At 44.8% G+C, this 63,486-nt stretch overlaps 1 long non-coding RNA gene across 1 annotated transcript; it reads left to right on the top strand.

Annotated features, from left to right (window-relative positions):
- The first annotated feature begins 3,296 nt into the window (after positions 1-3,296).
- On the top strand, positions 3,297-47,722 carry LOC106021533. The gene is made up of 5 exons (XR_001196781.3): positions 3,297-3,342; positions 7,509-7,593; positions 45,640-45,797; positions 46,420-46,640; positions 46,806-47,722. It is a non-coding gene; the product is annotated as an uncharacterized LOC106021533 (long non-coding RNA).
- The last annotated feature ends 15,764 nt before the right edge of the window (positions 47,723-63,486 follow it).

Below are 63,486 nucleotides of genomic sequence, written 5' to 3'. Positions count from 1 at the left end.
TATATATATATATATATATATATATATATATATATTTTTTTTTTTTTTTTTTCGATACAGGGTTTCTCTGTGAAACAGTCCTGGCTATCCTGGAACTCATTCTGTAGACCAGACTGGTCTTGAATTCACAGAGATCTATCTGCCTCCACCTCCTGAGTGCTGGGATTAAAGGCGTGCACCACCACTGCCCGGCCCTACCTTGATTTTAATACTGGGTTTTTCTGGTCCACTTATAATCTGTTTCTGGAGGACTAAAATTTAGGATTTTTTTCATCTCTGAAAGGTGGAGGTATTTTATTGTATTATACTGTAGTAGTGTTTCATTCTCTTAAAAAATTAAAGTAATCATTTATAGAGACAAATAAATGGGAAAAGACTAATTTTTTTTTAAAGAAAGATTCTGAGACATAAACGAGGGATTCTGAGTATACTGTATACTGTACCCATCATTTGTTGGATGACAAAGCTCAGTTTGTTTGTAGCTTCAGCACCATCTCTGGTGCTTATATTCAGTTTTGGACCAAATGGCTTCATAACTGAGAGAGGAACCAGATAATCCTGCTTGATACTGTGATCTTCCCGTGTGTGTGTGACATTGTATATGTAAGCCACCTTTCGAGAGAAGTGAGTGGCCTCCTGTGCTGGTGAACTTTCTGGGTCTTCAGTGGCAGGTTCTCAGGGTGAACATGTGGGTACGGTGTGTAGATCCGGGGGCACAGTGGAGGGTTCAGTGATTGAGACTATAAAGACCAAGACAAGAATTTCATGGTCCTTCAAAAACAGGTTTTTGGAGTCAACAGGAGCTGCCCCTACTTTCCAGAATCTTCTAGCCCTTCCCAGCATTCTCTGGAGTGGCCATGGAGAACAAACATTCTACAGACGTTTTAAGTATTTAAACTTGAATGGAAGCAAGTAGGCCATGGAGGCTGGTTGACTCTCTTCTCCTTTCTGATTACTTAGATTCTGCCTTCAGCATTTTCCTTTATTCATGTTACCTGTTTTTCACAAACTTTTGGTGACAATATGTCAAGATGAAACCAAAGGTGTGTCATCAGTTCTAACACTGAGGTTACTCATACTTCACTTCTCTTGGGGTGTAGCCTTGTTGAAGTGTGTCACTGGGGGCAGGCTTTGAGGCTTCAAAAGATTTGTGTCTTTCCCATCGTGTTTTTTGCCTACTGCTTGTGGATCCAGATGTGAGCTCCAGCTGTTCCTGCCACCATGCCTTTGCTCTGCCATCATGAACTCCAACCCTCTGAAACCATGAGCCCCAAATATACTTTCTAAGTTGCTTTGGTTATGGTGTTCTGTCTTAGCAATAGAAAAGTAATTAATGTACTTACAAAAGTTTATTTGTTCCCTATCTTTTTAGTTTATTTCTTTCCTGTACCTCAGATAATGGCAAATGATTATGGGCTCACATTATGATTTTATCTCTTTGTGAATGAAGAACTTAAATCTTTATTTGGCCATACACTGGCATTGTCAAGTCCTGTGCTATTGGCACCTGGAGGACCAAATGAGTGTGAGTGGGCTGGAATGATGGCTCAGCCGTTAAAGTGTAGGCTCACAACCAAAAATGAGTGCGAGTGGTGAGTGGGTACAGATTTAGCTACCTTCTGTGAGAGCAATTCAGCATTGCAGGCCGCTCTCTGAAAGTTGAAGCACATGATACAAACATCATGCATCTACCATCCATTCATTCATCCATCCATCCATCTTCCACCATCCATTATTCCATCCATCATCCACCAATATATCCATCATCCATCCATCCACATATCCATCAATAATTCACCATCCATCATCCCCCCACATTCATCAATCATCCAGCATCTACCCATATATCCATCCATCATCCTCCATCTTCCTATACATCCATCTGTCACATGCCATCCCCACACATCCATCCAGAATCCATCATCCATCCACACATCCATCCATCACCCATTTATCTACCTATCCATCAATTCTTTATCCATCCATCATCCATCCACCTACTCACAATCCATCTATACATCTCCACCCATCCATCCATCCTTCATCCATCTACTCACAATCCATCTATACATCTCCACCCATCCATCCATCCTTCATCCATCCATTTATCTACACACCCACCTATCCAACAGCCCAAGAATATTGAAAAAAAGTCCTTATTTTAAGCAAATTTATGGAGACTTGGACAATCTGATGACCCGGGAAGGAGAATACCATTTAAATGAAGAAACACTGAGTAAATATTAGAAATTCCTTAGAGAAGTTTAATCTATATACAGTCAAAGGAACTCGTATGAAGTGTGTGCACAACTGTGTGACTACCAGGCTGATAAAGGTATAGCTAAGAAAATATCCTAGCCCACCTACACTGCCTTCCGTGCACCCTTCGCGGAGCTAACTACCTTTCTGACTTGACTACATACATCAGCTTTGCTTGATTGTGTGCTTTAAAGGGCACTGGCCTCTTTCACCCAAACCCTTGTCTGTGAGAGTCATTTTTGCGTTGCCCTGTCACTGGCATGTCCTGTTTCATTGGCCTGATTTGTTGAGGAGCATTGCTCTGTTGTGCAGGCTGCAGTATCCCCTTCTCTTCTTCTGTTAGTCGGCATCCCAGGTGTGTCTAGCTTTGGGCTGTTTTGTACAGAGCTGCTGGAACACTCGTGTGCAAGTCTTTTGATGTGTGTACTCTTGTTTCCTTGAGACTTAATCTTGCTGTCATAGCCATGGGTGGCCTGGGATGTACTACGAAGCGTAGGTTGTTCTTGAGGCCTCTCACCAACACCCTGCCTCAGCTTCCTGTGTGCTAGCATTAAAGGCGTGTGCCAGCACTACTGTCTCTAGCGTGAATTAAATTGAGGACAGTAAAGAGAGTCGACATAGTTATAGTTACTCAGCGTGTTGAAAAGTGAAGAGCAACCCAAGGCTGCTGGGATTTTGAGATGGGCTATACGTGAACCTTCTGACTGCCTTTCCTCCTATGGATGGCCATGTCCTCTGAGGCTGAGCAGAGGAGTGGGTTAGCTCTAGCCAGGTGCTAGGTACTGCCTCCAGCTTGTCCATAGGTCGGTTTCCTCCAGGAGGGAAGGCTCTTAATGGGCTCTGCTGGCTAGTTTTTGTCAGCTAGGCACAAACAGAGTCACCGGAGAACGGGAAACCTCAGCTGAGGAATGGCCTCCATTAGGTTGGTGGTTCCTCCCCCGGCAGGTGGTCCTGCGTTACATAAGAAAGTGGGCGGAGCAAGCCAGTAAGCGGCACTCCTCTGCGGCTTCTGCTTCGGTTCCTGCCTCCAGCTTCCTTCCCTGAGTTCCTGCCCTGACTTTTCTCAGTGATGGACTGGGACATGTAAGCCGGACAAATCTTTCCTCCCCACGCTGGTTTTAGTCCGTGTTTTATCAGTATAGAGAAAGCTAACTAGGTTGAGGGAGCCAGAGGCCCTTCTATAAGAACCTCATCTACGGAGAGCACGGGACAGCTTGCCTGCATGTAGGGGACCCTGTATCTTCCTGCAGGACTGAATCAAGCATCTGAGTAACAGAGACGGCAAAGGAGGCCACGCTGCTCTGTGCCCAGTTGTCAGGGTTTCCAGTCAGCAGATCTTTGGGACCCGGAACTCTTGTCTCATTGGTTCAGTGTGTGTCAGCCACATGCAAGGCCAGTGTCTTGTGACAGGCAGTTTAATCTCGCCTGCCCGCTGTGAGCCACACTCGCCATCCTAGAGAACTGCCAAGTGGAAATTGTCTCTTAACACTGATAAACAGTGAGGAGGAGGGAAAAGCCCTGACAAAATATTACAACTTAATTGTATTTCTCAGCTGGGCTCAGGAAGCTGCTTCCTCCTCAGGCAAAGGCTGTTTACCAACTCTCCCAGCCCCACCATAATTATTTCCTTAACCCATGGTGGGCTAGCTCCACCAGGGAAGCTGAGCAAGGCCTTTTGGGTGCTCAGGTGGGGACCCTTGCCTTCTTGGCTTCTGGCTGTGGGGGTGGCAGGAGGATGAACTACCCTCTAGAAGAGGGGTGGGGGAGGGGATGAGGCAAGCCTTTCTGCTGGCCTGGTTTTTCTGGTCACAGGTGTTTGCGACTCAAAATAAATGTGCAGTGTCAGGATTTAGCAGGCCATCAGCTGAGACTTATAATGAGGGCTGAGCAGGCAGACAAGATGGGTCCTCTCTGGGCACTTGTCATTATGTTGGATGGACCCAAATTCAGGCCTAATTACGAAGCTGGGAGAAGGGGGTTTGGAAGCGGGAGGGACAGTGGGGAGGCTGCCTGTCCGGGGGCCTGTGAGTGTTTCTGCTCTTTCAGTGCGAGAGATGTCTCTATGCTTCCTGGACAGGTGCTAAGAACAATGCGTTTTGAGCATCCGTTCAGGGCGAGCATCGAGAGGTAAGAGCAGCATCTAACGGGGAGCCACAGGCTCGCAAAGGCTCACCTGCTCTCATTTCGCCTGCCGGCCACTCAGACCAGCGTTTGTCTGATCACTCCTTCGTTTATTCATTGCTCTCGCACAAGCGAAGCGGAGCCCCAAGTCCCCACTTCGGGGGCTTGAACTGCGGCTCCCCCAAGTTTCTGTCCTTCCCCGAGCCTCAGGATGTGGCCTTCCTTGGAAGGATGTGAAAGTGTACGTGTGGCCATGGTGGCCTGGGGTGGGGCCCCTCATCCAGCGTGACTGGCGTCCTTTGAGCAAAGGCAGACGTGGTGATGCAGGCCCATCACCCTGACATTCTCGACATCCACGCGGATTTCAAGCTCAAGGCTAGCCTGGGCTACACATCAGGACCTCGTCTCAGAGAGAGAGGAAGGAAGAAAGAGAGGAGATGCAGAGGGGCGTGCACACAATGGAAGTGTGAGCGTGTGGTGTCAGGGACACAGGCTGAGGCGGGGCGCGTCTCCATGCCCAGGAGCAGGGAGATGGGAGAGGAGCCTGAGGTGGATCCTGCAGAAGGATCCCACCCAGCCTACGCCTCGCTAGTGGGCGGCGTTTCTCCTGCGTGTGAACACATCCGGTTTGTGGTTCTCTGTGCAGCATCTCCACGGAACACACACCATGGCGCCAAGTTCCGCTTCCTTCCCCAGCTCAGCCTGGCCTCCCCAGGGCTGGTCACGCATGCTCAGTGTGCTTCCTCCTCAGGGTTCATGCCCCTGCCTTCTCGCCTAGAATATTCTCCTTCAGAGGGTCCCACGACCGGTCCCCGCATTTTCCTCAGGTCTCCGCCCAAATGTCACATCCTCAGAGAGAGACCAGCATAGATAGACACCAGAGATAACATCTGCACAAAGGGTTGGGTGTACTCAGTGCATTTATTATATGTGTGTACAAAAATGTCACGACAAATACTAGTATTTCTTGCAACTGTTGTATGATAATAGAATATAGAAAAAGAAAAAAAACAGTATCTGTTTGTGGTCACTCTCTACCCCTTATTATGCTTCAGTTACTTAGGACTCATCATCCGTGTGTAGCTGTGAATACTTTTTTTCTAGTTTCTCCAACCAGTAAACTCCAGGCAGGCAGGCGCTGATTACTGAGGTATCAATAGCACGTATTAATAGTAATCAGAAGTGTTTATTGTTAATATTACACCATGCAGGGCAAGCAAAAAATCAAGCCAGTTCCTAGACTCTGCATTCCCACCGTGCATGCCATGGATATGAAGAGCTCTGGGGAGGTCACACAGTTTGAGATTGGACTGTGGGCAGGCGGGGAGTGTGCACGGGTTTGGGATTGGACTGTGGGCCTGGCCTTGAGCAGGCGGGGAGTGTGCACGGGTCTTGTGCTGGAAGGTACAGTGGGGTGTCTGAGAAAGTGGGGGAGGCAGGGGTGGCTGGGAGTCTGAGAGCTAGGGGTGGATGACTGCGATGAGATCCTGCTCTTATTCCAAGGGAAATGAGGTGCTCAAGGGGTTAAACATGGAACCACAGCAGGGTGGCAAGGTGTGATCTGACTTGTGTTTTGTGAAGCTTATTTTGGCTGTGTTATGGTGGGCCAGCCAATTACGAGAGCCACCCAAATGTAAGAAGTAGCCAGGTTGCAGAAGACAGGACTTGTCGGTGGATAGCAGGTAGTGTATGCTGTTGTGACAACAAAAAAATCTGACAGGAGCAATTTAAGAAAGGTTTCTTTTTAGTCAGACGTGGTGGTCTATGCCTTTAATCCCAGGACTCTGGGAGTTCAAGACCAGCTTAGTCTACAGATCAGTTCCACGTCAGCCAGGGCTATACAGAGAAGCCCTGTCTTGAAAAAACCAGAAAAAGGTTCTTTTTGACTCACAGTTTGTAATATAGTGCATCATGTTGGGGAAAACTATGGAATTGGGAGTCTAAGGTGGCTAGTCACAATGTATTTGTAGTCAGGAAGTGAGAGACTTGAATGCCTTTTAATTTTATTTAAGTTTTTGTTGAGACATGTAACCCTGGTTAGTTTGGAACTCATTGTGTCTCACCAGGCTGGTCTTGAGTTCACAGAGATCCACCTGCCTCTGCCTTCTGAACGCTGGCATTAAAGGCAGGTGTGAATAGGGCTGGCTCATGTCACCTTCTTATTCATTCTGGAACCTTAGATCCCGTGTGAGGAAGCAGCCCTGTTAACTATTCCCTCGCCGTCACCATGGCTGTACTCTCAAACCATGAGCCAAGAGAAACCCTTCCTCCCTTGCCTGGCTTCTTGTCCTCATGTCACAGCAGTAAGAAAAGCAAGAGTACAATAGGTCACCATGAATTGCCAGCCCCCAGCTAACCTTTGTGCTAACTCTAAGTAACCATGGCTACACCACATGGAGCAGAACCCAGCCTCGATCACCCAGAGAGACAAAGAGGAGCACACTGTTGTTTGCGCTAGGTTTCTGGTGACTTTTGGTGCTGTACAGGTAACTGAAGCAGAGTCAGGCGGCGGAGTCACATTGCTTGTGGGTCCTTTGTGGGTGTGTCTCCTCGGCGGACACCACCCTGAGGCCCTGATGCCTAGAAGTAGTTGTCTCCTTTGCTATGTCTTTTGTGGTGGCCTTCAGGTGCCACCAGAGAACAGTTAATGGTGACCCTTCCCTTCCCTTGGTCCCTCTCTGACTTCTCTACTCTTCCTGCCAGTATGTGAGCCTGGGTTTTCTCCCTGCTTTTCCCTCTTTCATAGCTCAAGGAGCGTCTGAGGCTGCAGAAGTTTCTGGAAACTGGTTTAGGATTTGCACCATAGCCTGTCTCTACCATTCCTTTTGTCCCTTGTCCTAGCACTGGAGCAAAATTAGCTCTCTTTTTGAACTAACAGGTTTGGCCATTGGTAGCTGGCTATATTATATAATAGACTAAAATGCTATTTGTGAGCCATTGTCAGCCGAGACAGGGGACCAACATGGACACCTTCTTAATTATGCGCCATTAATGATGTTCTAACTGCAGTTGGGGACGCTGCAGTTTTAGTCCTTGCTTTAATTCTGTGCTGTGTTGTAGAGAGCATTAATGAGCCCAGGAATTCTCAAAGGTCATAATCTGAATATATTTTCTTTCCTTCTTTTTAGGGCAACAGGAATAGGATTTAAAACAATGAAAATGAAATTTACTTCATCATTTGCTTAACAACGTCCTCACCCAAATTAGACTGAGGTATGTAATCATTCACTGGTCATTTAGACAGATTCGAGTGTGCCAGATTTCTTGTATGGCCCCAATTTCTGAATTCTACAGAGTCGTGGTGTGTATGTGTGTGTTAGTTGCTAACCCTATTGATTATGAAAAATAACAGAAAAAAAGTCCACCCAAATCGTTATGATATGAAAAGTGCAAATTTAGCAGGAGCAGCATTGAATTTTCCAGGGAGTCATTTATCATCCTTGGAAAGTTTTGGTTCTTTGCAAATAAAAGAGAGAAAGGAGTGGTAATTGCCCTCCTCAGCTAATTGACAGAACTGTGTCAGGAAACATAGTCACTTCAGTGCTGCCTCCGATGATGACATTTGAAGGTTGTTCCCATTCTCTCTGCTCTAAATTAGGGAATCGTTATTTCCCCGTGAATCTTATTAATATAATGGTTGCTTCTGCCCTCAAGCCCCTCCACCAGCTTCAATATCCAGGTGGAGATGTGGAAACAAAGCTCAGAAGGTCAGAAAATAGTTTGGGCCATTGCATGGGACTCCTAGGTTTCACGGTTCCTCTGTCCATCAGTTGGAGAGAAGGTGGTGTCTGTTTAAATTGCAGTCAGCGGAATCAAGTCATCTGTTAAGAAGGACTTTTTCATTATTTTAAGGGAGCGCAGAAGGTTTGAAATGCCTCTGAGTACTGAGGACAGGTGAGTCTATATTGAGCTGGGAAAGCAGAAGCCAAGAAGTCAGAGACAGCAGACAGTGGTGCCCACGTAATTCCCCTCTTCAGGGTACTTCCACAGGGACAGGAGGCACCAGTGACTTTCAGGGATAACGAAAAATCCCTCCAAAGGGATTTTTTCAGATGGAGGTCTTACATTATGGCTTCTGATGAGATGTTATTAACAAGACAAGGGCTGGACTAAGGAAATTGATGCTTGTCACCAGACTTCATTAACCCAAATGCCAACTGGTGATGGAAGCAGTGTAGACCAGCTGTTGATAAAACAGTGCTTCCTCAGCAGGACAGATCAACAGCTGCCCTCAGTGGCACTTGGAAAACAGCTGGCTGCCTTGTAATAGTGACCACACAATTTGAAGGGTATTTGATATTCCAGGGATGTGTGCTGCCCTAATGGAATACCACAGGCTCAGCAATGGCTGACTTGCAGAAATGTACTGATTCACAGTTCCTGGAGGCTTTGAGGCTAAAGAGAACCGTAGATGGAGGGAGGGAGATAGAGAGATAGAAATAGATAGATAGATAGAGAGAGAAAACAGAGGCTGCATTGATTATTTTACAATTGTTTTAATCAGCACATATTATACATAGTATAGTGGGCTTCATTATGACATTTTCATGCATGAATTAATGCATTTTGAGTATTGCCCTAGCTACCCTCTCCTGTTTCCCTATTCTCCTTCCTCCCTTATCTCCTCCCTCCTTTCCTTTCTCCTGCCCCCCCCCCTCCTGACCCAATGAGTTTCATTAGGGTTGTTTACAGGATCTTGGGTGAGGTTTGTTTATCATGTTTCCAATAGCTACATCATTGAGGGAAATCTCCCCCTCTCCCAGTAACTATTAACCACGTATATATCCACTGAGACTTCCCAGAGAGTTTGAGTGTGATGGCCAATGGTCTCATCATGGCCAGAAGCCCACGCTCCACACCGTGGATTTATTCTTCAGTAGGGAACCTACTCACATGATAATGGCATTGACTCATTCACAAGGGCAGACCCTCAGGGGAAAATCACTTCTTAAAGACCCTACTTCTTCACTGTGTTACGTGGGAGATTAAATGTCAACCTGAGAGCCGGGTGGTGGTGGCACATGCCTTTAGTCCCAGCACTCGTGAGGCAGAGGCAGGCGGATCTCTGTGAGTATGAGACCAGCCTGGTCTACAAAGCTACACAGATAAACCCTGTTTTGAAAAAATCAAAAACAAAAATGTTAACCTGAATTTGGGAACATATAAGCATTCAAACCATAGCAGTGACAAACTGTTGTCCACACTCAGGCAAGACCTTGGAGATTTTTCTGCCCTGGAATGTCTTCCTACTGTCTGCAGCCTCTCCCCTTCCTACCTTGTCAGTGTTCCCCAGAGCAGCTATCAGGAAGAGCAGGTAACATCCTTGATTGAGATGAGGAAGTCAAATATGCCTGACCAGTGCATTCTGGGACACACCCTGCTCCCTGTTCTTCTAACATATTGATTCCATATGACAGGCAGGTACTGAGAGCAGATCTCTGTGGAGTAAAGAAAAAATGTTGGAAAATATTACTTAAAAGTATATTACTGGGACTGGCAAGATAGCGCAGTAGGTAAGAATGCTGTGTGAGCATGAAGACCAGGGTACAAAATCCTCACCTGTAGTCCCAGTGCTGGGGGCGGGGTGGATGGCAGGAGGACTGCTGGGGCCTGCCGGGTGCCAGTCTACTCCAGTTCAGAGAGAGACCCCGCTTCAAGGGAAGGCAGAGAGAGACCCTGCTCCAAGGGAAGGCAGAGAGAAAGAGCAGAGTGCCTGCTGTCCTCCTACGGCCTCTACACATGCATACATCACACCACACACACACCACACATACACCTATGTACCATACACACACACACACACACACACACACAAAACCCACAATATACCACACATACATATACCACAATACACACAATGCATCACAGATACACATACACACCACACACATACACTTATATACCACACACACACACACACACCCCACACATATACCACACATACATATACCACAATACACACAGTGCACCACAGATACACATACACACCACACACATATACACACACCACACATACACCTATGTACCACACACACAGACACACACACACACAAAACCCACACATATACCACACATACATATACCACAATACACACAGTGCACCACAGATACACATACACACCACACATACACCTATATACCACACACACACACACACACACACACACACACACACACACACACACAGACACTACACACATATACACACACATTTACTCTTAAATTGTTCAAGCTGGGTATGGTAGCATATGCTTGAAATCCCAGCAATTGAAAGATTGAGACAGGAAAATCATAAGCTAGCCTGGGCATATGCTGGCTAAAAATGTTTAATGGACTGTGTTCATCTTTTAGATGTCCTCACTGTTTTTGGGCTAGTGGTTTTAGAAATTAAATATTAAAAAAATAACAATCTTAATTTAGTAGCACTTCATATTTTAAATAAAAGTCTAGCTTTTCCCTCTACTGAACCCAGAGAAATAAGAATGTCCTGTTCTTCCCTGGCAACCACATCCAAATCAGATTTTTGATCAATGAAAAGATGTTGGTGCTGAGTGCGCTGTGACAGTGCTCTTGTTTAGTGGTCCATGTTTATGAAGGAGTGTGCATGCTTTCACTTGTTTTATGATAGAATTAAGTACTTTTCTCCTTTTAATGGGACATTTTCCTTTGCAACTTCAAATCACAGTGAAGAGCTCTATAAGTGATGTAAAACCAGTTTGAGTGGATGCAGCTCCATTGGTGGAGTGCTTGCCCAGCATGCATGGAGCCATAGGTTCGAGTCTCAGCCCAACATTGAACTGAGCTATTGTTTGTAATCCTAGCATCCAGGAGTTAGAGCCAGGAGGAACAGAAGTTTGAGGCTATCCTCATTAGCATAGTAAGTTTGAGGTCAGCCTGGACTATACAAGACCCTATCTCAAAAAACAAAAACCCCAAAACTCAAAACATACATTTGGAAAAAAATCATTTAAAAAAAAGTCAAGTAAGTGTAGTGGCTCATACCTTTAATTCCAGCATTCTAGAGGCAGAGACAGGCAGGCAAACCTCCATGATTTTGAGGCTAGCCTGGTCTACATAGCTAGTTCCAGGCCAGTCAGGGTTACATAGTGAGATACTGTCCCCGCAACACACACACACACACACACACACACACACACACACACACACACACACACACACACACACACAAAAATCATTAGTGTTTTGTTTGACCGAGACAGATTTAATTATATGCCTTTTTCTTTTTTTTTCCTTCCCCAAATTGCCTTTGTGTCCTCGGGGGTAGGTCCCATGTTTGGCGACAGCCTGCTACCTTCTAAAGTTACCATGAAAGAGGCCAGAAGGACACAAAAGGCTGAACAATTGAGCACCCACTGCATTGTCCTTGGTTGAGTTTTTTTTTTGTTCTTGTTCCTCCTCTGCGTGGGGAACCACACTGAGGATGCTTGAGAGAGTAGCACTGAAGGATGGAGGAGTTCTTCATTTCAGTTCTTGTCTGCCCACACCCCCTTTCCTTTTAATACAACTTTGGCATTCAGGGGTCATGCCCACCAGGAACCCAGTGCACATTAACTGCAGGCGGGTCTCCTGTGGGCATGACTGTGTGTGTGGTTGCCAGAAAAAGAATGAATCAGATTTCATTTCTGTGTCTAGCTTCGGTAGCTTGACTCATCTTCCTAGCCTACAACTAAAGTGTGGCTGTTAAAACAGTAACATGATATTTAGAGGGTAATTTTGATCAAGGCTATCATAATTTTTCTTCCTGAGTAAGTCTGTATGTCCTTTGTTATAACTATAATTATCCTGACAGTTATTTAGAAGGAATGGTGAGCTAGAGGTTATTCAGATATGAGACCGAAGGGTTGGCCAGCCAGGAAACAGTGACTTTGATTCTTCCTCTTCCTCTTCCCTTTTCCTCTTCCCTCTTCCTCTTCTTCCTCCTCCTCCTCCTCTTCCTCTTCTTCTTCTTCTCCTCCTCCTCTTCCTCCTCTTCCTCCTCCTCCTCCTCCTCCTTCTTCCTCTTCCTCTTCATCCTCTTCTTTTTTGTTTTTTTGAGACAGGGTTTCTCTGTGGCTTTGGAGGCTGTCCTGGAACTAGCTCTTCCCGGCATGACTTTGATTTCTTAACATGTATTTTAATGCCATATAAAACTTGCTGGATTATTTTCTCCCCTGAAGACTATCATTGTTTTTATCCTATTCTACCTTTATATTTATCACCAAGGAAGAAAGTTGTGCTCATCTTCTTTGACCCTGTGTCACTCAGCTCAGAGAATCCTAAAATACGACGTCTCAGTTCAGATCCTCAGTGTAGGGTGGTGCCAGAGCAGCTGTGACAACCTGCAGATAATCCTGAAGATTGGGTCTGCTTAAGGTCCCTCCCAGAAGAGGGGTTGGAGAGGGTCATTACACCCTTGCCTGAGGTTCAGTCACTTAGTCCTGTGTCTCCCCTCTTCTACCCTCCCCTCAACTGTCTATAACCCTGTTCCAGCTATGAATTCCTACAAGAGGATCTGCAGGGTAATCAGGTTGGGACCTTAATGGAAGGGGACTCCATCTGTGCAGCTGTGGGAGATCATCCTCAATGCTAGAGTAGCAATCAAGGTGTTTTGGTTGTTTTGGGGTCACCCATGAATCTTATAAGGTAGCCTGATAAGTTCCTTGATTCACCAGGCTAGGCTCATGTGGCATTGTTACTTTGGTCTGTTATTGGTGCCTTATCTGCGGGGAGCAGGCCTTTATTCATGTCTCCCCAGGAAAAGATGAGACAACGCTCACACACACACACACACACACCACCACCACCACCACCACCACCACCACCAGGAGCAATGACACACTACTTATCTCCGGCTAGGCTCCCTGAAGCCGTAGCCTGTCTCTAGTTAGGAATTCAACAGGGACCCTCCAGGCTCTTTTCGTACCACTTCAGGGATCTCTATTAACTCAACACACTAAAAATAACTGCATAGAACTGCTGAGCAGGCCAGGGAGACCACAGGCCCGGGGAAGGCTAAATATTGCTCACATTGATCATAACCGTGGGTCCCTTCTCGGAGCTGCCTGGCCTGCTGTTTGACCCTGAGGCTCATTAGCAATGTTTGTGCATCTGTAGGGCTGAGAGGCTGAGAGCACAGTAGGCTTGGCTGGGGGGTGCAGGTTGGAGAAGGCAGGAGGCTGCTCTAGTTGCAGAGTTGTACCCTGCCAACCCAGAGTTCTCCTTTCTTCTGAATTAATGTAGCTTTCGGAATTACAGCATGTTCTTTGCTGAGAAGAGCCAACTCTTACTTTGACTCCAACCCCAGGGAGTCAGAGAACTGGCTTCTCTCAATTTCCTGGTAAAATGTCTGCTTCTTATTTTTCTGGTGAATTACGGGTTTTCATGTGCATGCTCAGCTAATCAAATTTAACGATTCTAGACCCAAATCACATTATTGTTATTCTTTTCAAGGCCAGGTTGGAAGGGAGTGGCAGGAACCCACCAGCAGCCTTGAGATTGAGACAACTACAGTCACTCAAACTCTGGGAAACAGCTTATATACGTGTGTGTGTGTGTGTGTGTGTGTGTGTGTGTGTGTGTGTGTATTTGTACTCCTAAACCATAAATTGAACTTGTTCAGTTTGTCTATTTGTGTGCATATGTTATATTGGATAACTGGTTGGTGTGTTCTTTCTTGTGGAAGACTATTTATCTCACAGGATCCTCAGAGTTTTTTTAATCTGGAGTTGAGGCCTTGTAAGTCCTTCCCCCCATTCATGTTAACATCTGTATCCATGCATCTGTGTCCATGCATCTGTGTCCATGCTTCTGTGTCCATGCATCTGTGTCCATGCATCTATGTCCATGCATCTGTATCCATGCTTCTGTGTCAATGCATCTGTGTCCATGCATCTGTGTCCATGCATCTGTGTCCATGCATCTGTGTCCATGCATCTGTGTCCATGCATTTGTATCCATGTATCTGTGTCCATGCATCTGTATCCATGCTTCTGTATCCATGCTTCTGTGTCCATGCTTCTGTGTCCATGCATCTGTATCCATGCATCTGTGTCCATGCATCTGTGTCCATGCATCTGTATCCATGCTTCTGTATCCATGCTTCTGTGTCCATGCTTCTGTGTCCATGCATCTGTATCCATGCATCTGTGTCCATGCATCTGTGTCCATGCATCTGTATCCATGCATCTGTATCCATGCATCTGTGTCCATGCTTCTGTGTCCATGCTTCTGTGTCCATGCATCTGTATCCATGCATCTGTATCCATGCTTCTGTGTCCATGCTTCTGTATCCATGCTTCTGTGTCCATGCATCTGTATCCATGCATCTGTGTCCATGCATCTGTGTCCATGCTTCTGTGTCCATGCATCTGTGTCCATGCATCTGTATCCATGCATCTGTATCCATGCTTCTGTGTCCATGCATCTGTGTCCATGCATCTGTATCCATGCATCTGTGTCCATGCATCTGTATCCATGCATCTGTGTCCATGCATCTGTATCCATGCATCTGTGTCCATGCATCAGTGTCCATGCATCAGTGTCCATGCTTCTGTGTCCATGCATCTGTGTCCATGCATCTGTATCCATGCATCTGTGTCCATGCATCAGTGTCCATGCATCTGTATCCATGCATCTGTGTCCATGCTTCTGTATCCATGCATCTGTGTCCATGCATCAGTGTCCATGCATCTGTGTCCATGCATCTGTGTCCATGCATCTGTGTCCATGCATCAGTGTCCATGCATCTGTGTCCATGCATCTGTGTCCATGCATCAGTGTCCATGCATCTGTGTCCATGCATCTGTGTCCATGCATCTGTGTCCATGCATCTGTGTCCATGCATCTGTGTCCATGCATCTGTATCCATGCATCTGTGTCCATGCATCAGTGTCCATGCATCTGTGTCCATGCATCTGTGTCCATGCATCTGTGTCCATGCATCAGTGTCCATGCATCTGTGTCCATGCATCTGTGTCCATGCATCTGTGTCCATGCTTCTGTGTCCATGCATCTGTGTCCATGCATCTGTGTCCATGCATCTGTGTCCATGCATCTGTGTCCATGCATCTGTGTCCATGCATCTGTGTCCATGCTTCTGTGTCCATGCTTCTGTGTCCATGCATCTGTGTCCATGCTTCTGTGTCCATGCTTCTGTATCCATGCTTCTGTGTCCATGCATCTGTGTCCATGCATCAGCATTGTCCTTGTTTAGCTCATGCTTGTTTAGCCATGCTGATGAGACTTCATGGATGTAGTTTCTGACAACTTTAGGAAACAACCTCACAGAAAACTCCCCGATCTCTGGCTCTTGCTATCTTTTCCAGCCCTCTTCCTCAGTGATCCCTGAGCAGGAGTTATACTGTAAATGTATCCTGTGGGACTGGACTCCACAGCTCTGCATTTTGATTGGTTGTGGTTTTCTGTAACGATCTCCATGTTTCCTTGATGAGGGGTGAGGACCACACTTATCCAGCTTGGCCTTGGAGAAGGATGTGCTGGCAGGATGTTTACATGGCTTACTGAGGATCTGAACTTCAGTCTTTAAGCTTATGTGGTGGGCACACTGCCAATTGAGCTGCCTTTCTGTCTGTCTGTCTGTCTGTCCCCCCTCTCCTTGTGTGTGTTTCAGGAGGCAGGGTAAGTAGGGATAGGCATTTAAATAAGCTGTGATAAAACTGTCTTGATTCTGGTGTGAAGGCATCACAGTAGTGTCCTCCCTAACTCTGTCCCTTTTGAGACAGGGTCTCATGGGACACACGGGAGGATCTGAGGCAGGTGGGCCTCAATCTGGCTGAGGATAGGATGGGCCTGAAGTCTTGATGCTCCATCTACCACCATAGGAGCATCTGGTTCGTGTCCTCATTTTACCCAGCTCTAGGGAATTGACTCTGAGGCCCCTGGGATGCTAGGCTGTTGGCACTTTATCCATCAAGCTAAATCTTCAGCTCCTGATAGATTTCATGTTGTTTTTAATGTGTCAAAGGCAGCAAACGAAGCTCTCTTTAAATGTTTTTTTCTCTATTGTTTTTAAATAAAAATAAGAAATTTCTGTTCATGGGTGTTTTTCCTGCATGATTATGTGGGTTCCACATATGTGTCTGATGCCTTTGGTGGTCAGAAGATGGTGTCAGATCCACTGGAGTTGGAGCTACAGATGGTTGTGAGTCACCATGTGGATACTGGGAATCAAACCCTGGTCCTCTGGAAGAACAGCCAGAGCTCTTAACCACTGAGCTGTCTCTTCAGTTCTTTATCTTTAAACTTCTGTTTATTCATGTGTGTGTGTGTGTGTGTGTGTGTGTGTGTGTACAAGTGCATGTGCATGTAGGTGCTAGTGGAAGCCAGCAGGGGGCAGTAGATCCCTTGGAGCTGGCGTTCCCAGCAGTTACCAGTCACCTGATGTGGGCGCTGGGAACGGAACACACGTTGGAATTTATCTGAACTCTGAGGTTTAAGAGCTGGGACTTTTTAGAGGTGATTGGGCATTTAGGATTCTGTCATGCGAATAGACAAATCCACTGATGGATAATGGGTTAGTGGGGCAACAGATTACTCCGAGAGTGGGTTTGTTTGTAAAGGACAATGTGTCTCTGTCTCCTGCTCGAATCACTTTGCCATGTGATCTCCTTCCCCACCCTGGACTCTGTAGAATTCTCATCAGTAAGGAGCCTCTCAGCAGGTACCATCTGTCTGCCTGGGACATTCCAGTCTCCAGAACTCTGAGCTTGAATCTTCACGCTCTATAAACAGCCTCATGTCTGGTATTCGGTTACAACAACAGCAGAAGATGCACACACCCCAGACTGGTTTTCACACTCCTTACCTAAACAGAGTAATAAGAAATTACTCTTTTCTTTGCATACTGACCACCTATAGCTTTGCGTGGGATTGCTGAGCATTGTCGTGTGAAGATCAGGTAGATGGGAACATAGACAAGAAACCAGTTGGGTTGCTTGACTTTGGAGTCAGTTTGCTCAGGGTGTGATCCTGAGCCTGTGACCTTCCAGCTGTGTGACATGGTGACTTCCACCAATAAAGCTTCCGTTTCCTTACCTGCAAAGCTCTTCTACCACCACCAGTTAAGTCATGGTTTGAAAGGCTAGAGCAAACCAGCTCATGGAATGGGAGGTAGGGTAACCTAGCAACGGTGAGTGCTCATTGGGTACCCGGGATGGGTAACTGTTTCCAAGCTGGCGTTAGTGAGATGAGGGTCTTTCTGTGTTAGTTGCTTTTCCGTTGCTGTGATAAGACGACTGTGACCAAAGGGACCGGTAGAAAGGTTTATTTTGGGCTACAGTTCTGGCAGGTTGGAGTCTATGGATGGTGGAGAAGAGACAGCAGGTAGCAGGCAGACATGGTAGCTGGAGTAGCAGCTGAGAGCTTGTGTCTCAAGCCACAGGCAGGAAGCAGAGAGAGCGTGCTGGAAATGTCTCCAGTCTTAAAATCCCAAAGCCCACCCCCAGCGGGCACACTTCCTTCATCAGTACCACCTCTCCTCATCCTCAAACACCCACTAAATAGGAACCAAGTATTCAAATGCCTGAAACTTACGGGAGAATCCCTTTCAGACCACTGTACTTATATGATGTTTGCTTCACGTGGTAGGTAAATTGCCCTCAGTTGGTTCCTTGGTCTAACTACTGTTTCTTCTCCCAGTCTTAGTCTTCAGGCCCCTTAATGTGTTTTAAGATATTTTATGACCAGGAGACCTTCCACAGTAACTATGATGTCTTCTCCCAGGAAAGTATAAGATATAAATAACAAGCAATAAAGGCAGAAAAATTATGCTGCAGAAGTGAGGGGAAAAAAATTGGTCCTGGAGGAAGCCATCTGAACTTTACTGCCAAAGACAGGAGCATCAATTGGAAATGTGGGAATAAGCAGAGACTTAAAGAAACAGTTCCATGATTCAACGGTTGGGCTTTATAGAAAAAGAATCACTGTTGAAGACTAACCAGCATCAAGAAGATAACACTGGGCCTGGAGAGATGGCTAATCAGTTAAGAACACTTAATTGCTGCTCTTGGAGAGGGCCTGAGTTCAGTTCTCAACACCCACATGGTGGCTCACAACTTTCTGTGTGACTCCAGTTCTAGGAGATTCAGGGCTCTCTTATGACCCCCATAGACATCGGGCAGGCACTCCTATACATAAAAACAAACAAACCTTAGAAAAAGAGAGCCACAGTGTTTAAAATATTATCTGACATTGAGAAATAGTTTAAATTTATTCTTTGAAAATTTCACACATCGGTGCATTATAATTTGATCATATCCTTCCATCACTACCTCCAATCTAACTCCTCCTAGTGCCCCACCCCACCTTCCTTCCAACTTCATGTTCTCTTTTTGACTGATAAGGCATGATAATTATACATGCTGATGCAAATATATGGTGATTATATATGCTGATGTTGTGGAGCGAGGTATTTCAACACATGTACATAGTGTGCAATGATCGGATCAGAGTGATTAGCATGTCTTGTCACCTCAAATATTTTCCATTGCTCTGTGTTGGGAACATTCAAAATCCTCGCTTCTAAGCTATCTGGAAATAAACCTTGGATGTTGCCCACCGTTGCTTCCCTACGGGGCTGCTGAATGTTATCAGAAGTTATTTCTCCTGTGCCTGAACCTGTTAACCATCCTCTCATAGCCCCGCCTCCACCCTGAGACTTGTAGCCTTTAGTCACCATGCCTCTGCTCTCTGCTTCTCTGAGATGGGCTTTTTAACGTTTCTATGTGGAAGTGAGAACACACTCAGTGAGCCTTTCCATGTCTGATGTTTCATTGGGTAGAATGTGCTCTAGGCTTGTCGTGCTGCCAGAGAGGAGTACACTCTTTTTGTGGCCAAAAATAAATACTTCATTGCATATATGTATCATGATTGTTAATCTATTCACGCATGGGTGGAGACCTGGGCTGTTTATCTATTCACACATGAGACCTGGACTGATCCCATGTCTTGGCTGTTGTGGATAGTACTATTTATAATATATATATATATATATGTAATAACTGTGGGAAAGACTCCTGTCTCCACACATACTTTTCTTTGCATACAGACCAAGGAATGGGATTCCTGGATCGTTTGGTTGTTCTATTTTGGTTTAAAATATTTTCATTATATTTATCCTTTCATTTATTTCTTTTATCTCTCCTTCCACCTCTCCCTCTGTGTGCATGAGTATACACGTGTGCATCTGTGTACATGTGTGCTATGACATGTATGTGGAGATCAGAGGATATCTTGGGGGACATGGCTTTCTACCATATGTGTTCCTGGGGTTCAGCACAGGCCATCAGTCTTGGCTGCAAGCTCCTTAACCCACTGAGTCATCTGTTCATTATTTTTTTAGTGTTTTCTTTGAAAATTGTGTTTGCGGGCTTGTGCATGTGCCAACAGAAGCCCGGAGAGGACACCAGATCCCTTTGAGCTGGAGCTATCAGTGGTTGTGAGCTACCTGACAGGGGTGCTGGGAACCAAACTTATGACCTCTGCAAGAGCAGTACTGTACAGCTCCTCGTTAGTCCCATCTGTAGTTTTCCGAGGGCTACCCCACACTGTTTTCCATGATGTCTTTTCTAATTTACATGTGCATCAATTGTGCGCAAAGATTTCCTGGTCCCTATATGTATGCTTACATCTGTTAGGTTTTGGGAATGAGATACTGTTTTATTGTGGTCCTGATTTACATGTCTATCTTGTTGAACACTTTTTCATATACTCATTGGCCATTAATACCTATTCTTTTGATAAATACCATTTTGTCAATTTATTATTGTTGTGCTGTTCCTTATGTTTTAGAAACTAACCCTTTGCCAGAGAAATAGAAATGCCTCCTCCATTCTGAAGTGCCGTGTCCAAGGCCTTGCACGTATAAAGTAGCTCATTGTTTTATAGCAGTCCTGAAGGGGCTGATGCATTGAGAGTTCTGATAGATTTCTAGAACCCACCTGGTGTGTCAAGTACTTCTCTAGTTACGGTAACAGGAAACAGCTTAAGGGGTGACAGACTTATTTCAGCTCAGTTTTAGGGTGCTGTGCTGTCCGTCAAGGACGGGAAAGAGCATGAGGACGCCAGTCACATTGCATCCACAGTCAGGAAATGAGAGTAGAGAACCTCCCTCTTCTAAAGTTCCTACAACCTCCCAAAACCAGCGCCACTGGCTGAGGATCAAGGGTTCAAACACATGAACCCGTGGGGACACTTCACACGGAAGCCACACTGGCTGGAAAGTGGTATCCCCGACAGGACACTCCAACCCCCTTGTCCGGCAGATCTAAAGCCCATGAAAACTGAGGCCTGGTAAGTTCTCTGCATCTTTTTCCTCAGGGGAAGAAGCAATAACCAAACCGGAAGGATGAGTGCATTAGTGTCCAGCTGTTGAGCTCTGTCCTGTTTTTCCAAATGTGAAGAAAGATGACTAAATGCAGTTTGAGCAATTTATTAAATGCTCCTTCTCCTAAGATCAGACAGAAAACATTAAACCAAAGTGATAACACAGGAAACAGCAAAAACACTGTCATCACAGTTTTCTCCCACATGGTGAAGGAGTGACCTCAAGCTTGTGGGGTGTTTCGTTTTTTTCCTGGGTGCAGTTCGCTGATTCCTGCAGTCATGGGGGTGCAGACATGAAAGGGAGTAGGGCAGCACAGGGGGTGGAATCAAGCAGACACAAGCGACAGTTTTGAAAAATGGGAAAGATCCCGAAAACTGATAACGAAGGTCTCTTGGAAGAGATTTTAATTTCCTTATAAAATAATGGAGCAAATATCAGGAGAAAAGAAATCTATAATCATATGGAAGGTAATAGAATCAAGAGCAATGAGTAGTTCAGGTTTGTAAACAAAGATCCATGCCAGAACACCCTGCAGCATCTCACTGGTGGAATTATAGAATTAGTGTGGGAAGGAAAAAAATGAATTTAATACATTTGGATTTTTGGTATTACCCAAGGGAGAGAAGGTGTGAGAACCAAGATGAACTGAATGTAACATTTTAGAAAAGTATCTGGTTGGGCTGTGATTTTCTCTTTTAAAACTTTTTAGTTAAGCTGGATTTTGCTAGAATTCCTGTGAGCATGTGTGAAGGTGGGCATTTCGTTTCAGATAGGTGATCTGAAACCTACAAAAATAAACACTGCCCTCCCACACACTCCAGATCCGCCACCTCAATACAAAATGACAGATTTTCATAAATTCAAAAGAAAGTTTTTATTTTTTACCTCAAATGGTTTGCTTCAAAGATCCCACGCATGTGCATGTATTTAGAGTGGACTTGTATGCGTGTGCACACACTGTGGAAGCCACAGGTCGGTGTCAGATGACTTCCTGCTCTCCACCTTATTAAGGGGCTCTCACAGCCTCGGGAGTGAGTTCACTGTTGCAGCTAGCTGACTGGTCAGTGAGTCCCCACGGTCCACACCTTCCCAGGGCTGGGGTTTCAGGTGCATGCCGCCACGCCCAGCTCCTCCATGGGTTCTGGGGATTCAAACTCAGGACCTTATGCTTGAGCACAAAGCACCTTGCCCGCACAGCCAGCTCCCCAGTGTTGACACCTCTGGCTCTTTTGATTTAATGTGTGTGCATGAGTGTTTTGCTTGCATTTATGCCTGTTCACCATGTGCTTTCCTAGCGCTTGCAGAAGTCAGAAGGAGGAGTCTAAAACCCCGGAGCTGGAGTCGGAGATGGTTGTGAGCCTCCATGTGGGTGCTGGGAACTAAACCGGGGTCCTGTGGGGGAGCAGCCATGCTCTTAACCACGGAGCCGTCTTTGGCCTGTCATGCTGTTCCCGTGATGGTTTGATGATGCATCTGCTGTTCCTTTTCATGGTGAAACACTCAAAAGTGCTGCAAGCCTGCTAAGAAACCCACAGAAAGATGCTGTGGGAGACCTTGTATGGCACATTTACAATCAGACTACAGTGCTGAAAGCAGACGGTCACTGATTGTTTCAAAAGTACCATTAAAAGAATACTGTTGTATTTTGATATGCAAATAGGAATGGAAGCTATAAATGAGTGAGAAGGGAGACAGTTACTCTTTGCTCTCGTTGTAGGGCAGAAGGGAGGGGCCGGGGAGATGGCTCAGTGGGTAAGAGTGCTGGCTGTGCCAGCATGAAGACAGCTGGAATCTCAGCACCATGTAAGACACTGTGTGTGGCCTGCACACCTGTGACAGCACACTTTAACATACACAAACACATAAACACACAAGCACACACATGTCTCCGTTGGCCTGGAACTTACCAGATAGATTAGCATGTCGGGGAGCCCAGGGACCTACCTGTCCCCACCTCTCATGTCACCACGGCTAGGTTATAGGTGCATGCCATCAAGTCTGGCTTTTTGTTGTTGTTGTTGTTGTTTGTTTTTTGAGACAGGGTTTCTCTGTGTAGCCCACGCTGTCCTAGAACTGCTCTGTAGTCCAGGCTGGCCTTGAACTCAGAGATCCGCCTGCCTTTGCCTCCTGAGTGTTGGAGTTAAAGGTGTGTGCCATCACCACTGGCCTATGCCTGGCTGTTTACATTGTTCCTGGAGATCGGAACTCCGGACTTCACACTTGCAAGGCACATGCTTTTATTTACTGAGCCATCTTTCCCACCCAATTTTTTATTTGTTAAAATAGCAACAGCACAAACATTTACTATTTTGTTTTTTTCTTTTTATTATTAAAACAATCTTACTATACATACCAATCCCAGTTCCCTCTCCTTCCTGTCCTCCTGCTCCCCCCATTTTCTCCCCCTTCCCACCCCTCATCCACTCCTCAGAGAGGGTGAGACCTCCCATGGAGAATCAACAAAGTCTGTCATATCACTTGAGGCAGGTCCTAGCCCTCTGCCCCCCAACTAGACTGAGCAAGGTCTCTCTCCATAGGGAATGGGCTCCAAAAACCAGTTCATGCACTAGGGATAAATGCTAGTAAACTACTGGTGACCCCACAAACTATCCAGGCCGCCCAACTGTCACTCACATTCAAAGGACCTAGTTTGGTCTTGTGCAGGTTCCCCAGCTGTCAGTCTGGAGTCAGCGAACTCCCACTTGCTCAGGTCAGCTGTGTCTATGGGTTTCCCATCATGGTCTTGACCCCTTTGCTCATATTATCACTCTTCACTCTCTATGACTAGACTCTGGGAGCTTGGCCTGGTGCTTAGCTGTGGATCTCTGCATCTGTTTCCATCAGTTATTGGATGAGGGTTCTATGATGGCAATTAAGGTAGTCATCAGTCTGATTACAGGCAAAGGATAATTAAGGTACCCTCTCCACGATTGCTTAGATTCTTAGCTGGGGTCATCCTTGTGGATTCCTGGGAATTTCCCTAGTGCCAGGTTTTTGATGCCCCTTAACTGAAGAATAGATAAAGAAAATGTGGTATATTTACACAGTGGAGTACTACTCACCTGTAAAAACAATGACATCTTGAAATTTGCAGGCAAATGGATGGAAAAAAAAACCATCCTTAGTGAGGTAACCCAGGCAGAGAAGCCAGCAAACAAGGAAGATCCTAAGAGACATACATGGATTCTCTAGGAAGGGGAAATAACAAGATCTCTTGAGTAAATTGGGAGCATGCGTGAGGGGGAGGGTGGTAGGGAGGGGGGAAGGGAGAAGGGAAGTGTCTGTTCACATCTTTGGCTCTTTTAAAAATTGTATTGTTGGGGCTGAGGATGGAACTCAGTTGTAGAGAGCTTTCCAAGCCTGCAGGAAGCCCCCTGTTTGGTCCTCATCACTGCATAAACCATATACAGTGTCAAATGCTTGGATCCTAGCACTTGGGAGGTAGAGGCCGGAGTAAAAGAAGAAGGATAATAAAGTCATCCTTGGCTATATAAATAGTTTGGAACCAGCCTGGGCTATGCAAAACTCTGTCTCAAAATAATAAAAACAGGTTGTTGTGTGTTTGTTGTTGAACTGTAAACATTTATCATTAACTTTCTGTGAGTTACATGTGAATACTCTCTTCGTTCTGTGGGCTGTCCTCATTCTGTTGGTGGTATCCTTGGATACAGCAAGTTTTAGTTTTGATGAACTGCAAACTACTTAATTTTTCCTTTCAAGGAACAGTCCTTTTGTTTCCCACCCAAGAACCCCCTGCCCAGTCTAATGTTATGGAGATTTTCTCCTTTGCTTTGATATAAGAACGTTACACTTTTAATTCTTGTGCTTAGATTCTTTGGTTCATTTTGAGTCAATTTTGTGTATGTTATAAGGTAGGGGTCCTGATTTCAGTCTTTGAATACCTTGGTACTTTTTTTTTTTTTTTGGTTTTTACGAGACAGGGTTTCTCTGTATTGTTTTGGAGGCTGTTGGTCAAGCCTGACCTCGAACTCATAGAGATCCGCCTGCCTCTGCCTCCCGAGTGCTGGGATTAAAGGCGTGCACCACCACCACCCGGCTTACCTTGGTACTTTTGTCAAAAACCATTTGATCAGGCTGGAGTTGGGGTTCACCATCAGTGCAGTGATTTCATCACACACACAGGTCTTGGGTTCCATTCCCAGCACTGTAGAAACAAACGGTTCTTCACAACATCCAGGATTTCTTTTCTGAGTCCTCTTCTGCTGCATTGGTTTAAGCATCCTCTATATACCAAGTATGGCTGTTTTGATTACTGCAGACTTGTGGTAAGTTTTGAAATGAGCTTGAGACCTTGAGCTTCAGTCTTATGCAAGATTATTTTACCTGTTAAGGTTCCCTTGAGAATTCATGTGAGTTTGGGATGAGGTTTTGTTTGCTTTTATAAAACATGACTGGGACTGGACATGATGACTCTTCTCTGTAACTCAGCACTCTCAGGGTTGGGGCAGGAGAATTGCTATGAGAACAGCACTATATAGTGAGTTCTGAATCATCCTGGATGCAGAATAAAACTCTATCTCAAAACGAAACAAAACAAACAACAACAAACCCCCCAAACCCAAAACTCCACAAAGCAAAAAAATAAAAGTATTGGGGTTATATTGAATTTATGAACTGCTTTAGGCATTGTCAACACGATGGAATAAGAAACTTTTTATTCATATACGTGGGATATTTTTCCTATTTGCGATTTCATTAATTATTGTTAGTAATATCTTTTAGTTCTTAGGGTAAAGTTCTTTTGCCTACCTGGTTGTTAGTTTGTTATTGAGTCTCATCATCATCACCACCACAATCATCATCATCTCTAGAGTAATAGTAGTGTATGTGTTTTGCCAGCATGTATGAATGTTCACCATGTGTATGCCTGGTGCTGAGGAGGCCAGAAAGGGGGATTGTGTCCCCTGGAATAGGAGTTACAGATAATTGTGAGCCACCCTATGGGTGCTGGGAATCAAACCCAGATCCTCTGGAAGAACAGTTAGTGCTCTTAATAACCAAGCCATCTCTCCAGTCCTAAAGGTTTCATTGTTTTTGATGATTTGTGAATAGAACTGCTTCTCAAGTTTCCAGTCTTGAACTTGAGTTCTGTTCAGTGATTTGCAGTAGCGTCAGCTAGAGGGTTCCTTGTTATCTGGTACGTTCAAGCAGAGGTAAATACTAAAGCCACCAAGGAAAACAATTGGACCTTAAATGTCTCTCTATAGTTCATGTACTGAAAGTTTTGTTCCCTGATGATGCTGTTGGATGGTGATGAAGACATTAGGAGGTGGTGCCTGGTGGAAGGAAGTTAGGTCCTAGGGTTTGCCCTTGGCAGGTTAGTGGTATACTGGCCTGCCTTTGGTTCTTTGCCTCTAGGCTACCGTTAGGTGACATTGTTATTCTTCAATGGCAGAGGTTTGGCCTTGTCATGGGCCCCAAATGATGGACCCTCTGAAACCATGAGCAATGAGTCCTCTTTTAAAGTTATCCTCCTCAGGTGTATTTTTCCGCAGTGAGGAAGTTTAGAACTTGTTGTCCCCTCCTAATTCAAGGGTCTTTAGCTTCTCCTATAACTTCGAAAGAAAAACCTGGCACTGGATGGTTGGATTTTGGTGAGTAACCTATATGAGGTATTCAAGAAAGGGGTCACTAAACTATGGTCTCAGTAGTGATTAATGCGTGGTCACCATGACCCAAGGGTTGTGAAGCAAACAAGTGACGCAGAACCGATAAAAATGAAAGATATTACGTTTTTTTGTTTGTCTGTTTGCTTCTCTCTCTCTGTGTGTGGAGGGATGGAAGGAGGGAGGGAGGGGCATGACATGGGAGATGTCTTCCTCTACCCCCTTTACCTTAGATACTGAGGGTTAGGGTTAGGGTTAGGTTTAGGGTTAGGGTTAGGTTAGCTGCCTATTACTAGCTACTCTAGCTAGCCAACCTGCTCCAGAAGGAAGTCCCTCATCTCTGCCTTCTGTTCTCTGGGATTAAAGGGGAGCATCACAACCACCCGGTATTTCTGTGGGTGCTAGGGATCTAAACAGCCATCAAGCCCCTCCATAAGCTTGCCACTGAGACACTAGGAGAGAGTCATTTAAGGATTAATTGACACTGATACTGCTGTGGAACTGGGGTATCATGGGTCGTTATTAATTCTGAAGGCTGACTCAGTTTATTATGTTTCTATTAATTAATAATTAATTTTTGTGTGTGTGCATGCACTTGTGTGTGTTTTCGCAATGGTGTGCATGAGGAGATCAGAGGCCAATTTTCAGGAATCAGTTTTTTTCTCCTACCCTGTAGTTTCTGAGGTCCCCAGGTTTGGTGGCGAGTGTCTTACTGAGCAATCCTAAAATCCAGCCCCCAAAAGAGTTTAATCAGGGTTGCTTAGAAGAGCCTGGGCAAGGGCTTATTTACAGGGCACAGGCAGCTTACTGGGGCTATACCACTGAAGAAAATGTAAAAGCAGTTCTCTTATAGGAAGAATCTGGCCGGCAAATGCACCAACGGCCAGGAGCCGGAGGAGTAGGAATTACTGCACTATTTAATGAGCTAAAAATGTCCTTTTTGGCTATTAACTGCGTAGTTTGGATAATATGAGTTTCCCCCAGGAGGGCCGTTAGCGGTAGGTATCAGTCTCATACGGCCTCGGTGGCTGCTTTCACACCCTTGTCCCTGTGCCCCCACACGCAGTGTGGGTGGTGGTGAGGAAGGTGTAGTGGGTCCCAGGAGCAGCGTTACCTCAGTAATTTTCTGGTAACACTCAGCTCACAGACACGGAACTGCAGTTTACAGGAAGCCATCTGTCTTTCTCAAAACAGTTCAGAAAAGGAATCCATTTTCTTTTATATAAATCCTCTTTGTCTTGTGATGTATAAATCATGCCTTCATAAGAAGCCCTCTGAGGTATCAATTCAAGGCGTTCTCTCAGAGCATCATCTCTCAGCACGGCCCTTCGATGCGGGATAATTCTTTATGGCTGCTGAAAAGGCAAAATTCATCCCGAGTTTCACTGAATTTCCCTGGAAGATTAATGTCCAGGCCATCCCTGTGTGCAGTCTGGTTGGGGCAAAGTGGCAAATGGTGATGGTGTTGATGTCCTCTCTAGAGTCCCCAGGCTTCATTTATTAGTGCGATTTGTATGTCCAGCCGTGGTGTGCTATGGATCACGGTTGGGTCATCTCAGACACCTTCTCCTGACTGTTGATAGATGGCAGGAGCCCGTCTCTTGTGCTGGAGCAGCAGATAGCAACCTCTGACTGGCTGGTGCCGGATGGGAGCAGGTTTCAAAAGCCCTCATCTTCTGCCTTGGAGCTAGAGAGACCCACTGTGCCGTTTATCCCCCACGAACAGCCTGTGAGAGTGGGCTGAGGCTAGACTCGCCCCTCGTGAGCCTTCTTGTCCCACCCCCTTACAGGTGTCTTCTGGGAGCACTCCCTCTATAAATCACTTGCACATGAGCCTCCTTCTCAGGGTTGCCTTTGAGGAAACCCTTAACCAGGTCAAACTCGAGCTGACCCAAAGACCTCACAGGGAGTTCTTGGTCTAGAAGCAAAGGAGCTGTACTGTGGTTCCAGGGGTTGAGGTTAAATCCCCCCCTCAAGGAAACTGCAACCTCTTTGGTCTTTCCTGTATGGATAATGTGCTTGACTGAAACTTAGGCTAATAATCTCTTGCTGCCTACGGGGGACGTGAGCAGGGTGTTTGTAAAGAGGTGGACCTGCCTGGACTGTCCATGCCCCAGCCTTGGCTTGTTTGATGACTTTCCGAGGCATAAGGTGTCATCTTGCTCTCCAGGAGTTTGCTGTCCACTGGCACCGGGAAAAAGATGCTGAAATAAGGTAGGATACAGAGATTGTCTGTGAAGACGTCACAGTCTGTACATCAGGTATCTCAGAAGCTTGAGCAGTCATTCTGGGATGTGATAGCAAGGATCTTTTGATGAAGGATCTGAACCGAGCCTAGTAGAACTTGCTGAGAGACAAATTTGGTTTAAGACTGGGAAAGACCTCACATAGCAATCATAAACTATAATTCAGCATATCCTTTATTATGTAGAACTCTTAAAGGAGACTTATAGCAAATAGGAACTTTTGGGGGACTTGGGGAGGCTCAGTGGGCTTAGGCTCTTGCTGTTGAGCCTAAGACTTTAGTTCCATCCCTGAGAGTCATTTGGTGGAGAGAGAAAACCAATGCCTACAAATTTTCTTCTGGTCTCCATGTATGTGCCCCACCCTGACAAATAAAAAGATATAAAAACGTGAACTTTCCTGCTCCCACTGTACCCGGCTGGGCTTGTCTTGGCCAGTAACATAAACTTTGAGGGCCATTTCCCCTTCTCTTGCTGGAAATACGTGTGACCAGGCTGCTCTTTCTAGAAACAGCTTTGCAAACAGGTCTATTATGTCCCTAACTAAAGGATCTGCTCTGCTAGGTTCAGTGGCACAGGCCTGCATTCTTGGTTGTTTGGGAAATGGAGACGGGAAGATCTCACTCATTCTGGGCTTCAGAGTCAGCTCAGTGCCAGCCAGGACTCTGTCATGAGATCCGGGGTCAGAGATCAAGTCAAACCCAAACAAGCAAACAGTGCTGGAACTCTCAGACTCTTTCCAGTTCATGTGACTTGATCAGAGGCCCTGGGTTAGTCCTTTCAGAGAACTATTTTCTCACTGAATATAGACAGCTAACTCCTTCTAGCATTGATGGGACACAAAACATCAGAAATTGAAAAAAAAACCCGGAGTTAAGTATTCTTTGCTTTATACCAAGCTCTGAAATGCTCACCCTGATCACATAGAAATTTGTTTGCTTACAGAGTCCAGAACCTGAGTGTTCCCTAGGAACTGTGAGTGTACCCATTAACGATTGTGTTTGCAGCCCACACAAAGATCCTTGGGAAGGTGGGGGTCTTCTTTCTTCCAGTGGGTGCCGCTGTGTGTTAAGGATTCAATAAAGTTCCATTCTTTCTTTATTCTGCAGTGGATCATCTGTTGTTCAGATTCCTTTCTTTAAGCACACATCTTCAAGCCCATTTGCTTCCTGTCACCCCAAATTCAGCCATAAATCTTCTCCCCTGTTTTTTTCATTGTTAGAAGTCACTTTGGAGCTGGGTTTGTATGGTAGCTGTTGTCTGTGTTGGGTCTGTGCCTCCTCCTCAGCCCAGCAGGAACTCAACCTCTGCTTGAAATAGCCCTTTCTCTTCTGCACACCACCATCATTTTAGTATAATCTCCAGGTGAGCTGCAGAAGACCCTCTACTGACAGTGTGCCATGAGGCTCATGTCCTCCTGGAAGCAACGTTTTCTTCTTAGACTGAAGAACTTAAACTTTCTGAAGTAACCTTCTGCTGACTTTGTTGATGGTACTTGCCTCAACAGTGAGCTCCAGCATCCTATGCAGGAGCATCCTTGAGATTCATAATGGCATCTTAAAGGAGACGTTTTTTGTAAGGTCTCACTATGTAGCTAGGCTGGCCTTGAGCTCATCTATCCTTCCTCAGCTTCCCAAGTGCTGTGATAACTGGCATGTGATACCATGTTTTGGCCTGAGAAAGAGCTGTTCTACTGAACATGAGCCATCCATTTGGCACTCCACCTTTTCATGACATGGGACCATCTTGCCACTAGGTAGCTTTGAGAGGAGACAAGAGGGCAGAGTGACTTTCTGCTTATACCCTGGGTCTGGTTATATCAGGGGCATTGAATGTTGCGTGTTCTGGTATACTGAATGTTAATAACAACCTTTTTTGGCTTTGTTTTTCAAGGAAAGGTTTCTCTGTATACTCCTGGCTTTCCTGAAACTCACTATGTAGACCAGGCTGGCCTTGAACTTCTTGTCTACATCTGTCTCCTTAGTGCTAGGACTAAAGGTGTGCACTACCAAGCCTGGAAAGAATGTTGATAATGCATTTATTATCCTGCATTATGTGGCAGATACTTTGTCTTTCAGGGTATTTCTTTTTCCTTAGAATGTTATTGTTCACTTAACCAATTTTGAATGTCAGTTACATGTTAGTAATTTTATTGTGTATTGAAAGCAAACACGAAAAGACAGTGTTTACATCTCAGGGTTTTGATATTGTAGTGAGGAAGTGTCTTGGTTTTGTTTCTGTTACTGTAATAAAATACCCTGACTAAAGTATCTTAGAGGATCTAGACTTTATTTGGCTCAGAATTCCAAGTTACAGTCCATCAGTATGGGGAAGCCAAGGCAGGACCCTGAAGGAGCTGCTCACACCACATCCACAGTCACGAGCAGAGAGAAATGAACGCACGCCTGCTTCTGCCCAGTTTGCCTCTCTGCATTCTTATACCGTGAATGACTACATTCAGCACATGGTGCAACCTGCTTCCAGGCTGGGTCTTCCCACATCAGTTAAAGCAATCAAGGCAACAGTCCCCACCATGACATCCCCACAGGTCAAAGGGATCTAGATAGCCCCTCCCCAAATCACTTCCCAGGTGAGTCTACACTGTCAAGTAGACAATTAGAACTATCTACCTCAGGACGGCACAGAGCAGTTAGAAACTTTTCATATAGTGTTCAAGACTTTTATAAGGTGTAATGGAATTACATGTAAGTATAATGAAGATATGACTGAAGCCACTTGATTGTAGACACACCACAGCTGACAGTTTATCTCTACTGCTTTATTCACAAACTACTAATGTGGATAGGCAATTTTCCATCACTCATGTCTAAGTATTGTATAGAGTTCTTTTATCAGCAGTGTTATTTACAAGTATGTTTTCCAATTTCCAGAAGGTTTTTCTGTCTGTCTTTGTTTCATACTTCCTTATTTATTGCCCTGCTACCAGGGATACTTAGTAAGACAATGATTATTTGATACTTGGTAAGCCTTGCTTTATAAGAAAGCGATTATATTTTTATAACAATGGATAAGTATAATGCTTATCATCATGGTTAATTTTACTAAGTATTTCATGCACGTTTTGAGTAGACACCTAACTTTTAATTATTTGGTATATATATGTTCAAGAATTTCAATTGTGTCAATTAAAACTTATTTATCTTTGCTATATTTTTGTTTTGTTCATCTATAATTTGCCAAGCAAGGCATATGAAGATGTTCCACTTGACTGGCTCTATCTAGTTCTCTTTGTAATTGTTTTGGTTTCATACATTTTGAGGCTATGTTTCCAGGTAATATTTATTTTGAGATTTTTTTTGGTCTTGTGAATCATTGTCTTTTACATACAGTGTGTCTCTATTTAAGGTGACAGTATAATTTACTAACCAAACAGAGATCTACTTTGGGAGTGAACATGGAGCCTAGGGCGATGTAGCCATTAACTGACTTTTAGTAGGTGGAACCAGGGTCAACCTGAGCAAATGAGGGAGTTTCATAGACATATTCATAATACTTGTGCTTATGATGTTTTTTGTTTTTTACATCTATTATATTTTCTTTTACCAAAAAGGGTCTTTACTAAAGTTGGGTATTCCTGGGAGAATCCTGAGGGCTTGGTGTGGAAATAACTCCTTAGGTTATCTTTGATTTGCTTTTGAAGATGACTAAGGGGACAACTGAGTCATACACATTTAAGTAAATCATTTGACGTTGTTGATGGTGTGTGCTGGTATTTGCCTGCATATATATCTGTGTGCTTGGTGCCCACAGAGGCCAGATAATGGCGTTGGATCTTCTGGTACTGGAATTACAGAAGGTTGTGTGAACCATCATGTGGATGCTGGGATATGAACAAGGGTCCTCTGGAAGAGCAGCCAGTGCTCTTAACTGCTAAGTCATTCTCAAGCTTCCTTAATATTTTCTCAAAGATTTAATTAAGGGCTGGGGAGAAGGCTTAGTCAAAAAATTAATTGCCTGAGTTTGGATCCTCAATACCTACTTAATAAAAGCTGTGTGTGATGGCATGTGCCTGTAGCCTCAGTATTGAAGAGGGACCACATGAGGGTCCCTTGGATTCCCTGGCTATCCAGTTTAGCCAAATCAGTAAGCTTCTGGCCAATGAGAAATCTGATCTCATAAAATATGGTGGAGAATTATTGAGAAAGACAGCAGACATCAACTTCTGGCCTCTACATGTACACACACATATACACACTCATGCACATACATAAATATGTATACACAATGATCTAAGCAGCTTTTACATGCATGCACACACTCATGCATAAACACACACAATGATTTAAGCAATTGCATAGATAAAAATCATAGATAAAAAATCAAGTGCAGAGAATGAAATTGAATCCAAGAATTTGGTTGTAGAGACATTGAGCCACACTTGACTTTCTGGAGAGGAAAGGGCCTGTCCAATAGGTTGCAATATGCCAGAGGCCATGGGAGTATACAGCTGGTGACAACTAAGCGTTTGAAAGGTCAACCTACCAGATGAGTAACTCTCTGATGGGAGTTCCACTTGGCAAAGACCGTGGAGCTGCTGACCGTGAATGACTGTTTCCGTCTGTGGTTTTTCTCATGTGTCAGCTATGGGCATTTCCCCCACTTCTCATGGGCTTATCTCCTGCAAATACTCCACCTACTGGGCACACATTAAGATGATTCTGCTTAATTGTGTAATTCTGATGAATACAAATAAAACTAGGGTATTTTTCGTTACTCATAGGAAAGTAATAGCATTCTCAGTTATAATGACAGCTAATTTCAAAGCAAACTGGTTGTCCCTGGAGATGAATATCTGGTTGCCCCTAGAGACAAATACATGAGGTCAATTCCCAGGTGTTTATTGCTGATTCAAGGTCAGAGCATGAGGCAATGTTAGCAGTCACAGCTTTCTCAGCGATGGACTTTCTCTACCTATTCCCTAACCTCAAGGCTCAGCCAACTAACTGTTTTTTGTTCAAGTCCTGAATTTCAGTGTCCCTTTCTGTCTGGGAATCCTGACCGCTCAGAGCTACATGCTTACTTTCTCACCACTTCTGGTCAGCGCAGCCTCCCTAGCCGGAGAGAAACCGTGTGATCAGTTTGGCTCTGTTTCTTATTGTTTACTCAAGAAGTGCTGCGTGACCCTGAAAATGTGATTCCTGTTTGTCCAGAGGCCTTGCTGGAGAAGCTGGAGAGAGAAGTAGGGGAGAAATGTGAGAGGAGGCGTGTGTACTGAAAGAGAGATGTAGCTGAATGTGCAGAGAAAAAGAGAAGCGTGGAGAGGTGTAGCTGAGCGGGTAGAGAGAGATACACATGTAGCTGTGCGCAAGAGACATGTATGTAGAGAGATGTATGTGGAGGAAGAAGTATATGGCTGTGTAAAGAGCTGCAACTGTGTGTAGAGATGTATGGCAGTGCAGGAGAGAGATACATGTATGTAAAGAGATGTGTAACTGTATGTAAAGGTGTAACTGTGTATAGAGATTGTCAAGACAGAGATGATTTGAGCTGGCGCAGAAGAGAAGGTTGCCATCAGGAAAGTGTGTGATTGTTCATTTTTTTCTTAAGTTAACACCAGAAAGTGTGTGTTTCTTTATTTGCCCTCAGATAGAAGAGTCTAGCCCAAAGATAGAGAAGAGATATTTTCTAAGTTCCTCGCTGCTCTGAGAAGGCATTCTTTTCACTACCCTGGGAGCAGTCCTGGGAGCTGGCTTCCTGGCCTGCAACAGCAATAACTCACCCCCCACTGTAGTAGGTTTATAAGGTGGACATATGAATATTTCTACCCACAGTGTAGACTGTCTTGGCCTTGAAGGACCTGTGTCCCACCTCTGTATCCCTCACAGGCCTTGTCTACTGTCTTTTGTGGGACAGGTAAGTATCCCAATCTCTTCATACTTTTCAAGAATAGAATAAATCACAAGAAACTGTGGTTGCCTTGTAGTGTGTGATGTAATGAGTTTGTTAATTAACTAGATTGGTATTCTGCAGTATATACACATGTCCGAACATTGTGTAGTACATGTTGAATTCATGCAATGTGACCTGCCAGATACTAATTTTAAAAAGACAAAAAAACCCATGCATGCAGTGTGTGGGCTAACATTGGGACCAGCTCACCTTTCACCCTGAGTTAGTGTGGAGTCATGGCTCTCCTGAGAAATAGGCTGTGGTCAAAGTCCACCCTGAGTTCAGTCGAGTGGGCCTGGTGCACTTGGCTTCATGTTTCAGAAGCGCAGAAACACACTGCATTGTGGGTGTCCTATTTTCTCTCCAACACTAGATTTTGAGGTGGAGAGCAACAGAGCTGTCTTCTTTCTGTTTGTATGTGCATGTGTGTGCATGTGCGTGCATGTGCCTGTGGGGGGTATTGTTCTCCAGGCACTGTTCATTATTTTTTCAAACCATTTCAGATGGTTTCTAACTGGTCTGGGACTCGTTAGTGAGGCTAGGCTGGCTGGTCAATGCTGGTCAATGCCTGTGTGCACCACCACAGCTCTGGGATTACAGCTGTATGTGACCACACCTCTTTCTTTTTTCTTTTCTTCTTGGGTTCTGGGGTGCAAACTCAGGTCCTTAAGCATGTGAGGCAAGGGCTTTACAGGCTGAACTGTTTTCTCAGCGCTAATTTCTTGTTTTGTAATACTGTAGTATATTTTGTATACTTACTTTGTAACACTATAGGTCTGCTAGCAGGCCCGTGAGAAGCATGGGTTTGCCAGGTCAGCAGCCACAGAGGCTGTGAGAAGATGGTCCCAAGCATCTTCCACCTCCATCGTTTATGGCAGCCTCCGACCTGACGTTTTAAAATGCCTTTTATTACTGTTTACTTAGTGTGTGTGTGTCTGTGTACATGTGTGTATGTCACTGTGGATGTCAGAGGACAACCTTTGGAACTTCTCTCCTTCCTCCCCGTGGGCCCCAGAAATCAAACTCAGGTTGACAGGCTTGGCAACGGGCACCTCCACCCTCTGGGATGTTTTGCTGGCCACCAGCCTTGTCTTTTGGTGAAAGAGCCTCGGTCTGTTAACGTTGACTGAAACATGTTCCTTGTAATTTTCTCAAGTATATGTAAGTACAAAGCTCTGTTTTAATACTATTACATGTACAGCAACCAGGAAACTGAAGTAAACAATAACAAAATAAAGTAGGAGACAAACTAGAAATTGTTTCAACGCATCACATCCAAGTACAAGCAAAATTGCCACTTCGAATATGACGAGGCTGCTGCAGATGCCATGGTGCCATGGGCACCACTGCTGTGGGCACAGGCGTGGTGCTGCCACTGCTGTGGGCACAGGCGTGGTGCTGCCACTGCTGTGGGCACAGGCGTGGTGCTGTCACTGCCATGGGCACAGTCTTGACCCACTTGTACTGTGTATCAGAGGTGACTCAGCTGTCTAATTTTTCCAAACACAGTGAAACTTTAGGTGACCTGAAGAACCTCAATCCTCCCTGGGCCCTGAGGGATCCTTTAGCAGCATTTTTCTCTGGAATCTACCTCATTAGCATCTGGAAATTAAAGACAGCACTACCTGGAGCTGAGCTAGTAACCAGTGAATAGAAATGTGGGTATTGATCTTTCAGGATGTTTAGTTTTAGAGTGAAAACCTAGAGGATTTGGAATATAATGGTATTACAAATATAAATATCAAAGAAATGAAGAGGGAAAATTATGTACTTTTATTTTGAGAATTTCATGCACAGTACTATATTCATATTATTTCCACTCAGCCTCTCCTCCAACTCCTTCTGTGTTTCCCCACTCTTGAATTGATGATTTTTTCTTATTATTTACATTTGGAATATTTTCGGAGGGTTAGAGAGAAGGCTCAGCAGTGAGGACTTGTTACTCTTGCAAAGGACCTGAGTTTAGTTTCCAGCAGCCATGTTTGCTGGCTCACAGCTGCCTGTGACTCCAGCTCCAGGGGATCTGATGCACCACTGGCCTTCTGGGCACTCACACATATGTGGCCTGCACTTGGTACAATGTCTAGTGCACAGGGGAATCAATAAATACTTGTTGAATGAGTGACTAAATGGTGGGTTTGAAGAAGTCAAGAATGACCTCTACCTTTGGCTATTCATTTGATAATGGGGTTATTGTGTGTGTGTGTGTGTGTGTGTGTGTGTGTGTGTGTGTGTGTGAGAGAGAGAGAGAGAGAGAGAGAGAGAGATACTAACTTTACACTTTCTTTGGTCTACATTTCTTGCTCAACCCCATGCTTTGTCTATAATCTTGAGCGCATGCCTGCCCAGAAGATCAGTTCTAGGATACAGAGTTAGATGACACCTTGGCAGACAAAAAGCTGACCTGTAACACAGTTGTAACTCACAGTCCAGCTGGGTTCTACAGGGGCTCTGCCTTTGGCTGGCCCTTCAGGATTTCCCGAAGGTGAGCCTTGGCACCTCCATATCAGTGGCTTGTCCACCATCCTGCCTTCCCCTAGCCTCCAAAATACACATTGTGTGGCTTTCTTGGGGGGCATTTCTAAGTGTTTCAAAGGAATCAGGATGGTTCCAGTGTGACTCAGGCTTTCTGACTTCTTCCCCATATTCCTACCTAGTAACCTTAGTCGAAAGTCCATGCCTGCTGGTATCTGTGGCATGGCATGTCCTCCGGAGTAGAGTCCGGATTTGGGGCCCTCTATATGCTTCAGTGCATAAAATGACAATTAGATTGAGTGAGGGGAGGAAATGCTTGGCTTCCTGATGCTCCAAATTTCATTTCTGAGGTGTCCAGGAGCACACCCATAGCGGGGATGGGAACATTACCATTTTAACGAGCTCAGTCTCCCTGTAGTTTATGACTTCCTCACCCACGGCAAATCTGATGGGCAATTGCTTTCCCTCTTAAGGTAGCCATTCTGGGATCTGAGACTGGGTCAGACGTTCCTCCCTACCATCAGGCAGCCTCATAAAGTCTGTTATGGCTCCTTCCTTTAATTGGAATTCCAGGCCATTAAGTAGTGGCCTAATTCGCCTGCCATAGACTGGTTCTCATACTGGCTCTGTCAAAAGAAGCAAAGTAGATTTGGGCATGGGTCTCTTCCGTTGTTTCTTTTTCCTCTCTCCTCTTCCTCCTTCTTTCTTCTCCTTTTGGCTGAGACGGGTCTTGTAACATATAGCCTAGGCTAGCCTGGAATTTACTGTGTTACTGTGTGTGACCCACATATAGCCTAGGCTAGCCTGGAATTTACTGTGTGTGACCCAAGAATGCCTCAAGCATTCCCCCTGCCTCTGTGATGAGATTTCAGGTGTCCAAAACCACTTCTGGACTCCCACCCCACCCCCACCCCCCTGCGCACGCGCGCGCGTGTGTGTATGCATGCATGTATTCATGTGTGTATGTGTGCATGTGTGTATGTATGTATATGTGCTTGTGGAGGCCAGAGTCAATGTCAAATGTCTTCTCCCATCTCTCTCCACCTTAGGTTTTGAGGCAAGGTCTCTCACTGAGCTTGGAGCTCACTGGTTCAGCTAGGCTGGCTGCTCTCCTGTCCTGTCCTCTTGGAACCTTAGACTTTATAATTAGCTTCTCTGTAGGTATTGGGGATCCAAACTCAGGTCCTTGGGCTTGTGTGACAGTCACTCTACCAACTGAGCCATCTCCTTTGTTACATTTCTAGAACAACTGGATGTGGTTTAGAGAAGGACTTAGGGAGTACAGGTGGAGGAATGCCACTTAAGACAGTGGTGTGGAAACGTGACAGAGCTGGGCTCTGGAAGGGAGCATATATGTGCTGCTGTATTTTATACACAGGTATTTACATGATCCAGGTAGGGGGCAGTGCAGAGACAACCTAGGGAAGATGTTGAATAGAACCCGGACCAACTGGAGTCCCAAGGGGGAAAGCTTTGGGATTGCTGTGTCCTGCAGAGGTCTCCATAGATTGGGACCAGGGGTGGAAAGAGTAGAGAGCTGGCTGCATTTCCGACCTTCAGTGGTGGTGGTGGTGAGTTTCTGATCAACCTCAGAGTGAGTGTTGAATTTTCCAAATGAGAGGACCCATGAGACCCCAGCCTGCTGGATTCTTTGTTCTCATCTGTGTCCCAGCTGCAAGTTTCTCCCCAGAGTCTGCTGTTGACATAGCAAGAACTCTAGCTGACACTTGGTACCAGACACTGGCCTCCGGCTGTCACTCTGTGAATCTCCCAGTCCTACTGGATCCCTAGAACAAAGCTAATCTGCCACTTTACACCTGAGCTTGTCACCTTTCATTTCTGGCTTCTGACTGCCTTCTCCAGGGAAATAAAGGGAAAGATTTCTCTTTTGCCCTCACATCCTCCTGACATCTATTATTCCACTCCTGGGCAACTGCCCCAAAAGGTCATGCAGCCACACCACTCTGCTCCTCGGTTTTGTAGTGTAAAATCGTCTCTGAGGCGTTGACCTGCTCATTTTTCAGTTTTAATTTTAGGAAGCAAAGAATTCCCATTACAATGAAATAAAAGCTTTTTGGAAGCCTTATCCTTTCTCTCCTTCCTTCCTTCCCTCCTTCCTTCCCTCCTTCCCTCCCTCCCTCCCTCCCTCCCTCCCTCCCTCCCTCCCTCCCTCCCTCCCTCCCTCCCTCTCTTCCTCCCTCCCTCTCTTCCTCCCTCCCTCTCTGTCTCCCTCTCTCTGTCTCTCTCTGTGTCTCTGTCTCTGTCTCTCTCTCTCTCTCTCTTGTAGGTAGTCCAGGCTGCCCTTGAGCTTGCTATGTAGCTAAGAGTGACCTTCCACTCCTGATTCTTCTGTCTCCACCACCCTCAGTGCTAAGATTATAGATATGTGCCATCATGCCAGTGTATAGGTTCAAATCTCAAGCTTGGTGCATGCTAGGCAAGTAGTCAGCCAACTGAGTTACATCTCTAGCCCTAGAATCTGTTTCTTTAAGTTGGAACATTATTTTATCATTTTATGTGCATAGGTGTTTTGTCTGTGCAGCACATGGTGCGGTGCTTAAGGAGGCCGGAAAAGGGTGTTGTCTAATCTGGAACTGGAGTTACAGAAGATGATGGCAAGCTGCCATGTGGGTGCTGGGAATGGAAGTCAGCTTATTTGGAAGAGCAGCCAGTGCTCTTAACCTTTGAGCCATCTCTGTCTCTTTCCATAGAATCTGTTTCTTGATAGAAAAATTTTGAGTAAAGAGATTTTATTAAAAAAAAAAGAGGATCTACACACAGTTGAACTTCAGGCATGAAGGCTTGGGAAGAGGTACTTTGGGGTGAGACACATAGACACACACATGCAGACACATACACAGACACACACACAGACACACACATACAGACACACACACACAGACACACACATACAGACGCACACACACACACTCCAAATCCATAAAAACACTAAACTGGAAACCATAATACATATGCAGGAAATCAGTAAGATGAAAATGCCCAAACAAAGCAATGTGAGGCAAAAAGAATCTACAACAGTACCATTGAGTTCATTTTGTGTTGGTCATCTACAGCTGGGCATGGGACCTGCCCTTGAGTGTGAGTATTATACCCAGAGAGAGTTCATTAGAGTGGATGGATCTTTCCTTTGCAAATAGATGCCAATCACAGGTGACTTCTCGTTAGGAGTGGGAGCCCATGTCCGCTTTCTCTCTCTCAGCACTGGGGCCCCATCTGTCCTGGAGCTGTGCAGGCCCTGTGTGTGCTGCTCCAGTCTCTGTGAATTATGTGCATCCGTCCTGTTATATCCGGAAGACACTGGTTCTTGTCATTCATCCCTCGTGGTTCCTGCAATCTCTCTGCCTCCTCTTCTGCCCTGAGGGGAGGGGTTTGTCCCATTTAGGAGCAGGGGTTCCCAAGGCTCTTACTATCTGTGCATAGTCCATGTGCGGGTCTCTGTGTTAGCTCCCATCTACTGCAGGAGGAAACTTCTCTGGTGATGGCCGAGCAGAATGTCCTTAGGGGTCATTTCATTGCTGTGTTCCTTTTGTAGAACAGTAGCACATCTCTTCCTTTCCTTTAGTCTTTCTTTCTCCTATGTTTAAAGTTGTCTCTGGTAAACTAAAGCTTTTACAGGGTTTTAGGTTGAAATAGAGCAGAAGTAGAAAGTGAATGACAATTTCTCAGTGGCTTATGGGACACTGGCTATCTTGTTTTGAGGAAGGGGAAAACAAATTTGTCCGCACAGGTCACAGTGCATCATATCCAGTATGTTGCTGTTGGTTGGCTGTTAAAATTTCTGTGAAAGGCAAGCTAGGATGTAAGGTTGTGAACTGTGGTGGATACGGTCAGGTGGTCTTGGGAGCTGACAGGATGTGGACTATGGTAGATACCATCAGTCCTGGGAGCTGACACTCCACCCTCCTTCTAAGGATGGAGGTTGGAAAATGGATATACATCATCATCCCAGGACTCTCTTTCAGGCAAGGTGTTGAGAAGTTGGTTCTGTTAGTTAGGTGCAATCAAGCAAGGCTAGGCTTGAAAGAGATCCTAAGTCTAGTTTCCTGCTGCTTAGCTTTGTTTGAGTGGTCATGACCAGCAAAGCCATAAAAATGCACTTAGAAGCCTCCCGTGGCAGCTGGACTTCATAGGCAAGATTGCTGTAGCAGGAGCAGTGTGACACCTGGACCACACCTCCTTGGTGTATTTCTGAATTCAGTGGCCTTACAGCTTGCTTATATCTCCTGTCTCTCCAGCCCTCCCCCGTTTGGTGAGTGTTAGCATTTGGTACTGAATATCTTTTAGTTTGAAATACCTTGTTTTCTCCAGCTTTGATGCAGTGTACTGCTTGGGGAGTTCTTTGTATGGATGGAGAATCAGGATAATGACTTCTTCTTTGTCTTTGTGAGCTGGCTTCAAGGATTCTGCTGCTTCTCCACCTTTGCTGTAGTGGTTTCAGGGGCTGCTGACTTTCTGCATTTTCCAGACGTATATATGTTTGCTCCTGTAGGATGCCACGCAGAAACACCTGGGCTGGGAAGCAGAGAACTCAAGTGAGAACATCCCAGGTCTCTAATTAGCTGGCCTGGGTCAGTTTGGAAACCTTTTTGAGCTCCAGCCTTATCCTCTTTAGAGGCTGGAGGCTTATGATTTTTCTGGGGGTTGCCATGGGAAGCACCATCAGCAACACCAGCTGCCACTCATTTCACAGAACTTACTGAGAATCGTCCATGTTGTGGGTTCCATATGAAGCAGTAGCTCACTAGAGGGGATAAGTCAGCTCCTACTCTTGGCCCTCCACAGGCCTCTACCACTCCTAACAAGTACAGGAAATGCACGAGAGCCTCGTCAGCACTGTAAGAGCTCACCAAAACTTTCCATATCCCGAGATCTATCTATGAAGTCAGTGACGGGAGGAGGAAATCTATTCTTAGGTCCATAAATAATTTAGGTCAGAATATTCCAGGTAGCATAACATCATAGCTGAAAACAAACCCCAATTTGGATAGTTATGAAATGGTTTCAATAAACATCATTGCTAAAAACACAAGCATTTTAATGAGCTCATCTGTAACTCTGCAGGGCCTGCTGAGATATGAGTATACATATAAATTCATAATATAGATCATCGTGAGTGTGTTTCTTACTGCATTTCTCCTCTTTTCCTATTGTTGCCATTATTTTTGGGCATAAAATGTCTTCTACTTTTTGAATGAATGAAGACTTCTACTTACTGGTATCCTGGGGGGGGTGTCATAAAAACAGTCACACTTAATTTTCCTTGAGATAGGGATAGGGTCCAGAATGGTTTTGCCATCTTAAACTCAATGAGAAATTCCTGTGTTGCTTCATGGAGAGCTACAGCTTTCTTGCCCCTGGTTCTAGTGAGGTGCAGAGGAACTGACCTAGGGAGTCACTATTGGTAGAGACTGGAACACAAAGATAATACTACAAAAGAGCTGTGTGTTCAAGGTTCTCTAGAGAAACACAACTAATAGCGTGGTATATTAAGAGGAATTAGATTGGTCTAGGTAGTTCAACAATGACTGCTTGCTCACTGGAGCAGTTGAGAAGCTGTTAGTTGTGCAGTCTGTGAAGTTGGATGCCTCAGTAGTTTAGTGTTGAAGGTCATTGGTCTTTGTCTAGCTTGGAAAGTAAAAAAGATGGGTTTCATGGCAGAGAAGAATGACATTATTCTTATTGTTGTTAGTGTCATTACCACAATCATCACCACCACCACCATCATCAATAACAGCAGCCGCCGCAGCAGAGCAGATGAACTTGCTGGTGAGACATGAAAGTAAGCAAGCAGAAAGCATTTGCATCTCTATCTATTTCCTTCTATCTGGGCTGCCACTGGAAGATGCCAATCACGTCTAGGTTGGGTCTTCATACTTCAGTTAAACTGAACAAAATAAATCCTCACAGGTGTTCCCACTGGGTTTGCCTATTAGTTCATCCTAGATCTAGTCAAGTTGACAAGAGAAATTGGTTAAATAGGGAGAAGGAAAACAAGAGAACTTATTTTTCCAGTAAGGCTAGGCTCAGTCCTGACTGGGGCTTTGTGTCTCTCTAAGCTGGTCTTCTCAGCATTACCTTGAGACACACTGATTTCCAATCTGCAGAGAGAGAGAGAAACCAAGGATCAATGAGTAATTTTTACACAGCTGTGTGGTGTGCCTTGTGTCCAGACTTCTATCCTGGGAAAGAAGATGGGTTATGCCAGGGTTCCAGGTCTGTTGCCTTGAGTGACAACAGGCAGGTGAGAGTCTTAGGAAGAGATACAGAGGGACAGAGGGAACACAAGGCAGAATGAGGTCAGAGGCAGAATCAGGATGAGAAAAAAGCCAGCCTTGATGTCTGTGCCATTCAGAGCATCTGCCGGGACCCCTAGGAGTCTGCGATACTACCTCCTGTGCACTAACCCTCGTGATTTGGCAGGCAGTAATAGGAAGACATTGGTTTAAAATTAGCTCACTCCAACTGTGGGCCCTTTAAAGCCACAGTTGAGCAAATTGCATGGCCTTTGGAATGCAATTTGATATGGTAATTTTATAGACAGTCACAATAAATTATCTCTTAAGGGTCCATAGTTTGACCCATTAGGTGTCACTGGAGTCAGCCAGAGTCCTAGGATGGCTACTGGGTCCAAAATGCCTTTATTCGCTAGGGGGAAGTTGGTGTTTCCTGTTGGACATCCTCAGAACGTGACAGCTGAAGCTGGCGAGGTGGCTTAGTTGGTGAAGTGCTTGCTTTGCAGCCAAGCGGACCTGGATTAGGCATGGCTGTGTGCTTCTGTAATCTCAATGCTGGGAGAACTGGAGACAGGACCCCTGGGGTTCACTAAGCAGCAACCCTTGACTTCTCAGCAGACTCTGTCTCAAAGAACAAGGTGGATGGTCCTAAAGGAATGACAGCTGAGGTTGTCCTCAGGCCTTTACATACATACATACATGCATACATATGTGCAGCTGCACATATACAGATGTGCACATAAATACACACACACACACAATACATACAAAACAAAACCAACTCAAACCATGGCAGCTGAATTCTGAAGAGTGAATATGTGATTGTGTGTTGAGTACCATTTGCATCAGGCTTGGTAATGTCTTAGTAGACAGATGTAGTCACATGATCAAGTTTAGAGACAGTGTAGTAGGGGTGAAGATGTGAATACCCTGACACCGTGGTCTACTGAGGACCACTAAAAGGTAAAGACTAGTCTATCTCTAAGAATACTGTGGCTTCCTGCCTGCCAGCTACTTCCCTGCCTCTGTGAGCTACTGCACTTATATGTGTGTCTGTGCATGTACACACACACTCTCAGATACAGATATATACATACATGTAATTAAAAATAAAAAAAATTGTAGTGAGAGATCTTACTAGGTGCCTGTGGCTCTGACTATGCCCATTTGGGTGTGGCCACAGGTACCTATGGGGGCGTGTGGGATTTAGGCCTGAGGTGAGGATAGGCTTACTCTCTCGGGGTTCCAGAGGGCAGCTGAGACTGGATGCTCAGAGTGCTGACCCTGGGTTATCGGTTTCTCATGTAAGTGATTTCTCCCCAATAAAATGAATCTACCTCATCCCAGTCCCATGTATCATGATTGTGCAACCACAATAAATCTTTAAAAAAAGCCTCCCATCCAAGTGATGAGATAAAGCTAGCGACCATGGGAATAAGAATGTATTGATAAATGAGTGGAGAAATCCAGAGAAACAGGAGAAATATCCGGAGTGGGAGGAGAGGTCTGCTTGCTACATTTCTCTGTCTCTTTCTCCCATTCCTTCATCTTGTCTGTTCTGTGTCCAGTATCTTCCAGCCTTCTCATCTTAGATGTAGTCATCATCTTCAGAAGAGAATGAATCAGGCTTATGTTTTTAAACCATCTACTACCTTGGTGCAAGTGGTCTTAAATTGTGTCCTGACACAGTAAACACCCTCTTGTATGATTCCCAGGGGTCAAGAGCTGAGAAGTGATCAAGCTGGGTAGCTCCTAGGTCATGGGAAGCTGGACCAGGAGTGAAGTTTCCTTCATGGGGCTGGTAATTCGGTGGTGCTGGCTGTTGGAGGGAGCCTGCCTCCTCTCTGTAGAGGTCATGGATAGCATGAGTTGTTTGAGTGTGTGCCATCATGACAGGGCAGCTGGCTTTTCTCTGAGTTAGTAAGGCAAGACAGTCAGAACTTAACAGGGGCATGGTTTTACTATGTAACCCTGGCTGGCCCGGAACTTGCTATGTAGACTAGGCTGGCCTCTAGCTCACAGAGAGGCACCTGTGTCTGCCTCAGAGTGCTGGGATTAAGGGTATGTGTGGACATGCCTGGTGGGAACCATCCTTCTTATGAGCAGCTCTCAAAAGTCACAGAGCCTCACATCTGCCTGTTTCTCTTGCTTCAAGTGGAGCCCAGAGCACGACCTGCTTTGAACAGGAGGGGAATTAGTCTCACTTTCTCAGAGGACAAGTGCCAAAGAACTTTCAGCTGTCTTGGAGCCACGACTGCTGAATTTTAGATAAGGCGTGAAGTCACTGAGCACTATCCCTCTTCATTAACTTCTAAGCAGGGGACAGTCCATATTATGGGTGATGCATAGCTCCTACTGTGCAATGGACAATTCCTCAGTAACCAATCTTTATTCACCTTTCCATGCAGATTATTGATGACCAAGGCGACAAGGATAGGTGGGTCTCAAAAGTCAAAAGGCATTTGAAAAGACAAAACTCTGCGTGCAGGAGATGGTTGGAAGCAACTGCTCCCAGTCAGGCAGCTTCTGGAGTCCTCTTCACAAGGGGAACCACACCCTTTCAAAGGTGAACTTTCTTTTTGTCTCTCGTGAAATGAGGTATATTTTGACACTGGGCTTATTTTTTCCTTCCCTTCTTGAGCTCTCTGTGGAATTCATTATCTCTGGTTTAATAAAGTGCATTCGACACCCTAGGAGTCAGTCTAATTCCAGATCATCAGCTAATATTGCTCTCCGCTCCAACCACTTCCCATGGAGGAATCTGCAAAGATTAGAATGGAATTGTGGCTCTGAAAACTACCCCAACGCAGGAAGGTGTGAATTGGAGCATGGGTCTTCAGCTCTTGGAAGGAATTATCTGGGGCAAAGGACGGGCTCTGTCTGTTGGTAGTTGTTGCTGGTACTTCCTAGTCCATATTTTCCTGATGGAATCTCTTTTTTAAACATGAGCCTCACTTAGACTGGGTCCTGTCTGGCCAAGGTGAATGTTTGGAGTGAATGGCTTTAGCTCAGTGGGTCTGTTGAGTTCAGTCACAGCACTAGGAGTAATACTGCAGCCTGGGGACTGCCTCATAGATCATTTAGGATTGGAGAGCCTAATGAGGTCTGAGTGACCTGGGTTTCAGCTCTAGATCTGGTGCTGAAAAGCTTGTCAAATGTTTGTTATCACTGGCTTTTTTTCCCCTGAGGAATCGAAGCAAAAGTTGGACCAGAGGCATCTCACTGTTCTGGGATGTTTGGGAGGAATCAGAGCTGTGCAGGTCACATTGTGACAACATCTAGAGAGATCTTCCAGCTCAAGCTTAGTTATAAGCCAAGGAGACATCATCGGTGCCAACAGGATGTCCAGTGCAACCTCATGTAGTTCTCAGACCTTCTCTGACCCACAGGCTATCTGTGGAACCAAGAGGTAAGTGGTGGCTGCCTTTTCAATCTTGGCTCCACTTTCTCCAAATGTGTCCTTCACAAGGAGGACACTGTGGGATTGCCATGGTGTTGAATGTTGGTGACAGGACACATTTCATATGTCCTCCAAATGACAGTTTTCTTTTTTCATGCCTGGGTTTTCTTCTAGATTAGGTTAACTGAGATGGATGGAACCACCCTCAGTGGGTACCAGCATGCCATGGGCTGGGGTCATGAGCTGGATAAAGAGGAGAGAGCAACTGCAAACAAGCATTCATGGCTCTCCGCTTCCGCCTGTGATGTGACCAGCTGCCTCATATCCACCATATCTCCCCACCCTGATGGATTGTACCCACTGGAATCGTGAGCCCAAATCCACTTTTTCTCCCTTAGGTTGCTTTTGTTGGGTATTTTGTCACGGCAGTGAGAAAAGTAACTAAGACAGCAGATAAGTGATTAGTTCAGAGAAGCATTTTGGTCACCTAATGGAAACTCTCTTCCTACATGAGGCCCACTCTCGCCTTAAACAAGTTCAATAGATTTTTAATGCTAGCAGGTAAGAGGGTGACTAGAATCCAACACAGTGCCTACGAGGCACTCTATATACCAGTCAAAGAAATATATTACAAAGTTCTGGAAGTTGATGGCAACAGACTCTTCTGGTACTGAGAGCTTAAGACTTGGCCCGTGGATTTGGCTGTCTTTCTTCATACCAGATTCTCCCTGAAGCTGAGTCCTTCTTCAGTCAACTCAGAGGTTGCTTTTTTAAAGCTTGGTTTATAGATCACATTCTTATCTCTGTCACCTTGTAATGACAAAGCCTAGATAGAAGGATATCATAGCTCATATGTAAAAACTGGGTCACTTTCAATCTGATATATGGGACTTGTCCAAGGAAAGACCATTTAGTAGTCTTAACACAAGATTTAAAAAGAGATACTTACCTACCGGTTCAGGATATTATAATGCCATGCCAAGTGTTTCAAGCGTCTTGCTTTTGTGTGTGTGTATAATCCCCCAAACTCATTTCACTTTTATTAATGTACTATTTGTGTCCTTAAAAAGATTAATACACATTTAATTGATTCTGAGCTTAATGAGGTTGTTTATTTCAGTGACTTCACTTTCGTGTCTTTCCTTGCCATTAGATTTGGTGAAATAAATCCCAAAGTGATTTGCCTAATAGCCGAAGCAACAAAAATGAAGAGGTCTTAGCTGTCTGGGAAGTTTTCCAATTTCATATCTTAGATGATACATGGACTTAAAGAATCACGTGTCGTCTTTAAGGCTCCATCCACACTGCATGACTTCATGATGTCCCTCTGTGGAGTGTCAAGGATTCAGAGTGCCATTCTCAGGTCCTCTTGATGTGGCTGTCAACACACTCATTTTGTTGACTTTTTTGTACATGCTTGTTCTTTGTCACATGTGGTGGCTAGTCTTGATGTCATGTTGATGGGAATCTGGAACCAGTCAAGAGACACAGCTCTAGGCACATTTGTGAGGGTGTGTCTATGAAGGGTTAGCTGAGAAGAGGACCCTTCCTCAGAGTGGATAGCACGCCCAGCCCAGCAGGTGACCCAGGTACAAAGGGGTCCTAGGAGGAAGTGGTGCCTGCCTGCTTACCTTGTTTCTCGCTGCTGGACATGCCTGTCCTTGCTCCTGCTGCTAGCCTGTGCTGCCGTCACACTCTGACTTCTCCCGCCCTCTGTTGTGGATTGAAGAACAGTGTCTTAGTCACTGTACAACTCCTGTGAAGAGAACTATGACCAAGGCAGCTCTTATAAAGCAAAGCACTTAATTGGAGGGTTGCTTATAGTTTCAGAGGTTTCATCCACTATCGTCATGGCTGGGATCGTGGTAGCATGCAGTAGACACTGGAGCAGTAGCTGAGAGCTACACTCTGATCCGTAAGCAGAGAGAGAGACACACACACAGAGACAGAGAGAGACACACACAGACAGACACAGAGAGAGACACAGAGAGAGACACACACAGAGACAGAGAGAGACAGAGACAAAGACAGAGAGACAGAGACACTTTGGGCTTGGCATGAGCTTTGGGAACCTCAAACCCATCCCCAGTAGCACACTTCTTCCAACAAGGCCACACCTCCTAATCCTTCTAATCCTTTCAAACAATGCCACTCCCTGGTGACCAAGCATTCAAATATATGAGCCTATAGGAACCATTCTTATCCAAACCACCACAATGAGTGACTCTCCAGAAGTCTCCAGGCTGTTGACAGTGGATTAGGAATGCTGAGGCATACTGCTTTACAGACTGCTGGGCCTCAGCCTCTCCAGCCTGCAAATGGCTGTTGTCAGACCACCCAGACCCGATTGTGTAAGCCAACTCGCTAGATCCCCTTTTGTAACATGTACACATTCTGTTGGGTCTGCTCCCCTAGAGACTCATGCCTAATACATCCCCAATTACAGCACAAAATTTGATAACAATGGTTTATTTGTTATCTCTTGCTACATAACAGGTTGCCTCCATATTAGATGCCAATTCCTTGTTTCTGAGGGCCAGGGATCTGGGTGTGGCTTAGCAGGTCTTCTGCTTCAGGGTCTTATTTCCATGGTTGGCATCAAGGTGTCAGTTAGGGGTACAATCTGCCTCAAGAATCAGCCAGAGCCGGATCTACTTCCAAGCTTGCTGGTAGGAGTGCGTTTCTCTTGGGACATTGAGTTGAAGGCCTCAGTTGCTCACTGGCTGTTGGCAAAGGGTTGCCTTCGATTCTTTGCAATGTGGCCCTTTTGACTAAAGCAAGCATGCAAGGAGAGAGAGTGTAAATATGTGTAACTGGGAGTGAAAATAAGAACAAGGGGTGTCAGGTGTGATGGCACACACTTTTAATTCTAGCACTGTGGAGACCAGGTGTGGTGGCACACACCTTTAATCCCAGCCCTCGGGAGCAGAGGCAGGTGGATATTTGAGTTTGAGGCCAGTCTGGTCTACAAAGTGAGTTCCAGGACAGCCAGGACTATATACTGAGACCTTGTCTCCGAAAGAGAGAGGAAGTGGGGCTGGGAGGGCTATGTCTATACTGGAGACCAGTCTTAGAACCTAATCATGGAGGTGACATCTCATTGCCTCTACTGTTCCTGTTGGTTAGAAACCACCAGGACCAGAGCATAGGACCAGAACTACAAGATCCCATGACTATTCGGAGACAAGGATCATCTAGAGCTGTACCACAGACTACCGTCAACACCATATACGACATGACATTTACTGCGAAGGTGCTAACCATAGGCACATTGCTAGGGCTTTTCCATGGAGCATGCCACACAAGCCTTACAGAATTCCACTGAATAGATACCCCTTTCCATCTCCATTTTAGAGGTGATGGACCAGATGTAAAGACAGGTTCAATAACTGGCAAGTGTCAGAGGTTGTCAGGGGTAGGTCTGTGTTCTGGTTGGTGTCAGATATGATACCTTTGATTTTCCATAGACAATGAGCTTAGCACAGGCTTGGTGGAACAGGAACCTCATTGTGAAGGAGTAGCTGTTGAAGAAATCAAGGAAGGAAGGAACGCAGTAAGGAGGAAGGAAGGGAGGACAGAGGGAAAGCAGGAAGAGAGGAAAATAGACCTGGGTCACATTCTAGCTACTTTTGCTCAAACTCTGGTCCTGGGCCTTGATCCATACTAAAAAATAGATCAAATACTGTGTGGTCAAATAAGGTTCAATTATATGTACTAGTCAAGACGGCCTGGGTTTCAGGCATAGCACTCAAGGGGGGGCACGTGGGGCTATTAACTGTTCCCATGTGGACTTCATTACTTCTGAGGACTGCAGAGGACGGCCTGCTAGTTTGAATGCTGTAGCCAGAGAGGCTACTGCCTAGTCACAAGGGATGTCGTAGCAGGGTTTGGAAGGTGGGTTCAGCACTAACTGTTGCTAGGGTTTCTGATAAACTTTATGCTTTTTATTTAATGGCAAATCAGATTATTTAAGTGCTTCTAGGTTTCTGTGCCAAAACACCAAATTTAGAACAGCTTACGATGGACAGAGATTGACGTCTTATTGATCTGAAGCTGGGAAACCCAGGGTAGAGCTTGACCTTGTGGGGCTGGTGAGAGGTCTCTGCAGGTACAAGCACATGTTGTGCAAGCCTGACAACCCAAGTTTGATCCCTGGAGCCATGGCGGGAGGGCCCTGACTGCCAAAGATTGTAGATTGATGATGCTGTGTTTGCAGAGCTCTGCTCTCCAGCCTGTGGGTGTGCACCTGTAAGATGAAGGGCGAAGGTCTCTTTTTTTTAACCAGAGCATCAATCTCTCTCATGAGGATTCTGCCCAATGACCTGATCACCTTCCAAAGGCCTTACCTCTAAATATAATTTGCGAGTAAATATCTCAATATATGAATTTGTCGCAGGCCACACAGACATTTGGGTCATTTTCGGGAATAAAGCCAGAGATAAATGACTCACTGAACTGGAGATAAACTGACGTATGCCCGTGGCTAAATTCATTAAGGGGAAATGGATAGTGGGACTAGGGACCCAGCAAGGCTCTTTTTGTGTCCTGCTCTCCTAGACTCTGTGAGCCCTTCCCGCATCTCTTGACATTCAGGGCTCACTCCACTGGTTGGGTTGAATCAGACGGTCCAGAGGTCATGGCTCATGCAAAACTGACCTTACTGGAGCCCAGCAAAGCTCACTGAAGCTACCGCAGTGCAACACTGGCTATTCATAAACTGCTTTCTCATGGGCTGCTCCCTCAGGTCTTCTGACAAAACTCTGAAATGGTGTGAGAAAGAATGGCTTGTTCTCCACTCCAACCACCCCTTCTCCTCCTTAAAAATCACTTGGTTATCAAATCACTGTGAGATTCCCTGGTGAAAATAAAACAAAGTCAGTGTATAATGACATTAGACCAATAGCTAGGCAGCACACTGGCTGGGGACTTAGGGCCTGTTTGTGATATGAGCATTTGTCTGCTGTTGCCTCTTTTTCGCTCACTTTTGATTATATTATTGTGTGTATATATGTGTGTATGGTGTATGCAAGACTTCATGTGGGTGTGTATCTGTTCATGTGAGTGCATGTGGATATGAAGGCCAGAAGTCTATGTTGAGAGTCTTCCTTGATTGCGCTCTAGTTTACCTTTTGAGTCAGGGTTTCTAATTGAACCCAAAGCTCACTAATTTGGCTAGGTTGTCAAGCCAGCGAGCCCCAGAGAGGCCCCATCTCTATCTCCCTGGTGCCGAGATTACAGATGTGCGCTGCCATACCCAGCTTTCTTATATGGGTGCTGGGGATTTGAACTTAGGTCTTCACACTTGCACAACAGGCACCTTACTGGCTGGGCCATCTCCCATTCTCAACTGTCGCCTCTTTGAGTCTCATTTTATGTGATCTAAGTAGAGCTTCCTTATGCCTCTGATGAACTATTCTTTTTCTGTTGACATTCCTGATCTGGTTAGTACTATGAATGCCAATAAAGGAGGCTCACCACTCTGTTTGCAGCTGCCTCAAGAAGCAATTTGTCCTTGAGGTTCTGTTTGTGCCACGGATCTCTGCCATTGTTTATCGGTTGTGACCTAGCCTTTTAGATGTCTGTGGGATGTCACCATCATGTCTGGTTTATAAATAAGGACACCAGGTTTAGAGAAGTTGTCACAGGGGACTTTTCAGGGTGTTGTATCCAGAAAGTAGGATGCTCTTTGATTTTCTGACTCAGAATTCTGAGTTCTTTGTACCTCTCCATTTTCCCTGGGTTGGGTCCCCACGGTCATATCAAGCAGTGCCCATGGTATCACCCCTTTTATTGCATAGTTCTATCTGGGATGTGCTCAGTACTGGTGGATGAGGCTGAGTGAGGTTACAAGGGGAGGTTGTCTGGATGTCTAAATAGAGAAGAGGAAAACCTGAAGAATTAGGAACCACACTGCAAGCCAAGATATTCTGTGGAGCTCCCCAATCTGTGGAGAAATGATTACACAGTGATTCCCTAATGCAGGAACTTGAAACACAGGTACAAATATGAAGGTCATGACCAGGTCCTACACGACTGGACCTGCTACACTTTGTCCATGTCTTCATTTAGGCTTCTCTTTTGGTAAGAGAGTGATGTGTCTCTTGGTGACAGAGGCTGTTGTCTTGGGGAAACAGAGGAGCCCAATGAGTCCCAGAATTCATTTCTCTGTCTACTTCTTGAATGCAGATGCAAGGTGACCAGCTGCCTCCCACACCAGCTACTGTGCCTCCTCCCCATGATGGACTGTGTGGTCTTGTTTCTTGTCAGGTATTCCATCAGAGCCATGACAAAAATATTGAGTATAAATGTTTATTTAGTCTGTTTTGTCTCAGCAAGGTATCTCTCTGTTTCATTACCAGGAAAGCAAATGGGTGAGTAGGTATCTTAGACTAGACTGTGTTTCACGTTTGCTTTGTGTGATGGTGCTTTCCTGCTGTGAGCAGGGTTAAAACATCTATCAGAAAAGGAGAGATGGACTTTTGATGGATAAGACCTGGGTTTACAAGAGGCATTTGGTAGATTTCCAATGGGCTGATACTACAGCCAGGCTTTTGGGCTAAGTGGATGATCCACTTAGTATCACTCCTGGGCCAAAGCAGACTCCACAGGGCTCAGTTCCTTTATCCTCTTCCCAGTTCTGAGGAAAAATCTTGGACGTTTGGCCTAACAGTGTGCTAGGAAACTGTCATCCTTAAGCACAGGTGCTAGGAAAACAAGCATGATTCCTGTTGGGCCTGAGGATGCTCTCAGGACCAAGCAGTCTCCCCTGTGTTCTTAGAGGTTATTCCCTGTGACATTCCCATGGAGCCACGGTCCATGGCTACTGCATCTGCCTTTTATCATTGTCCTGTGGTCATCTGGTGAACTTTCCCAGAACAAGGAAGCATTTCTAGTCTTAACACCCCAGTGCCTGCTGGCCGAGTGGTGCTGGGCTTCTGACTTGCATTTGGATAGCCAGGTAACAGAGGGTCAACAGGTGACTGGTCTGAGAAAGGATGGCCAGAGAGTTGATTGGGACAGTTTGGTATGTTTACTGGGTGATTGAAGGAGGCTTAATCAGGACAGTCAACTATAACATGTAGTCTTCCCGCCAGCCACCTGGGTCCCTCAGCTGTCTCAGCCCCCAAATAACACACAAAACACTATATTAATTATGAAGCTGTTGGTCACTTGCTTGGTTTCTTATCGGCTAGCTCTGACTGAAATATTAACCCATAACTGCTAATCTGAGTATTTCTGCATGGTCTTCTCTTACCAGAGGGTCTGGACCTCTTACTCCTCTGGTGTCCTACATCGTGACTGACTATGCCTCTGTTTCCCAGAATCCTCCTTGACTCCTGGTCCCACTTATCTTGCTTCCCTATTGGCCAAGAGTGCTTTACTTAATATACCAATAAGACAATATATATACAGAAGGATTTCCCCATCATCTCCTCTTTTCTGTTTAAATAAAAAGAAAGGCTTTAGTTTTAACATAGTCAAATTATATTTAACATAACAGTTACCAACTAAGAACTATAGTACAATATTTAGTCCATTAACATTTAGTAAGATTTAAAAAAAAGTATCATCTATCCTATCTTTGTGAGTCTAAAGTTTTACCTATATAACTTATCTTTTATCACAACTAAGGAAAACTGTAACTATCTGTTTTCAACTCCATCAAAGACCACAGAAGGATAATATATAAACACCAGAATCGACAGAGATATCTCGTTACCTGGACAGTCACCTGAAGTTCCTCTGTATTGTCGGGGCTTCCATCTTCATCCCATAGGCCACAGTGTGCCTGGCAGACTTCTCAGCAAAGCAGGAAATTTTAAACTGTCAGTCTGTATTGGTAGTCTGTCAGTCATTTTTTTGTGTCCTGCAGAATGTCTGGCAGACTTTTCCATGAAGCAGGAACCCTTTAGGACTGTCCCTTCAAGTTCAGCAGTCACTTTCCTGCGGATCCTGCATGTCCAGATTATACAGCAACAGCCAAGCGGTTATGACAAGAGCAGTTTCTTGCCCAAATGGCTAGTCTTCCATGTCAAAGGCTAACTCCTTAACGAGTTTCTTCGATGTCCATCTTCCTCTAAGACATCATTGATGTGCCAGGAGCAGTTGAGTCTGTCATGAAAAACCCTAAACCATTTTAAATGCCATTTTCTGAAGCTCTTTGAAAGGTTTGAAGAATATCTATCTGTCTGTCTGTCTGTCTATCTATCTATCTCAAATACATCTCTGTATGTCTAGAAAACATAACTAACCTAACTGTAAGTTTTGACTATTATAGGTAACTATCTATAATCTGTATTTAATTATACATTATATTTTAAATGAGTTATACAAACACAATACCTAAACAAGAGGAGAAATATACATCACAAAATTGATCTTAAATTTGTATCAATAAATGAAAATCCATTCCAATATAAATTATTCATTTCATACCATAATCTCCCTTTAACCTTTAAAAAGAGATTGGTTGTGATCACTAACCATTATAACAAAACCAATTTAAGAGACAACAAAAGTTTATAAACAGTACTTGGGAATTTGGGCATTGTTCATTCCAAACTGCTTCCTGCTGGTGGGGGGCGCTCTCCGTATCATGGGGATCATGACAAAACACAGAAACCTGGCTAAGTCCTTGCTTTTGTGGTCTATACATCTGTATCGTCCCAGCTGTTTCAGATGCTGGACTGCCTGGATATTGCTTCAGGAGGTCTTGCTTCATCAAACCATAGACGTCTGGAAGGAATCCACAACTCCTCATTTTCTATGGAAACACAAGTAAAAACTCTCTTCCCAAGTAACCTGTCCTTATAATAAATTTAGAAGTCAATACATTTTTAAAATATAAAAGTTGGATTAATTCAGTAGCATTTCTTTTAGTAGCTGTTGCTATTTCCTTAGCAGTCAAACAATTCAAAGGCAACACAATAGCATACAGTATCCAGACTCTGTACTTTTCATCTTTACCTGGCTTTTTATTACTGTATTTCTTTTACTTTAATTTATTCTCTGAGACAGGATTTCTCTGTAGAAATTCACCTGCCTCTTCCTCTGGAGTGCTGGGATTAAAGACTTGTGCCACCACACCCAGTCATTATCATTATCCTGTTTCTTTCTTTTCTTTTTTTTGTTTTTGTTTTTTGAGACAGGGTTTCTCTATTGTTTTGGAGGCTGTCCTGGAACTCACTCTGTAGACCAGGCTGGCCTCAAACTCACAGAGATCCGCCTGCCTCTGCCTCCCGAGTGCTGGGATTAAAGGCGTGCACCACCAACGCCTGGCATCCTGTTTCTTTTTCTCTTCCAAGCCTATGCCGAGGCTGTTTTCACTGCTGCCTTTCCAAGATGGTGGGCGTAAAGTTTACTGCCAGCACTGGGAGCTGTGCTCACCACCTTAGTCTTTGTCAACATCAAGCAGATGCTGTCAGCTGGAGATGTAGTCACTGCCACTTCCACCTGCTCATACATACCATTCTTGTTTGGTCGTGGGGCCTCTTAAAAGAACCCTATTGTTCTTTTGCTGCTTATGGTGAGTCAGGAAGACTCCCTTAAGGGAGCTGCGTGAGTCTCTGCTTGTCTCTAGCAAAACAGCTCACCTGGGAAAAATGCTGCTACCAAGAAACTGTGTTTGCCTCTATTATTTTGATTGTAAAATCCCTTTTTAAGCTTTTGTCAAGTTTTAAGTGGAAGTTCTGAGTTCTTCCCACCAGCCTGGTCCCATTGCCATGTCAACCCCTAAATAACACATGAAGACTCTAGTAGTTACAATGCTGTCAGCCAATGTCCAGGGCTTCTGTCTTAAGGATTAACCCATGACTACTAATGTATAATTCTATAAGGACTTATCTTTCCGAGGACGGCATCCTGACGCATCTTCTCTTCCCCAGGATCACATGGCAACTCTCCACTCTTGACTACATTCCCCAGAATCCTCCTTGACTCCTAGTCCTACCTATCTTGCTTCTCTATTGGCCAACTGTGCTTTATTTAATCAATCAATAAGACAACATATGCACTGAAAGACTACCCCCATCAGTCAACATCTTTCTAATATGATTTTAAATGATATTTCTTTACAGAACATAGTGCAAGGAAAAATCATGGAGAGGTGAGTCATTATTTATTATTAAATTTAAAAGACTTTGGGGGTCATAAATAAACTCTTCACCATCCCCTCAAATGTAATAAGGCTCGTGACTTCTCTGCTCCAAAGAATTATGTCCCAGCTTGTTTTCCCTGCCATCCAGTTTATATCTAGCTTTATTTCACCCACCACAAGCTTGTGGGTGTTTAAGAAGTGAAAAATAATTTTAATATTTGCCAAGGTGAAATAGAATTAATTTGGTAAATCTGCTACTTAAAAGAGCATGGGAAAAATACCCAGGCAATATAGAAGTTATTTCTGAATCGTCTTTTGTTTTCAATTATTGCTTTATATGTTCCTTTTGTTATCACAGGTTATTATATATTTATTTTAAAGCCAAGATAAAAACAAAGCAGAGTAAATAAAATCTACAGCTAAGGGACAAAGTAGGAGGAAAAATATTAATCAACTACTTAGCATTTATTTCTATTACTTGTGTCTCCAGCAATCCATCCATCCATTATCCATCCACCCATCTACCCTATCCATTCCATAGAGCCAATCTCCAGTTATTCATGACCTACCCATTCATTTTAACTACACTGTCTGTCTCATCCGTCCACTCACTAATCCCTTTTTTCTCTTTCTTTCTTTCTTTCTTTCTTTCTTTCTTTCTTTCTTTCTTTCTTTCTTTCTTTCTCTCTCTCTCTCTCTCTCTCTCTCTCTCTCTCTCTCTCTTTACGATCTGTTCATTCTATCCATATACCCATCCAAACTATGGCCAGAGTTTTATGTAGTATTGAAGTTTTAGGTTGGATAGGTTTGTTGTGGATGGCTGCTCTGTTCATATTTAACAGCACACCTCATTTTTACCTCCCCCTTCAATTGTAACAATAAACAATGACTCTAGGCTTTTTCAAATATTCCTCTGGACCAGAATTTCTTCTAGTTCTAGTTGAACCCATATATTCCATTATGCCCTCTGGAGATGTCAGCAGGGAACTTAGCTATATTCTCTGACTTTTCCTGTCTCTCATCTTCCACTGAAATGCGGTTGTCTCAAATGAGGGCTGTTTTCCCCTCCCTCATCCTACCTACTTGGGAACCAGGTGACACGTATGTCCTTTGTGCCCTTTGGTGAGGACATTTTCCTTACTGCCCAAGATATCAGCTCTTTTGAAATGTGTGGGCCTGGAGAGACCTAGCCCACTGTGAGTGGTACCATTCCCTGGGGTTGGGTTCTGGGCCCTTTAAGAGTGGAGAATGGAAGCTGAGTGTGAGCAAGTATGCGTTCATCTCCCTCTGTTCTTGACTGTGGTGAGATGTGATGAGCTGTTTCAAGTTCCTTTTGCTTTAACTTGCTTGAAACAATGTCCTGTAACCTGGGTTTAGGAACTACCTTCCCTCAAGTTATTATTATGTGTGTGTGTGTTTGTGTGTGTGATTTTATCATAGCAACAAAATGAAACTAGAATGGGGATTGTCTATGTAGGCAGCTAGGAAGACAACAAGACATCCAAAAGCTTTTATTGAATGTAGGATTCAGGAAGTAGAAGTAGGAAGTCTTCCCTAGATGTATTTCCCAAGGTGGGAAGTCAAGTTGTAAATGCTGAATGTTTACTAGTTTGTTTGACCTCTGGAGCTCCATCTCTGTTTACCCCCTCAAGCAGTGCATTGTTTTCTATGTGTTATTACAAATTCAACACAGCATGTCCCAATAGTTGTGGAAGGCTCTAGAAGGCCCTCCTGCTATGGGAGACCACTGACGCCATGGCTAAACACTGTGGCTGAACTCTGACATTGTTCTGTGGTCCAAGGTGGGCTAAGGATGGAACTGGGCAGGTAGGATAGAGTTTCACTATTCAGTGCAAATCTTCTAGTTGAATCTCACATTTTTGGTTCATTGATTATCAGGGGGCGGGCGGTCTATGGATTGTCCTCCAGTCCAGAGATTCGCAATTTTACCATTTTCAGTGTGTTTGTTCTCAAAATAGGATTCAAGGTCACTCAAAGGTCACCTAGAGGTCATTTGTAGAGGTCAGAAAGATCAAGGCTATGTAAGAAGTAATACCGAGGATTTACTTGCTATTTTTCTCTTGATGATGCTGCCCTTGCCTTGGTTTCTTTGGCTTGAGAAGAGCAGTTATTTTTCATAAAAATAAGTTATTTACATAAATACAAAGTAGGCTTTTTCACTGTTAATTTTGGAGTGAATTAATAGTTCAAAGGACTCTCCTAATTTCTCACACAAGAAACATCAATATGCAGAATATGTTACAATCCATATGAATAAAGCTTTATGGACCATAGTGTTCAAGGCTTTGAAACTAGCTTGTGACTACAAATCTGAGAATTGTTCTAGACCCTAGAGCCAAGAGAACAGGCCTTCAGCATTTTATGGGCTGGACTATGCTCATCTGGCCAGGTTACATGAGGACGGAGCCATCTCGTTCTCAAACATGAAACTTCTTTTTTTCCCTTTTGTCCCTTTTCCTTTAGAACTTAGAGCTCTTGGCAATGATGGAGCTGAGACTGAGTCTGTGTCCCCACAACATTGTTCATCAGCCTTGAAGGCTGTAGATGCCTCCTGTTACTTAAGACAATGCACCTTGTCTCTTGGAGTGATTGATAATTCAGCAGACACTTGGCAGAAGCCAAGAGGAGAACGCATAGAGGTGAGGAGACGTGTATGGAGGTGAGGAGATGTGTGGAGGTGAGGAGACGTGTATGAAGGTGAGATGTGTGTGGAGGTGAGGAGATGTGTGGAGGTGAGGAGATGTGTAGAGGTGAGGAGATGTGTGGAGGTGAGGAGATGTGTGGAGGTGAGGAGATGTGTGGAGGTGAGGAGATGTGTGTGGAGGTGAGGAGATGTGTGTGGAGGTGAGGAGATGTGTGGAGGTGAGGAGATGTGTGTGGAGGTGAGGAGATGTGTGTAGAAGTGAGGAGATGTGTGTGGAGGTGAGATGTGTGTAGAGAGACGAGATGTGTATGGAGGTGAGATGTGTGTAGAGGTGAGGAGATGTGTAGAGGTGAGGAGATGTGTGGAGGTGAGGAGATGTGTGGAGGTGAGGAGATGTGTGTGGAGGTGAGGAAATGCGTAGAGGTGAGGAGATGTGTGTGGAGGTGAGGAAATGTGTAGAGGTGAGGAGATGTGTGTGGAGGTGAGGAGATGTGTGTGGAGGTGAGGAGATGTGTGTGGAGGTGAGGAGATGTGTGTGGAGGTGAGGAGATGTGTGTGGAGGTGAGGAGATGTGTGTGGAGGTGAGGAGATGTGTGTGGAGGTGAGGAGATGTGTGTGGAGGTGAGGAGATGTGTGTGGAGGTGAGGAGATGTGTGTGGAGGCTCAGGGATACCTTCTTGGTGGATGCTGAAGATTAAAGGCTGTTTTAAGCTCTGGCTGCCTGTGGTGGCTCTGACCATAGACTGTTTTCAGTGAGTGGTCGTGGCAGAGACCAGATTAAAATAGTTTCTGGCTCATCCACTCCAGACCTCCTTTGTCTTTTTCTAGTTCCCTTGATCTCCCTCTAATCACAGATCACAATTTATCTCATGTTGCTCTTCCTACTTTAAGTCCTTCCGTTGTTTTTTAATCTCTATAAAAGAACCTGGACCCCTGTGCGTGACCTGTTAGATGCTACATGGCCTCGGCCTGCTGTTTTTCTCAGACCACTGGCATGTGTCTCTTGCTTTCGTTTACCTCAGCCTAGGGGCCTGTCTCAGTTTCCTGGACAGATTCTTACAGCTCGTGCTCTCCCATCCCTTGGTAGCTACTTCTGTCCTTTAGGATTTCGGCCTCCATGGGCTTTCTTCAGCATGCATTCTCATCTGTTTGTCCTATATCCAGTTTTCCACGTGATATAGTTCTATTCAGCTTTTGGTTTTATTTGATTTTTAAAATTATGTTAACTCTTGTTGCTTCATAGCATACACAACAATTAGTTATTGTATACAAGCATGTCTAGATAGATCCTGTCTGGCTACACAGCAACCAGGGTATCATATGTTTCTTTAGTTGCTGTCAGGTCAAAGTGGTTTCCGCCACAGTGCTGGCTGCCCTTTGACTGCAGACGGTCTCTGAGAAGATTTTAGTAAGTTTCGGTAACTTGAAGAAACCACCAGAGACCACACTGGCTCTTGGAACTCCAGAATAATTATTTTTGAACTGTTCCAACAGAACCCACGAGAGACTTATTTAATAACATTATATCCCTTCAAAATTTACTGGGCAAGTTACTGAACTAAACGTCTTGTGACTTCACATTCTGGGTTTTAATAACAGGGAATCGATAGCCTGTTCCCATTCATTGAAGTCTTCAGTTAAAATGTGTCTGAAGGGTCCCCAAAGGGGAGAAAAAGCAGGGGCCCAATCCTTTGTATTGTCAATCTTTTAAACCTTATCCATTTTGGAGGATGGGAAGTGGTAAGCTTACTGCAATTTTAATCTATACTTCCCTAATGTGTAATGAACTTGGGATTTCCAGCTCAAGGGTGACTGTGTCTGGGAAGTGGGCATGTAACAGGTTGGAGGCTGAGTCAGCTTGTGTTTTCAGCCTGGCTGGTTATGTTCTCTTCTGGCATTTTAGCAATACAGTGTGCATGCTTGCCTCAAGGTTCTGGATGATACGATCTGACTCAGTGGTTCTCAACCCTTTTATGGTGACTCCCAACCATAAAATTATTTTGTGGCTAGTTCATAACTATAATTTTGCGACTTTTTTGAGTCATAATGTAAATATTTGATAAGGGATTGTAACCTACGTGTTGGAAGCCTCTGGTTTAGGCTGACCTCTGAGTTAAGGTGTTATGAAAGGCAAATTCACAAGCAGGCAGGGAGTTCCTATTCTCTGTGTATAGTAGAATTTTATAATCTTCCTAGAGAAGAAGACTATATCCCTGGAGGTGCCAAGAGTGCATGGCATGCTTTGGCTATGCTGCTGTGTGCCAACATCTTCACCATGACCTCTAGAGGCAGGGTGGTACTGCACCCATACTCTGTGTTGGACACTCAAGAAGCCTAAGGTTTGCCTAGGAATTACCCAGGCTGGATTTAAGACCTAGTGACTGATAGCACAGTATGTACTTCTAAAGTAAACATTATTCTGCAAGAGCTTACCCTCAGGTAGAAAGTCGTGTAGCCGTGTGAAGGTCCCAGTTCCGTCATTTCCTGCTTATCTGACCTTGGGCAACATATCTTAGTGTTTTGGAGCTTTTGTATGATGGAGGTAACAACTCTTGCCCCCCAGAGCTAGCATCAAACCTGACTGAAATTTCCTTGTATATCAAATGTCTGATAGAGCTTCACAAAGACCTAGAAATGGACAATAAACACAAGTTCATTTGACAGCCCAGCACATTACAGCCGCAATGAGATACCACATCACCCCCAGCAGAATGGGCAAAATAGAAAGATCTGAATCTGACAGATTGCAGTGTCAAGAGTTTGAGTTGAAACAGCTCTCCTGTGTTTCTGGCTAAGAGTATGCATGGGAGTGAAATGTGTAGAGAAATCGTGCAGCAGAATCTACCAGTGACAGAAATGTGTGCAAGCCATGGCAGGTGATTTCCCGTCTGAGCATGTAGTCAAGGGAATGGTGGTTTGTGTTTATTCAGAGCCCCATCCATAGCATCAAACTCTAGAAGCATCCATCACAGGAGGAGGAATAAACACGCTGCAGTGGAACACTTAAGGGATTGTCCTTCATCAGCCCCCTAAGGGTAGATACGCAGACGACTCTCAGAGGTTTTTCTGTTGAATGCGAGAAGCCAGACAGAGGGCACACTTTTTTCTACTCTCTTTGGAGTTCCATTTATACTTCACTTATATGAACTCAAGAATGGTCCAAACCAACCTTTGGTGAGAGAGCTCTGAGTAGTGGTGACTCCCGTGAAAGACACAGGGTAGGAGTTGCTGAGGAGTGGAGGAGTTTCTTGCCTTGGATCAAGTCATGACTCATGGATGTAGATAGGTAAAACTCATTAAGCTACATGTGAGAGATATATAGGCATTAGTGTAAGTCATGACATGTATAAAATGTTACGGTACAGCGTATTGGGTATGTAGTAAATGCTCAAACATGAGAGCCTTTGCTTTGATGTCTCCGCTATAAGAATATTAGATGTAGGGGCTGAGAGGATGGTTCAGTCGGTGAAGTGCCTGCCATGCAATCGTGAGGACCTGAGTCCATGTCAAAGTTGAACATGGTGGTGCCTGCTTGTAACTCCAGTGTTGATGGTAGGGTAGAGGCTGGAGGATTCGTGGAACTGATTGGCCAGCCTTGATGCATTAATGAGCTCCAGGGTGAGTGTCAGTCCGTGTCTCAAAAGATAAGATGAGTGCAATCAGTGCAGGCACTGAACTACAACCTCTAGCTCTGACATGCATGTGTACACACATTCATGTTTCAGCATGCATGGATGCATGCACCCATATGAAAGGGTATTACCCACCCCCGACCCTCAACATGATTTAAAGAGTTATATCCACAAACAGTGATTTTTTTTCCACCGAGGGAACATGGGCCATTTCAGGAAAGCTAGGACACCACAGCCCCAATGAGATGATCCCTTGAGGCAACAAGGATTTGCTTGTCCATGTGAAAGAAAGGTTCCCCACGTGTAGTCACCCCCCCATGACGACTGTGTGCTCATGGGAAACCTTGTCTGACATGGCAAACAGTTGAGAGTGAGGAAAGAGAGCAAGACATAGAAGTAGAGAGGGTTCAGGCCATGTCTGGGGAGAGCTGAAGAACGCGGTGTAGCCAGAGTTTGCAAGGA

The sequence above is a fragment of the Mesocricetus auratus genome, unplaced genomic scaffold (genome assembly GCF_017639785.1).
Source record: "Mesocricetus auratus isolate SY011 unplaced genomic scaffold, BCM_Maur_2.0 Super-Scaffold_100691, whole genome shotgun sequence".
Classification (NCBI taxonomy): Eukaryota; Metazoa; Chordata; class Mammalia; order Rodentia; family Cricetidae; genus Mesocricetus; species Mesocricetus auratus.
This window is presented reverse-complemented; position numbering and strand designations above follow the sequence as displayed.